This window comes from Nicotiana attenuata, chromosome 5 (genome assembly GCF_001879085.1).
Source record: "Nicotiana attenuata strain UT chromosome 5, NIATTr2, whole genome shotgun sequence".
Classification (NCBI taxonomy): Eukaryota; Viridiplantae; Streptophyta; class Magnoliopsida; order Solanales; family Solanaceae; genus Nicotiana; species Nicotiana attenuata.
Genome location: NC_031993.1, coordinates 8,105,167 through 8,176,553, shown reverse-complemented (window position 1 = coordinate 8,176,553; position 71,387 = coordinate 8,105,167). Strand labels below are relative to the sequence as shown.

General features: G+C 37.8%; 7 protein-coding genes across 7 annotated transcripts; 6 read left to right on the top strand and 1 right to left on the bottom strand.

The window, feature by feature from the left end:
• On the top strand, positions 18,394 to 23,332 carry LOC109225254 (protein ABHD17C-like). Its single transcript, XM_019389854.1, has 5 exons — positions 18,394 to 18,997; positions 21,435 to 21,471; positions 21,570 to 21,806; positions 21,953 to 22,000; positions 22,595 to 23,332. The coding sequence occupies exons 1-5, from the start codon at positions 18,696 to 18,698 to the stop codon at positions 23,081 to 23,083; spliced, it is 1,113 nt and encodes a 370-aa protein (XP_019245399.1). The 5' UTR covers positions 18,394 to 18,695; the 3' UTR covers positions 23,084 to 23,332.
• On the top strand, positions 25,844 to 30,691 carry LOC109225937 (protein argonaute 4B-like). The gene is made up of 22 exons (XM_019390745.1): positions 25,844 to 26,054; positions 26,193 to 26,358; positions 26,490 to 26,711; positions 26,799 to 26,935; positions 27,016 to 27,113; positions 27,188 to 27,285; positions 27,381 to 27,552; positions 27,627 to 27,743; positions 27,828 to 27,935; positions 28,042 to 28,104; positions 28,175 to 28,288; positions 28,378 to 28,543; positions 28,629 to 28,741; positions 28,832 to 28,969; positions 29,095 to 29,225; positions 29,389 to 29,454; positions 29,670 to 29,730; positions 29,819 to 29,930; positions 30,016 to 30,092; positions 30,231 to 30,325; positions 30,406 to 30,437; positions 30,573 to 30,691. Exons 1-22 carry the CDS (start codon positions 25,844 to 25,846, stop codon positions 30,689 to 30,691), a joined length of 2,616 nt encoding a protein of 871 aa, XP_019246290.1.
• LOC109225253 (autophagy-related protein 16) lies at positions 33,756 to 39,431 on the top strand. The gene is made up of 5 exons (XM_019389853.1): positions 33,756 to 34,050; positions 34,152 to 34,278; positions 36,081 to 36,262; positions 36,607 to 36,802; positions 38,063 to 39,431. Coding segments are annotated over exons 1-5 (1,530 nt in total). The 5' UTR covers positions 33,756 to 34,048; the 3' UTR covers positions 39,086 to 39,431.
• Positions 51,095 to 52,892, top strand: LOC109225251 (vignain-like). The gene is made up of 4 exons (XM_019389851.1): positions 51,095 to 51,736; positions 51,876 to 52,111; positions 52,212 to 52,352; positions 52,430 to 52,892. Exons 1-4 carry the CDS (start codon positions 51,295 to 51,297, stop codon positions 52,694 to 52,696), a joined length of 1,086 nt encoding a protein of 361 aa, XP_019245396.1. The 5' UTR covers positions 51,095 to 51,294; the 3' UTR covers positions 52,697 to 52,892.
• On the bottom strand, positions 53,033 to 54,850 carry LOC109225252 (peptide methionine sulfoxide reductase). Its single transcript, XM_019389852.1, has 2 exons — positions 54,440 to 54,850; positions 53,033 to 53,444 (listed from the first exon to the last, which is right to left on the bottom strand). The coding sequence occupies exons 1-2, from the start codon at positions 54,773 to 54,775 to the stop codon at positions 53,190 to 53,192; spliced, it is 591 nt and encodes a 196-aa protein (XP_019245397.1). The 5' UTR covers positions 54,776 to 54,850; the 3' UTR covers positions 53,033 to 53,189.
• Positions 56,802 to 57,680, top strand: LOC109225936 (protein FAR1-RELATED SEQUENCE 5-like). The gene has a single exon (XM_019390744.1). The coding sequence runs from the start codon at positions 56,802 to 56,804 to the stop codon at positions 57,678 to 57,680; it is 879 nt and encodes a 292-aa protein (XP_019246289.1).
• LOC109225935 lies at positions 67,955 to 68,557 on the top strand. The gene has a single exon (XM_019390743.1). The coding sequence runs from the start codon at positions 67,955 to 67,957 to the stop codon at positions 68,555 to 68,557; it is 603 nt and encodes a 200-aa protein (XP_019246288.1).

Genomic DNA, 71,387 nt, shown 5'->3' with positions numbered 1-71,387 from the left:
CTTTTTTAACTTTTTGAGCTCCCGAATGTGTTTTTATAAAAGAATTTGCAAGCTCAGCAAAAGAATCAATAGAATTTTTAGGTAAAAGAGAATACCGTGTTAACGCTCCTTTTGTGAGTTTTTCACCAAACTTTTTAACTAAAACTGATTCGATTTCCTGCTTGGTTAAATCATTGCCTTTTACCGCTGTAGTAAATGCAGTTACGTGAATGTAGGAGTCAGTTGTTCTATCATATTTGGGAATATCAGGCATTTAATTTTTTTGGGAATTGGTAAAGGTGTTGCGCTTGGCTTTCATGGTTGTTGTGAATACTTGTCAATGTCTACACCTTTGATCACGGGTGGTACGTCGGGTATTTGCTCTATACAATCGTTTTGCTCCTTCAGTTGTTTCTGCAAAGTTAGCATTAAACTTTGTAAATTAGAATTATTTGGTGTACCTGACCTCCACCACGAGACTCATTAGGAATTTCTCCACTTCCAAAGTTATCAAGCCCTGAATGCGGGTTATCAAAAGTTGTTGTATTGACTGGTGGAGGAGTTTGCGTCGCATTGGGTAATCCTCTAACGAATGCCTGCAATACACTGTTCACATATTCTGCAATCAACTGCTTTAGAGCATCCTGCTCCACGGTTTGGTCGTCTCCATATTAATCATCAGCGCGCGAAGCAGACTGTTCAGGTGAACTCCCACGAGATTTGTCGAGGGGATCCTGTAGGTGTGTGGTGTGGTGGAGTCCCACCTTGTTGGTTCAGCTAATCGTTCTCGTTAACGGTTGACATATTTGGTTGTTAAAAATGGGGTTTGGAAAATGAACAGATTATCAAAGTCCCGGCAACGAAACCAATTTGTTTAACCCAAAAATAGATTTCTTGGTCAAAGTCAATATCTAGAAGAAATCAGGTTACTGATAACCAAAATTTCCTTCACTTTCCTTATAATTTGTAGAATAAATCAAGGAATAAACATAATGACAAAGAAAATATGGAACAGGTTCAAAATCACTACAAATGAGATTTTAGTCTTTAGATAGGAGTATACAATTATAATGGTTCCCTTATAATTGGGGCTCACTAATGGTATTAATTGCCTTGATTGCCCGTTTTCATATACAACTGTAAAGGAAATATTTATGGCTAAAGATTCCTTATAACCGTACTGATTTCCCTTCCTTATTTATGTTAGGTTCGTGTATCTTCCTTCTTTACCGCCTTTATTCATTTCGTTTATGTTTCTCTTTTTACAGCTGTCAGGTCCGACTTTTTCCTCAATGTAACTCCATGGGTGTTTGTTGGGTTTTGAATGTATTTAATTAATATATTAAATACTTAAAAGAGGGTGAATGGGAAATGGAGGGAAATGAAATTTTTGAGTAAAATTTTAAGTTCCCCCCTTGGCAAATGGGCATTGTCCCATATTGGAAGAGGAAGAGATTTTTTATGGGTATATAAGCAATTGCTCTTCTTCTAGCTCTTAAAGAGTTGAGAAGAAGGCAAGCCTCGCGTCGTCGTCGTCGTCGTCGCTCGCTCGACTCGGCTTCGGCTTCGGCTACGGCTACGGCTACGGCTACGGCTACGGATTCGGCTTCGGCTTCGGATTCAGATTCAGATTCGGATTCGAATTCGGTCAAATGATCGATTGATTGATTAACTTTTTGGACCAAATTTATTTGTTAATAGTTATTAACAGAAATGTTATTAAATATTTTGTTTTAATAACAGAATATTAATATTAAATATTAATATTAAATCTAATCCGTTTTTCTGTTTTGGTAACAGAAAAATAACTACCCTCTTCAATTTTCCCTCTTTATTGTTGAGTAAATGGCCATTTATGTAATGGCATTTATGTTGTGGGCGTTTTGCATAAACAGCCAATCTAAAGAGTTGCACCTCTTCAGATTTCAGCCCAACTTTGGCTATAAATACAACACTATTCTGCTCAGAATTTCACTACGATTTTCTGAGTTTCTTCTCCTTCTTCTGCATACTTTTAGCATCAAACAAAGCAAAAAGTAAGTGTGATTTGCTACCGAATTTTGTGTTCGCTGAAACACTGGAGTTTGAAGTACCACTACACCAGTGTGTAATTCGTTCTATCCTGGGAGGAAATAATCCATAACCTTGGGTACTAGGAGGGGATTAAATTCCTTAAGGAAACACTGTGAATTCAGTGGGCTCGAATTGGTTTTCTATTATTTCCTTGTTCATTTCTATTTATGTTCATTTCTGTTTATATTCATTTATATTTCCAGAATTATTTTACAAATACAGTTAACTAACAAGCTTAAGGAATTTAATTTATTTTCTGTATTTGTACTTACTGTTTCTGGAAGAGTAAAACCTTTGTGGTTTTGTACTCTATTAAAATCTACGTGATTTTAACGTTTGTGTCATTCTTTTACAGAAATGACTAATGAGAATGAGAACCAAGCTGTTCCAATGGTGACTGCCAATGCCTCAACAAGCCGAACGACACCGGCAGCATTGGCACCGGCGGAAAAACCCGGAAAATTTTCCGGGATTGATTTCAAGCGCTGGCAGCAAAAGATGTTCTTCTATTTGACTACTCTAAGTCTCCAGAAGTTCATCAAGGAAGATGTTCCTGTATTGTCCGATGAAACTCCAGAAACTGAACGCTTTCTCGTGATTGAGGCGTGGAAGCATTCAGATTTTTTGTGCAAGAATTATATTCTAAGCGGGCTGGAGATGCTTTGTATAACGTCTACAGTGGCGTGGAAACGTCAAAGGAACTGTGGACTGCGCTTGAAAGGAAATACAAAACCGAAGATGCCGGGTTGAAAAAGTTTGTTGCTGCAAAGTTTTTGGACTACAAAATGGTAGATAGCAAGTCTGTTATTACCCAAGTCCAGGAATTGCAAATGATTATTCACGATCTCCTTGCTGAAGGTATAAATCAAATTAATATTGATGTTGAAAGTAATAATCTTAGTATTTTTACTAACAGAAATTTCATTGAAGTTCTTGTCATCAATGAAGCATTTCAAGTAGCAGCAATGATTGAGAAGTTGTCTCCTTTGTGGAAGGACTTCAAAACTACTTGAAACACAAACGCAAGGAGATGTCCTTTGAAGATCTCATTGTTCGGTTGAGAATCGAAGAGGACAACAAAGCTGCTGAAAAGAGAGGCCGTGGAAACTCAACAATAATGGGAGCAAATATTGTTGAAGAGAACAAAAAGAGGAAGAAGGCTTCTGGACCGAAATACAACCCAAGCAAGAAGCGGTTCGGTGGAAACTGCTACAGCTGTGGAAAAATCGGACACAAATCTACGGAGTGTCGTGCTCCGAAGAAAGACAAGAAGAAGGGTCAAGCAAACATGGTTGAAAAGCATGATGATGTTGATGATTTATGTGCCATGATTTCCGAATGCAACTTGGTGGGTAATCCTAAAGAGTGGTGGATTGATTCTGGAGCCACTCGCCATGTTTGTGCTGTTAGAGAAGCTTTTGCTTCTTATGCTCCTGTTGGACCTGATGAGACGATTTCTATGGGAAATGCTTCAAAGGCGAAGATTGAAGGAAGTGGGAAGATATTTCTCAAAATAACTTCCGACAAAGTGGTGACTTTGAACAACGTCCTTCATGTTCCCGAGATTAGGAAGAATTTAGTCTTACTGGACTTCTTGTTAAGAATGATTTTAAATGTGTTTTTGTTTCCGATAAGGTTGTAATAAGTAAGAATGAAATGTTTGTAGGAAAAGGTTACCTCACTGAGGGCCTTTTCAAGTTGAATGTAATGGTTGTTCAAAATAATAATAAAGTTTTAGCTCCGTCTTACTTACTTGAGTCAAATGAATTATGGCATATACGTTTGGGTCATGTCAATTATAAAACCTTACGGAAAATGATTAATTTGGAAGTATTGCCCAATTTTGAATGTGACAACTCAAAATGTCAAGTATGTGTGGAATCTAAGTATGTTAAACATCCTTATAAGTCGGTTGAAAGGAATTCAAATCCTTTAGACTTAATTCACACAGATATTTGTGACATGAAGTCAATACCATCTCGCGGTGGAAAAAAGTATTTCATAACTTGTATTGACGATAGTACTCGATATTGCTATGTTTACTTACTTAATAGTAAAGATGAAGCAATAGACGCATTCAAGCAATACAAAAATGAAGTTGAAACGCAACTTAATAAGAAAATCAAAATGATAAGAAGTGATAGGGGTGGTGAATATGAATCTCCTTTTGAACAAATATGTTTAGAATATGGAATTATTCTTCAAACAACAGCCCCTTACACGCCCTAATCCAATGGGATTGCAGAAAGAAAGAATCGTTCATTAAATCCAATCCATTTTTCTGTTTTGGTAACAGAAAAATAACTACCCTCTTCAATTTTCCCTCTTTATTGTTGAGTAAATGGCCATTTATATAATGGCATTTATGTTTTGGGCATTTTGCGTAAACAGCCAATCTGAAGAGTTGCACCTCTTCAGATTTCAGCCCAACTTTGGCTATAAATACAACACTATTCTGCTCAGAATTTCACTACGATTTTCTGAGTTTCTTCTCCTTCTTCTGCATACTTTTAGCATCAAACAAAGCAAAAAGTAAGTGTGATTTGCTACCGAATTTTGTGTTCGCTGAAACACTGGAGTTTGAAGTACCACTACACCAGTGCGTAATTCGTTCTATCCTGGGAGGAAATAATCCATAACCTTGGGTACTAGGAGGGGATTAAATTCCTTAAGGAAACACTGTGAATTCAGTGGGTTCGAATTGATTTTCTATTATTTGCTTGTTCATTTCTGTTTATGTTCATTTCTGTTTATATTCATTTATATTTCCAGAATTATTTTACAAATACAGTTAACTAACAGTGTTTGTCCCGTGCCTTTTCCGCATTCTTCAACTCATCTAATTAACAACGCCACTTATCACCCTATTGATGGTCCACGTGTCATGCCTTTTTTCCACCAATACAGCTAACATAATTACCGAGTAACTTTGCCCATCAATAACTTAATTATATATGTGAAGAAAAGAAAGTTATTATAAGAATTATCTGCCACACTGTTAATTTGGGCATAAGTTCAACTATTATGAGTGGAATAAGCAATGCATGCTTGTATCTTGAATTATTAACAAGCCCTCTATATATTATGCAACTAAAGAACAAACAAAATAAGAAGAAGAAGCTAAACATAGGATGATGCAGGATCATAATATTTCTAAAGTTCTCTTTAAATTCGTAGTGGAAAAAAGAAAATCATTGAAATACTTCGGTTTTCAAAGCTTGATTGCTCGAAATTAAAGAACATTTAATGACCAAACTCCTAAGTTTAAAAATGTAAAGTCCTAATTTAAAAGCATAAGAATTTAATTATAGCTTAAATGCATTGGGTAGAGATTACATCCATCCTCAAAACCTTGCAGGATTAAAGGAAACTATTGTCATATTGCAAAATGGGTATTTAATTTTAATAATCGTCAAGGATTAGATAAGCAAAGAGTTATCTATTAAAAAAAACAGAGAAATAAATATTTGTAGATAAGTTGTAACGGAGTAAAAGAAAGTGATCAAACGAAGCGGAAGTGCGGACTGAAAAAAGGATATGATTAGCATTCGAGAACCCCATTCTGCCCGTGAAATAAGCTAATGATTCATAGAAGATTTGCATTAAGCTTCTATTTTCAAGAATATGTGAAATCAATATCCACACTAAAATTGAAAATCAAATATTTTGACTCTTGTGTGTCAAAACTCGTTAAACTTTTTTGAGAAGTATGAAGTAACGCCATAGTATTCATTTATTTGATATTTATGTGATGATGCCTGATTAATATACAATAAATTAGTAATGTTAGAGAATACAAAATGGTGGCTGAAAAGAAATCAAAAATATCACATAAATTAAAGTGTGAATAGTTCAGTTGCCTTTCACTTTTAAAGTTTTAATAAAAATAAAATAGTGCCAAATATTTTAAAACATTTTAAAATAAGTATCATGCATAGTGTAATAACGAATTTGTTACGACTGTATACGATTAAAATCGGGCCTACCCGATTTTACTATTTGATCGAGATCAAGGAATTGCAACGAGGGTCAGCCTCGTAATGGATTAGACCAGAACACGAAGACAAGGTATAAAGTTCGAGAATCGAGGTGCCTGTCGAGATCGAGACCAAATATGACAAACTTCGAGCAAATTGCAATAATAGAAAAGCGAGATATCCATAACCGGTCAAAGATCACGGCGGAAATCCCGAAACAGATAAAATCAAGGGCGATTGTTTAGGCTAATCATGGAATTTACTTCCGTAATTAGAATTGTACCATAGATAGGATTCCTCTACTATATAAAGAGGGTTCTAATCATTTTGTTAGGACCTTACATTGAGGCAGATCAAAGCAATACAATATTCTCTCTTTAATTCACACACTCTTGTTCATCAGCTTGTTACATTTTAATTGTTCTTGCACAACTAGCTCGAGGGTATTCAAGCTCGAGGGTTGAATCCTGTTCAAACACTTGTTTGCCTAATATTATTGTTAATTTCTGTTATTACTCTTTGTATTTATCAATTGGTATTAGGTGAAATAACGTATCCTTAAAACCACATTATAAGTTTAATTGTTATCTAATTTTAAGCGTAAGCAGTTTGGCGCCCACCGTGGGGCTAAGGATAATAGTGATTGCCTGGTATTAATTCCCATAATTACACACTACTTTACGCTTGTTCTTGTGAGTATTTTTGATTTCAAGATCAACATGTCTAACTCGAAAGCAGTACCCACTCACGCCGATGACGGCCTCGGTTTCCATGGAGTAAATGGTAATGTAGCCGCCCCAGGGATCGAAGTGCCTCAAGCTGGTCACGAGGCAGTACCGATCGCAGACCTTGTCTATGTCAGTTCGCATGTCGCCCTAAATGCAAATCTGGGCGTCGACCCTGGAAATAGTTTTCGTAGAGATGCCCGAGCAGCCGATCAGAGCGCACAGAGCGGTGAAGAGGGCGGAATTAGCCTTCGAATGATATTCGAAATGTTGCAAACTCAACAAGCCGCGATAGCGCAACTCCAAAATCAAAATCGAGCTCCAAACATCGCAAGAGGTTGTTCATAGAGTCGAGCCTGTTAGAAATTGAATGCCAATGAATCGGGGACTGACGCCGCCATTATGAAGATGATTGAAGAGCTCACTAAACCGATCGAATAAGGTGATAAGGAAATCGAGGTTAATGACAAAAAGGTAGAAATATACAACTCACGGGTTGACTAAATACCGGGGGCACCCCCGATCCTAAAGGGTTTGGATTCGAAGAAGTTCGTGCAGAAGCCTTTCCCTCAAAGTGCGGCTTCGAAGCCCATTCCTAAGAAATTTCATATGCCAGACATCCCCAAATACAATGGGACCACCGATCGTAATGAGCACATCACTTCTTACACATGCGGAATAAAGGGAAATGACTTAGAAGATGATGAGATTGAATCCGTTCTATTGAAGAAATTTGGAGAAACTTTCTCGAAGGGTGCCATGATATGGTATCATAACTTACCACCCAACTCAATTGATTCGTTTTCTATGCTCGCAGGTTCTTTTGTGAAAGCCCACGCTAGAGCCACTAAAGTTGCAACAAGGAAATCAGACCTCTTCAAAGTAAGACAAAAGGATAACGAGATACTCAGGGAATTCATATCTCGGTTCCAAACGGATCGAATGGATTTGCCTCCAGTCACCGACGACTGGGCTGTTCAAGCTTTTACACAAGGTCTCAACACTCGGAGCTCCATAGCTTCACAACAGTTGAAGCAAAATTTGATTGAATATCCAGCTGTCACTTGGGCCGATATACACAATTGGAATCAATCGAAAATTAGGGTCGAAGATGATCAACTGGGAACTCCAGTTGGTTCGATTTATCCCAACAAGTCCGTGGACAGAGTTAAAAGGGACGTCGATCGGGAACCACGGACGAATAAAGATAGATACCAGCCATACAGTGGAGATCGGAGAAATAACGGGCCTGGACGCAACCCCATACGCAATGATCGAGGACAAAGTTCCCGGGGGCTTATGAGAAAAAGTGGTTTCGATAAGGATGCTGAGCCCAAAGAGGCACCTCGACTGTCAGAATACAACTTCACCATCGATGCGTCAGGTATTGTATTAGCTATTGGTCGGATTAAGGATACTAGGTGGCCCAGACCCTTACAGACCGATCCAGCTCAAAGGAACCCTAATAAAATGTGTAAATACCATGGTACCCATGGTCACAAAACCGAAGACTGCATACAGTTAAGGGAGGAGGTAGCCCGTCTATTCAACGAGGGTCACCTTCGAGAATTTTTAAGTGATCGGGCCAAGAACCACTTCAAAAATAGAGATTCGAACAGGCAGAACGAGCAGGAAGAGCCACAACACGTAATTCACATGATCGTTGGTGGGGTCGATATCCCTCAAGGACCGGTATTCAAACGCACCAAAGTGACAATCACAAGGGAGAAACAAACTCGGGACTACATACCAGAAGAAACAGTGTCTTTGAATGAAGACGCATAAGCGATCGAACAACCTCACAACGGCGCACTGGTAATATCTATACTTATGAATAAAATTCAAGTTAAACATGTGTTGATTGATCCAGGTAGCTCGGCAAACATTATTCGATCAAGGGTCGTAGAGCAACTCAGCCTCCAAGGTTAAATCATGCCCACATCTCGGATACTTAACGGCTTCAACATGGCAAGTGAAACCACCAAAGGGGAAATCATTCTGCTAGTAAATGTGGCCGGGATCATCCAAGAAATAAAATTCCACGTGATCGAGGGCGACATGAGATACAACGCACTACTTGGTAGACCTTGGATTCATAATATGAGAGCAGTAATCTCAACGCTTCATCAAGTCTTGAAATTCCTAAAATCGGAAAGAATCAAAACGGTGTACAGTAAACAACCCTCCACCAAAGAAATGTTTGCAATTGATGAGGTAATACCAGTATCGGCGTTGTCGTCAACAAAGGGATCAGAGTCGAAGGAGGTCAAATAGCAACCACAGTCACCGGCCTCGGCCCGATCGGAGGAGCAGGAAACCTTCGAGGATGATGATTATATGATACCTCAAACCTTCATAATCCCTAATGATTCCGATGCATCAAAGTCGACGGACGAAGAGCTGGAAAAAATCATACTGATCGAGCATATGCCCGATCGAAAGGTATACCTGGGCACGGGGTTAATTCCCGAGCTCAGGAAAAAACTCGTTCAATTCCTTTTTAATAACATGTATTGTTTTTCTTGGTCCCACCTAGATATGACAGGGATCCCACCGGAGATCACTACGCATCGACTGAGCTTGGACTCGAAGTTCCGCCCGGTGAAACAAAAAAGAAGACCTCAGTCCGAGGTAAAACATGCATTCATTAAGGACGAGGTAGCAAACTTCTCAATATAGGATTCATTCAGGCGGTAAAATATCCTGAATGGTTAGCAAACGTAGTTGTAGTCCCTAAAAAGGGAAACAAACTTAGAATGTGCGTAGACTATAAAGATTTTAAACAAGGCATGCCCTAAAGATTCTTTTCCTTTGCCGAATATCGATCGCATGATCGATGCCACGGTCAGCCACGAGATCCTTTGGTTTCTCGATGCTACTCTAGGTACAATCAAATACAGATGAACCCGGAGGATCAGGAAAAGACTTCGTTCATCACCAATTACGGCACCTATTGCTATAATGTAATGCCGTTTGCACTAAAAAATGTTGGTGCTACTTATCAACGCCTAGTAAATCAAATGTTCGAAGAGCAAATAGGTAAATCAATGGAGGTTTATATAGACGATAAGCTAGTTAAGTCCCTGCGAGCAGAGGACTATTTGAAACCTTTGTAGGAGACCTTCGACATACTGAGAAATAATAACATGAAGCTTAACCCGGAGAAATGTGCATTCGGGGTCGGCTCGGGCAAGTTCCTCGAATTTATGGTGTCAAATCGGGGGATCGAAACCAACCCCAATAAAATTAAGGCAATCGAAGACATCACAACTGTTGACAATGTCAAGGTTGTACAAAGGTTAACAAGATGCATAGCCGCCCTGGGTCGATTTATTTCGAGGTCTTCAGATAGGAGCCACCAGTTCTTCTCGCTGCTTAAGAGAAAGAGCAATTTTCGCATGTACCTCGGAATGCCAACAGGCTTTGGAGGAACTCAAACGATACCTGTCGAGCCCGCCATTTCTTCACACCATGAAGGCGGATGAGCAACTTTACTTGTACTTAGCGGTCTCGGAGATAGCGGTAAGTGGGGTCTTAGTTCGAGAATAACAAGGTATGCAATTTCCTATTTGTTATGTTAGTCGGACCTTAGGTGAAGCCGAGACCCGGTACTCACACTTAGAAAAATTAGCACTTGCTTTAATAAGCCCCTCTAGGAAACTAAAACTGTATTTTCAATGTCACCCAATTTGTGTTGTAACCACCTACCCCTTCGTAACATTTTGCATAAGCCCGAACTCTCGGGCCGATTGGCCAAATGGGCCGTCGAGATCCCCGAACGGCCATCAAGTCTCATATCTTGGCAAACTTTGTGGCCGACTTCATGGCAGTCCTCGTACCCGAGGTCGAAAAGGAACTATTATTAAAATCGGGTACATCATCGGGGGTGTGGACCCTCTTCATGGATGGAGCTTCGAACGTGAAGGGGTCCGGGCTAGGCATCGTTTTAAAGCCACCTACAGGAAATACATTAGGCAGTCTATCAAAAATTCGAAATTGACTAACAATGAGGCCGAGTATGAGGCCATGATTGCAGGTCTCGAGCTAGCTAAGAGCTTGGGAACGGAGGTCATCCAGGCCAAATGTGACTCCCAACTTGTGGTAAATCAAGTCAACAGAACTTTCAAGGTTTGGGAAGATCGAATCCAGAGGTACTTAGATAAATTACAAGTGTCTCTACATCGATTCATGGAATGGACGCTACAGCACGTACCTCGAGAACAAAATAGCGAGGCCGATGCCCTTGCAAATTTGGGGTCGTCGATCGAAGATGATGAGCTTAGCTCGGGTACTGTCGTACAACTTTCGAGCTCAGTGGTCGAAGACGGATACACCGAGATAAACTCCACAAGTCTAACCTGGGATTGGAGGAATAAGTACATTAAATACCTAAAGAACGGGAAGCTTCCATCGGATCCTAAAGAATCAAGGACTCTACGCACTAAGGCCGCACGGTTCACTTTGGCCGAAGATGGAACACTGTATAGGAGAACGTTCAATGGACCGTTAGCAAAATGTTTGGGACCAGGAGACACCGACTATGTTCTACGAGAAATTCATGACGGCACTTGCGGAAACCATTTCGGTGCCAAGTCATTGGTTCACAAAGTCATCAGAGCAGGATACTATTGGGCCGATATGGAAAAAGACACTAAAGAATTTGTTCAAAAATGCGACAAATCTCAAAGGTATGTGCCGATGATCCGCCAGCCCAAAGAGCAAATCCACTCAGTCTTATCCCCATAGCCGTTCATGAAATGGGGGATGGATATCGTCGGCCCCAGGTAAAGCTAAATTCATTTTGTTTATGACTGATTATTTTTCTAAGTGGGTTGAAGCACAGGCCTTCGAGAAAGTCAGAGAAAAAGAAGTCATAGACTTCATCTGGGACCATATTATATGCCGATTCGGAATGCCTGCCGAGATCATATGCGATAATGGAAAATAATTCGTCGGCAGCAAAGTGACAAAGTTTGTTCGAAGATCAAAAAATAAAAAGGATCTTGTCAACAGGGTATCATCCCAGTGGGAACGGACAGGCCGAATTGACAAACAAGACCGTCATCCAAAATCTGAAGAAAAGATTGAACGAAGCCAAAGGAAAATGGAGAGAAATATTGCCCGAAGTCCTTTGGGCATATCGAACAACGTCGAAATCCAGTACGGGGAAAACACCGCTCTCTTTAGTCTATGGTGCCGAAGCTCTGATCCAGTCAAAGTCAGGGAACCTAGCTTCAGGTTTCGGTATGCAACGGAAGAGTCGAATCATGAGGCTATGAATAAGAGCCTTGAATCGCTAGATGAAAGACGGGAAGCCGCCCTCGTTCGAATGGCCGCACAGAAACAGCGGATCGAAAGGTATTACAATCGAAGAGCCAATCTTTGACACTTTAAAATCGGGGACTTAGTTCTGAGAAAAGTCACCCTCAATACTCGAGACCCAAACGAAGGAAAACTTGGCCCGAATTGAGAAGGACCATACCAGGTCCTGGATATCATCGGAAAAGGATCCTACAAACTTGGCACAATGGACGGCGAGCAATTACCAAACAACTGGGACGTATCGCTCCTCAAAAGATATTACTGCTAAGGTACAACCTTCTCCATTTTCATTATATTTTATACTAACCAATTGCAGGTGTTCGATTGCAGGCATTGAGGAATTCTTCAACACAAAAATCCTAAGGTTTGAAAGCATGCGTTGCACTCTTTTTCCCTTTGACCGGGTTTTGGCCCAAATGGGTTTTTCCGGCGAGGTTTTTAACGAGGCAACCATTATTTATGCTACCTTGAGGCGATTCAGCAGTATCCGAGGCTTCTTTACAATCAACCTCGAATACTGGGTGGCATCACCCTCAGATGTTAACTTTGTTACAAGGAAGGTACTTCGTGTCAACAGGGTCTCGATAGGTAAAACTTTATAAGGGCCAAACGGTCAAACGAACCGTGCCCATGTAGATTACTCGAGCCCTAAAGACAAACATGTACGCATGTATAATCTATTGAGAGAAGTATTTTTCCTTGCCAAATATATCATGCCTTAGAGAAAATTTTACTTTACAATTTCTTGCTTTTGGTCTGTTATAGAAACAGGCTTAAGGGCGATCATAACTGAAGTTCGAACAACTTACCCCGTACTCAGGGACTGCCGTCCGAAAAATCGATGTAATCGAACTACTAAAATCTCGAGATCATAAGACCTTAAAAAGGAAACCCTCATTTTTATAGGCCACGGCCACCCCACTCGGGCTGACACTTCGAACAAGTTTGAAGTATAATTGAGGAACAAGCCTAAGAGGCAAATCTCAAGTTAACGGGTACGGCCAATCTAACACGGTTCGGAGACGTCCGAATTCCGTAATAAAATAGGCCCTCTAATATTTTCACAAAGCTGGTTAAAAAGGCTACCCTCGGCAAAATTACAAAGGGTTTCGATACATCAACCCTCAAAAACCTTAAGGGGTACCAAATTGTTCGAATTCTCGAACAAACTTATGCTAAGCTATAACAAAGTAAAGGGTTTCAGTAACATAACCCTCGAAGATCCTAATGGGTACAGATTTATCTCGTGCTAAGGCATAACAAATTTTTATGTGATTCACTTTTTAAGCCGAAAAGGGAGAAAAGCCATTCTTTTTTAGGCCATAGCAGCCTAATTCAAGAGCCTAAGGGACATTTTATTTTTGAGTTCGAGAAGTCATCCTCACTCAACTAAACCCTAAGGGTCATCCTACTTCGAGTTCGAGCAAATACTCGCTCGATTATAAAGACTACACTAGTCCGACTTCGATCAAATTGCCTAAGCCTCATACTTATGATAATTTTCAAGACATGGTCAAAAGAGAATTTGTACGAGGCGGAAATCGAAATAAAGACAAATCAAAGAGAAAAGAGATCTTTTATATATGAAAAATATTTACATGGATCGGTTAGGATCCTACACAAAAACTTTTGAAAAAGCAAAAATTCTAAGTGCCTAATTTTCCTCGGGAGCTACACCTTCGCCATCGGAATCCCCTTCGCTCTCAGATCCACTCACGCTCCCGGAACCATCATCATTGGAAGAAATCAACGCTTTGGCTTCGGCCTCGAGCTCTTTCGTGTTCTCGATCTCGACAGCAAGGTTAAAGCCACGAGCATGAATCTCATCAAGAGTCTCTCTTCGAGTGTGGTACTTGGCATACTCGGCAGCCCAGTATGCTCGAGTCTGAGCGGTATCAGCAACTTTCTTTGCTCGAGCTTGAGCAGCTTCAGCATCAGCTCGGTAGACGGCCACGATTGCCTCCGCGTCAGCCTTTACTTTTTCTGCCTCAGATGTAGCCTTTGCAAGTTTGGCGGCCAACTGAGCCTCGAGCTCCTCAATTTTCTTGGTTTGGGTTGAGCTTTCCATTTTAATGCTTTGGAGCTGACGTTCGGCCGATGACAATTGGGCTCGAGCAGCATATTTCTCCGAGGCAAGGTGGTCCATGTTTTGTTTCCACCCCAAATTCTCCATCCTCATCATGTTGACCTCCTCATGGAGCTGTTCAATCTTTTCGACCTTCTACTGAACCTGAAGGATCGAAGTATTAGTCATCATCCCCGAATTGATACATTGAACTTCTAAAAAATTTCATTGCCTGATCAATCAGGTTGGTTTGCTCTTTATGAGCTATGGCCAATTCGGCTTAGAGGTCCTTGATCTCCTCTTGTTTTTGCCCGCTGAGAAGTTTGAGGGCATTTCTCTCCTCCGTGGGCCTTTGAACGGCCTCTCTGCCCGGAATTTAGAAAACGCATCCCGATGAAGTGTCAAGGCCTATGTAGAAAGAAAGGAAATTAGGCAAGAAGAAATAAATACAAGCGTAATATCTATAAGGAGAGCTGAGACTTACCCGGCTCAGAAGTCGTTGAGCCTCATCAAGGAGACTCGATGCCTCACTCACGTCGGTAGCATCTTCGACTCCCGTAAAGCAACCACGGAAAAGGTCCTCCCCTTCTAGGCTCTTTCCACACCGGGGGTCCCCATGGCTTAGGCTTCCAGAATTTTCCCCTCAAAAAATATAGGGAGGATCGGCGAATCGCCAATTTCTATTGCCCCTAGCAAGTCATTTGGAGCGTTCTCTTCATCTTGAAGGGCTCTCTTCATCTTGAAGGGCCTCGGAGCCAGCCCCTTCAGGCACATCCACCGATTGCTCATTTTGGCGAGAGGCATCTTCAGTCTCCGACGACTCGGGGCTTTGCTCAGGTCCTCTTCCGAGATCTCCTCGGTTCGGGGTTGAATCTCTTCGACCCTCACCGGCTCAGCAGCCTTTGGGGCTTCGATGCTCCTCTTCGTTCGGGCCACCAGCTCGAAGCCATCATCTTCATTTTCCTCTTCTTCGTCTCTTAGTTGTTGAATTACATCCGCAGGCAGGACGACGGTGTCTTTCTTCGACTTACGAGCCTTACACTTCTTGGGCTTTGGAGTCTCAGAGGTCGAGACCCTTTTTCTCTTCTTATCCTTCGCCGGCTTCGAGTCCGGAGGTGAAATCTCCTCCTCCTCAGACGGGGGCCTCATGACTGCATTTTCTCCAAGGCCTGTATGAAAGGAAATCAAGTGAGTATGAAAAGAAACATTTCAGAAAAGATCATCTAATACATGAAAAGAAGCTTACCATGATTTTTGGCCTCCCATTGGCCCCTTGCCGAATCACGCCATGAGCGCTCAGCGTATGAAGAAGTCGAAGCTAATTTCCGAACCTAGCTCTCGAGGTTAGGAATTGCATCGGGCATCCAAGAGACCGCTACATCATATAAAGGGATGTCAATGAGAAGAAGCAAAGGAAACAAAACAATCTATGGAAGCTATAGGTGGGATTATACGTACGCTTCATATTCCATTCCTCGGGAAATGGCATCTTCTCGGCCGGGATTAGGTCGGAAGTCTTCACTTGAACAAACCGGCCCATCCATCCTCGGTCCTTGTCCTCGTCTATGCTTGAGAACAACACCTCGGTAGCCTGATACTGAAGCCTTATTAACCCGCCTCGATAGCGACGGGGGTTGTACAGCCTGATAAGATGGTCGAAGGTGAAAGACATCCCTTCGACCTTGCTCGCAAAGAATTGGAGCAGAATGACAATCCGCCAAAAGGAAGGATGAATCTAACCTAGGGTTATCTGGTATTGGCGGCAAAAATCGATGATGACGGGATCGACAGGGCCCAGCGTGAAAGAGTAAGTGTAAACACTCAGAAACCCTTTCACATGGGTGGTGATGTCTTTTTCGGGGGCCGAAATCACCACCTCTTTATCTTCCCAATGGCAGTCTTTCTTTACCTGCTCGAGGTCACTCTCCGTTATCAAGCATATATATCTCGACATAGGCTCGCACCGACCAGGGATCGACGAAGTCTTCTCGACTTTGAAGTCGGAATCAAGGACACACCCCTTCTCGGGAATGCACTCCTTAGGGCGTGGCTCCACCGGTGTTTTATCGCCGACCGACTTAGATGAGGAAGCCTTTTCCTTCTACGGAACGGTTTTAGATATTTTTGCCATTTCTATCTTTATTAACAAAGGGAAACGGGGATGTTTGTTGTTTGAAAGAAGAAAGAGTTAATGATCGAACTTGGAAGATTTACAGATGAAAAACTTGAAGATTTGCAGATAAACTTGAAGAACTCAAAAGGATTTTGAAGATTAGTACAAAAAATTCAAAGTAAAGTTTGAGGAAGTGAGAAGAATACCTATTTAAGGGATTCACGACGACGGTTCAAAGGCACTAGTGGCCTACCGCCAACTGACGCTCATTAATAATTTTGGGAACTGTACTGACGGGACGTTTCGGTCACTTCCGTCGCTTACGTCACGAGGATGGCGTCATCGAGGTACAAAATCGAAGGCTCAATTCGTTTCTTCTCATTACATTCCAAGAAATGAGGGGACTATCTTTATACGGTTAAAACCGGGCCTACCCGATTTTACTATTTGATCGAGACCAGGGAATTGCATCGAGGGTCAGCCTCGTGATGGATCAGACCAGGGCACGAAGACAAGGTATCAAGTTCGAGAATCGAGGTGCCTGTCGAGATCGAAGCCTGCAGCGATCGAGACCAAATATGACAGACTTTGAGCAAAGCGCAATAACGGAAAAGCGAGATATCCGTAACCGGTCGAAGATCACGACGGAAATACCGGAACAGATCAAATCAAGGGCGATTGTTTAGGCTAATCATGGAATTTACTTCCATAATTAGAATTGTATCATAGATATGATTCCTCTACTATATAAAGAGGATTCTAATAATTTTGTAAGGACCTTACATTGAGGCAGATAAAAGCAATACAATATTCTCTCTTTAATTCACACTCTCTTGTTCATTATCTTGTTACATTTTAGTTGTTCTTGCACAACTAGCTCGAGAGTATTCAAGCTCGAGGGCTGAATCCTGTTCAAACACTGATTTGCCTTATATTATTATTAATTTAATTATTACTCTTTGTATTTATCAATTGGTATTAGGTGAAATCACATATTTATGAATTTTAAGGGTAAACAACCACCCAAAACAACAATGAAAAAGACAAAAATAAATAAATAACAGCAGCAGGTGTGCAGATTGCAGGAATAGTAATGCATAAACCGCCGAAAGTGGAGCGACTGGACAATATGAGGACACGTGTACAGCAACCCCCCGAGGTCCGGTCTTCCGTCTTCATCAATCAATTTTTCTTTTAATACACTATATATATATATTTTCACTAATAGCCACTGTAATTAATCAAGTCAATAAAAAGGAAAAGACAAGGCTGAAAATGAAGACATGTGTTTAAGCAATCATTACTAAACCACTGTAAGAATCCTATGAATGAAATTATCATAAAGTTTCTGTCAACCATTCTCTCCGTTTTACCTTTGCCCTTTATTACTATTGTAGTATCAGTATGTATTAAAGGGCACTACACCAAGTTTTATTAACCACTATTTATTCATCTTGGTTATTTTAGGTAATCAACTAAACATATAATTCAGACCAATGTTTTCTATTAATAAATATAAATATAAATATAAATATATTATTGAAAAGTAACATCGTCTTCTACTATTAAGATAAATTTTAAAAAAAGAGTATCTTCATTCAACAAGAGAAGTCAGTTTCCTTATTACTTTTTGCTTTAATCTTTTCTTTTAGCGGCTCTTTGAAAAGTCAGTTTCCTTATTATCCGCTTCATATAGTTTTTTGGAGAAAAATACATAGTAGTAATATATTTTTCTGGCATAAAACTAGAGAGGAGGATATGCATATTTATCTGTTTCCTTTAATTGTTTGGATGTGAGGTGAGCTATGAATGGATAGACAAAAATAGAAGGAAAAAAGTTGTTTAATGACATAGTAACGTTACATTTAATTTCATTCTACGACCTTAGCTGCCTCAGTTAGTAGGACAAAAAAGAACAAGGAGGATTCTTATATTTTCTGTTTATCCCAAAAAAAGCCAAAGAAAAAGAGTATCAACATATAGTAATACGTAAATAAACAAACATTAAGAAAGAAACATTTCCCAGTTGGCACATTCTTTTTCAGTGATAATTCAAGCATTATAATTAGGAACAGTAATTAGAATAACTATAGTTCAAAATGAGTAGTACTACTACTATAAAGTAAAGCATGCACATGTGGCCATAGTGTAATGAATAGTAGACATCACAACTGGGGCTCACCTCTTTCACTTTTCTCATAATTTTATCTTCTTTTCCCTCTGCAAAAAAGGCCCCTCTCTCTCTCTCTCACACACACACACACACAGACACACACTTTACCATCTTCTACAGCAAAGCTGCTGAAAGGAATGTCCTCTTCTTCTTCTTTTCTTTTTCTCTGAATCCATCTAAACTCATAAATAACTTCTACTCATTTACATAAACTAATTGAAATTCATACTGCAAAGAATTGTGTGTTTTTATAAAGAAAGGATACAGAATGGGTGGGGTAACGTCGTCTATGGCGGCGAAGTTGGCTTTTTTTCCACCGAGCCCACCTTCCTACAAGATTATTACCGACCAAGTTACTGGTTTGTTACTGTTAGACACTTTTCCCCACCGTGAAAATGTCGACGTTTTGAAGCTGCCCACTCGCCGGGGAACGGAGATCGTCGCCCTTTACATTCGCTACCCAATGGCCACCTCCACTTTGCTTTACTCTCACGGTAACGCCGCTGATGTTGGTCAGATGTATGAGCTCTTCATCCAGCTTAGCATCCACCTTAAAGTCAATCTCATGGGGTATTTATTATTCTCTTTTTCCTCTCTTCCTTTATTTCAAAATTACTCCTTTTTTGTTGAATTAATGTTTTTTCATAGTTGTTAAATCTGAAGTTTTACAGTTTCGTGACTCTTTGTTCTCTGAAGAAAGAATGCTACAGTAATTGTCCCTCTGGGAAATATCAAGATTGCACCTTTTTTCAGGAATTGAGATTTAATTCAGGATAGGGACCAGGGTTTTCCATACATCATTTTTTGTCTTTCTTATCATTTATTTTGATGACTTAGTCTTATCAGCTTGAGTGATGTGGATTATTGGCTGTTGAGGAGTAGTCAAACTTGGAAGACTTAATCTTTAATTGAATCTTTTCCTATGTGATCTCATGCTTTAATATCACGATATATATTAAGTATAATCCTAATTCCTAAATGGTTCTTTGAGGTTTTTAGATAGTTCCTACTATTTACCATTATTCCGCAAATGCATTTTCTTTCCCTCTTTCCCACTTATACATGTAAAATCTATTGTCTGTTGGAGATTCTTTTGTTACTTCTGGATTTTTATGTTTGTGATAGTATTAGACTATTAGATCTAAAGATTTCTAGTCCAGGATGGTAACCACGCTGGTGTTTGCGAAGATGACTTTAACGACCTGGGAAAAACCAAGTGCTGGAGCTGAACTGATGACTACATAAACCTGATGAAATAAAATTAGAGCTGAAAATGGACTTCAATTTCCCTCATTTATATATATATACAAGCAAAAATGCGAGAAATACCAACTTTCATAACTGCAAAGAAAGCGTACAAAAAATGGCGGTTGAATCTGATGCTAATGTCTCATGCGATGGTTTTAAGATCATTCATGAAGTCATATACAAGTACAATGTGTGTGGATAAACAGCTAGATACGGTGAAATCAATACTTTTTAGAACTAAGAAGATACACTGCCTTCATCTGCAGCTTGATCAAAGGTTGATCTCGTGTTCCATTTAGTTTTCTGAACAGTTCAGGAGTTGGATAAGGGGCATTCTAGGTGTTGTGCCTTCTAAAACCTTGAAATTTTGGTATTTGGAGATACAGGGGAATTTTCTTTGGCAGGGGATGAAGATAAAGCTTTAGAGGAAAAGAATGACTTTATATGAATTGGATGTACAGTTGGCATAGATCCTTTTTGCGCAAGAATTTTGATATTTTCGCTGAATCTTCATAAACTCAGAAGATTAAAAACTTAAAAGGGAAATAAGTTTCCTAAGGTTCTACCTTGGGCAGATAATTTTCCTATCTTCTTCTCTGCCAACTGAGAAAAATGTCTAGAATTATCTTCTTTCAAGTAGTCTATACTCGAATAGAGTTCTCCTTTTGACAACTGGTGGAATGTTTGACTAGGAACTTAGATGGGAAAAGATTGTACTGATTAACTTTTGAAGAAGAAACAATAACTTTGACTAGGAACTTAGATGGGAAAAGTTGGTACTGATTAATTTCTGAAGAAGAAACAATAAGTTCAAAAATAAACAAATAAATAAATTCCGTGGTGGTTCTCTTTTGCTTAGTTATGAGTGCTGTAAAATTTGGGGATCTCCTGAGACAGCTGTGGACAATTTTATTTTGATAACTTCAAATAGGAGTTTATGATTCAAGATGCACTTGAATCAGGATTTATCACTGGAGAGAAACAAGGACTGATTAAGTTTGAAGAAAAGAGTTTCCTTTCAGCATTGTTCTTGCTGTAGTAAGTTATGAATTTTGTGTGGCTTGGTTTGTCTACTTCAATTCTGCAATACTGAGGGGTTAGTGTAGATGTATTGCTAGCCATTGTAACCTATCCCCTACTAAAAGGTTGACAAAAAAGTTTGGTCCCCAACATATGCCGGCAAGGCTTGTATTTAATCTTCTCATTTTAGCTTTATAGTTCGATTTCCATTCTAGGAGATTTCTTTTGATAAAATGCGGTATACTGAACTGCATTTCTGAAAGACTTTCCCAAAAAAGCCCCTCTCGTGACCATCACAAGCTTTTTGGTGGAATTTCCTTATGTGCCCAGCGCCCCTTACAAGCATGTTTAAATTGAGTGTAATTCTCCTTACATTTTCACATTATTTTTATGTCTTGTGTCCTTTTTTAAAGAAATTTAGAAACCTTTATTAGTCTGGCCTTAGCTAAATTTAGCTCTAACTTCTATCAATAAAAACAGTTTCAGTAAGTAGAACCTAGAGGCAGTGAAGACGCTTGATCAATATGGCTAGTTCACCATTATACACCATCTTTTCTGTTTGTAAGTTTTCCTGTAAGTTTCCCTGTTCAAGAATCTGGCATGTATTCCGTCTGAGTTCCTCATAGAATCTAGCACAAGTAAATAAGACTAATAGTTTCTCTCCATTGATCTATCATTTAATTGGAGGATAACTTGGATATATATCACCTCATTTTGTTTTGTGTTTTAAATGATCCAGATATGACTACTCTGGCTATGGACAGTCATCTGGCAAGGTAATTGGCAATAGAACTTTCCTGGAATAATAAGGCTGATTATTTCATTAAGTGCTCAGGAGCATGATCCGAATTTGATCTCTAAATGCTTTATGCAGCCAAGTGAGCACAACACTTACGCAGATATTGAAGCTGCATACAAGTGTCTTGAAGAGAGCTATGGTGCAAAGCAGGAAGACATAATTCTTTATGGGCAATCTGTTGGAAGTGGTCCCACCGTTGACCTCGCTGTTCGTTTGCCTCGATTAAGAGCAGTTATTTTGCATAGTCCCATTCTATCAGGCTTAAGGGTCATGTATCCAGTCAAACGCACATATTGGTTTGACATCTATAAGGTAAAATAGCTGTCAATTGATCTATTCAACTCTTTCAGATTCACCTTCTTGTGCCTGGTTAACTGTATTTTGTTTTTTATTTGTTATAAACAGTAGTATGTATGAAAAATCCATCATTGAACATGTTTTTTCTTGTAATTATGCAGAATATCGACAAGATCCCATTGGTGAAATGTCCTGTCCTGGTCATTCATGTAAGTAAATATCCCCTCATATACACAGCATATTTGCGTGAGTTACTCTTTAATGTGGTCTTCTGTGCAATAGATGAGATTATATTGCTTCTTCAATTGATTAACTGGCAACATATGGATATATAATGAGAAACACACACGGTGAAATATGGTTCTGCGCAGTGGAACATTATCGTAGTTTACTAGGAATATCTTGTTTAGCTCTCACAGCAGCTCTGCCTGAGCGACCATCCTTTACACAATCAAGAAGGAATCCAAAAGGATTTAATATCCAATGGACACTCAGTTCAGTACATTACTGGAGCTACGTGAAATGGTTTCTATTCTTCAACCCCGCCAAAACCCCCTCACCAGTAGGGAAAAGAAGAATAGTTATCAAGGCCACATTTCTTATGAAGTGAAACATGTTTAAAGTTGATCAGTTCAATCAATTAATTAGCTAGGCGTCAGTCCCCAACTATTTGAGATTAGTTGGATGATATCAATCTCATGTCATTCAATTTGTCTACTCCATTGTCCTATTTTCCCTCCTTTGCATGTGATCTATAGTAAATAACTTTACAGTCTTCACATGAGTCTCTTCATGTCGTGCAGGGCACTTCTGATGAAGTTGTTGACTGCTCCCACGGGAAACAACTATGGGAGCTATGCCAGGAAAAATATGAACCACTATGGCTCAAAGGGGGAACACATTGTGACTTAGAACTATACCCCGAATACATCAGACATCTGAAGAAGTTTGTATCTACTGTTGAGAAACCACCTTCTCAAAGAAACTTATCAAGAAAAAGTATAGACCGGCCTGAACAATCACGAAAGAGCACTGACTGTTTTGAAGGTCCAAGAAAAAGCACTGACCGGAGAGAGAAACCAAGAAAAAGCACAGATAAGCCCGAAAAATTGAAAAACTATGACTACAAGTTCAGTGAAGATAAGATTTCTAAGCTAAGGATGTCTTTTGATCAGGTAGAGAGGTCTAGGAGGAGTGTGGAATTTTTTGAGAAGCCTCGAAGAAGCATTGACCAGCAAATGGAAAAAGCACGAAAAAGTGTGGACTGGCTAGATAGAATAAGAGCTGGTTGATTTTGTCAATGATATTTGTAAATTTCATGATCACGTCCAAGTTATTGTGGGGGAGTATAATAGTGCAACAAGTTGACAATTAAATTATGGTTATCCGGTGTTTGGGTGTGTTTTAGTTAATGTTCAACGGAGCATAACTTGTTTTTTCCTTTGTGCTTCTACTTTCTGTTGTTAAAAGAACAAGTGAGAAATATAGTTTGACATCTCATTACAGTTCTGAGTTTGATTAAGCGGCATGCATTTTGTTCTTGTTTTATCAGACGAGCTTTACCTTCCTATACCACATATGAAATCTTATTACCCTCAATGTTTAAGGTTTGAGTTAATTACATTTCAGTATACCAAATTACCATTTATATACCATAGTTCAAATAAGGGATATAATTAAGGGTGCATTTATATTAGGCATAATTATAGGACCGTATTTTTCCACTTCCCCCTCCCCACGTTTTACCTTTACCACGTAATTTCTCTCTTCTCTCGTGATTTTTCGGAAATCAGAAGTGCTTACTGCCCGGCGGCGCTGACGACGGAGACAATTGTCGGTACGGCGGCAAGCGGCAGCAGGAGATCGAACAGTGTGTGACTGGTCATGGTGATGATGGGGTTTTTTCTTTCTTATTTTTTTTTTGAAAGATGAAGAAGAGAGGACTGAAGAGACAGAGGTGATGAAATAGTTCTATGCAGAATAGTGACTTGTAGTTTTGACATTTCAAAGAAGATATATTCAACTATGCTAAAGTCTTTGGACAAATAGGACTGAAGAGACAGAGGTGATGAAATAGTTCTATGCAGAATAGTGACTTGTAGTTTTGACATTTTAAAGAAGATACATTCAACTATGCTAAAGTCTTTGGACAAATAAATGCAGTTGAATTGTAGATAAATTATAGAAATTGTAGAAAAATTATAGAAAAATTAATCTACAATTTATCTACAAGATATCTACAAACTGGATACATTGAATTTTAATATCCCAATTCCCATTTCAATTGTAGCATAATTGACATTTTCGACATAATTGCGTTTTTTATGAAGATTTGTAGAAGTTTTAGTCTTCCCAATCTACAATTTTTCTACAATTTATCTACAATTCTACAATTTATCTACAATTTCTGGAAATATGTCTTCTTCTTTTTCTACAATTTATCTACAATTTATGGAAAATATATGGAAAAACAGATTTTTTCAACTTTGAGTTGTTGAAACTCGAAAATTTGAATTGTTCGTTCATTTTTTTTCTCGAGAATTTGAATTGTAGTTCTGGAGAAAAATACGCAGATGAGAAATCTCCTTTCCCTTTTTAAAAATTGAATTTAATGTAGAATCAATTAACACCAAGATTCTCTCCTTAATTTTAGCGCGTTTTTTAGGGAATATTCTGCCCTTTTAATGCCTAATAATCGAATGGTATATAAATTGTAGTTTAAGTGTGGACTGGGCGGGTAATTAACAAACTATGCACATTTAGGGTAATAAGGTTTCATATATGGTATAGTTAGGAAAAAATCCCTTTAAAAATCTCACCCCGATTCCCTCCCCTCCCCCCCCCCCCCCCCAAAAAAAAAGTTTGGGCTAAGTCGGACGAGTGATCTGATACCTGTGTTGCTGGAAGGTATCAGGTTGCAGGTAGTCAATAAAATAGTCCAGGTATACGCAAGCTTATCAGGTCAAAAAAAAAAAAAAATAGCCTGGTGCACAAGGCATCCCGTGTTCACGAAGAGGGCCGCACCCAAAAGATTACGTGCCGCACTCTAAAGGGTGTGATGTAGATAGCCTACCCTAATGCAAGCATTAATGGCTGCTTTCACGGCTCAAACATAGGTCACACGGAGATAACTTTATCATTGCTGCAAGCTCCCTTCATGCAAGCTTATTAGGTCTATTGGTCAAAAAAAAAAAAGGGGGAGAGAAGTTAGGGAATGAAGGTGTTGGGGGAAGGGGGGGGGGGAGTTGCAGCCTTGCAGACACCATGCATCCCGGCACCTTGCTGGACAGAGGTGGTACCTAGTGACTGGGAAATTTTCAAGTACGTTAAAGAGGTTTTCCTTAATGCTTTTTGGAATATTGCACGACTCAACCTGCAGAAATAAGGATTAGGACTTCAGCACAAGAATGTCTCAAATCATACATAACCTTTTGGAAATGTATTAAACATGTGGAACTGCCCAGAATTTCTACAGTACGTCTTGGCTAGAAAAGAGGCAAGAACATCAATAGTCATGGCACTATACAGATAAGGATGAATCCCTGTACCTTCTACCCTTTTGTACTAGCTGCTCTTCCTATTTTACCATATGTGTAAATACCTTCTCTTACCACAATGACTATAACATGATTAACGTTTCTGATATTCTCACTAAAGTATATGTTAGACTATAAATGAAGAACACATTCCCCAAACCATTAAGTGTTTGAAACACCATTTTCTAATCGTTCTCGTCTTTACGTAAAGAACTTGTGGTCATCTCAAGGTAATATTCTTCTTCAATATGATACAAGAGCAGATTGTTGTCCTCACAGCTAATATGTTGTCCTCTTTCGAGTATTTCCATTTAATTTATCTGATGAAATAAGAAATATGGCTGTCCAGATAGACTATAACTTGTAAGGATTATGCTTCTACACAATCTAGTTCGTCATTTAGTTTGTTCATTTGTTTTATGCTTTCATAAGATGATATAGCTCTATTCACTTAAGCGCGTTATCTGTGTTGCTACTTTGTCAATTTATTCTACACAATTTAGGAAGCAGCAGTCAATGGCGTCTAAAGGGATGTTGTCAAATTTGCCACCACCTCCCCAAGAAATCCCCCAAAATGTGGTTCCCATGCAAGTTGAACCAGGGAAAGGTTGCGGATCACTTAGCGAGAGATTAAGGCCAAATTTTAACCAGATGAACGGACCTCGTCCAGGGGTCAAGGGAAAGAAGATACTTCTGCTGACAAATCATTTTAGAGTACGCTTTCAAGGTGGCACAAGCCACCTACATTCATACAGTGTAAGTTCATTTTATCTTGGTTTGATTAGTACATGGAAATTTGCAGAGCTAAAATATGGCTCTTTTAACTTGTGAAAGGTTAATGTCCACTAAAAAAATGGGGACCCAGTCACCCGAAGGAATTTGATTAGAAAAGTGATTCAAAAACTCTGGGAGATATACAGCTTAGAGTTAGGAGAGCAAGCATTTGCTACTGACGGGCAACAGAGCCTTTTCACCGCTTGTCCTCTACCAAAGAAGAAGCTAGAGTTCACAGTTGTGCTTGATGTTGCAACGTCGAAAAGGTAATATAAAGGCTTTAAGCATTTCGTTCGATCATCAAATGGGTAATAATTCATCTAGCATCATTTTTTTCTGTAAATCATTTTTTCTTTTGGTCTTTTCGGATGGCTGGCTTTGTCTTTAGCAATAAGACAGATGGCAACCTTAGTGGCAATGGAGACTTCAGCGAGGGTGATCAACAGAGGCAGAAGACCATATCCGGATTCAAGACTTTCAAAGTACAGATAACATTTGTTTCCATCATCCCATTTCAGTCGATGCTTGATGCACCAAATGGAGTAAAATCAGGAAATAATGAAGTTCTGAGAGCATTAGACACCATTTTGCAACATTTTAATGCAAAGAGGTGCATACTAATTCACCAAAAGCAAGCTATTTCTAGCCATTAAATCAATCTTCACTTTCTGTGTTCCCCCTTTTTTGTCCTCGACAGGAATTGCCTTCTGCTCCGCCAATCATATTTCCCCAACGAGATAAGGAACTTCATGGACTTGACTGGTGGTATCCTTGGATGCCGAGGTTTCCATTTGAGTTTCCAATTTGTCCAAGGTGGATTATTTTTTAATCTTGGTAAGTTAATGTATTTTCCCTTGTATTCCTTCTAACCATTTCTAGCAGTTTTAGTGATGCTTCTAACTTAACTTGGACAGATGTATCTACTACAACAATTATACAACCAGGTCCACTAGTTAACTTTCTAATGGCCAACCAAAATGTGGATAATCCCTTCAAAATCGACTGGACTAAGGTTACATCAACTTTCAACATCTCTCCTGGATTTTGCTGAAATTATGTGTTTAATCCAACTTTCTACCACTGCAGGCAACGGGAATCTTAAAGAATCTCCGAATTAAGCTATCACACTCCAATAGAGAACACAAAGTCGCTGGACTTAGTGACAGGCCTTGCAAAGAGTTGAAGTAAAGCCTTCAGCTTCTAAATTTTTTCCTTAATTCATTCTCGTTTTTCATTCCAATAATTTGTTTCTCTTTCCATTATGCTGTTTATTAAACAGGTTTCTTCTGAGACTGAAGGGATCCCATGATCAAAATGACAATGTCCAGACTGTTGAGTTGACAGTTTATGATTATTTTATTAGGAGACGCGGAATAGAGCTCAGTTATTCATCAAACTTGCCATGCATCAACGTGGGGAGTCAGCATCGTCCCCAGTTCATTCCTATTGAGGTAGTAGTTTTTATTTGCTTCTGTTTTTTCTTGTTATCCCAGTTCTTAATGTAATTTCTTGGATATTCCATTAGCTCTGCTCTTTGGTCTCCTTACAACGATACAAAGAGGAATTATCCATATACCAACGATCCTTGCTACTGAAGAAGTTGAGCCAAAAACGGATGGAAATCATCAACGATCTTAATGAGGTAGCTTCACACCCCTTTACTCGTTTGACAATCTATATTTTCAGACTTGAGGCATAATGCTGAAAATTATTTCTGCTTTACTAGGAACTTAAAACCAACAATTATGACACAGACCCCATGCTACGAGCTTGTGGGATCTCAATTAATAAATCATTTACTCAAGTAGGAGGACGTATTTTATCTCCACCACTGGTAGGATCTTAGTTTGATATCTAAATTCCTTTTTTTTTTTAAAATTATTATTATCATTATAACTTGATATCGGATGGCTCATACTTCCAAGTTGCTTCAATTTCAGTTGAGGGTGGGAAACAAGGTAGGTCTTGTTCCTAAAAGGTCTCGTTGGAATTTTAATGACAAGGTGATTCACATTATTTTATCTAATATCTATTTGTTCTGATTGAGGAGGACATCATTAACCTCTCATGCAGAAGTTTGCAGAGCCAAAAGGCATTGAATTCTGGGTTGTGGTTAACTTCTCTACTGGGTTTGACATTCGTTCTTCATACACCGAGCTGGCAAAATTGGGTGCAATGAAGGGAATGGTGATATGAATGACTTCTACAAGATACTTGACACATGCAAAGCTTTCTAGTTATTCACTGAATAGCATATAATTTTGTCTTTGTTGCAGCACATTCGGCCCCCAGCATTTGTTTTTGAAGAGAATCCTAAGCATAAAAAGAAACCGGGCTCTGTTCGAGTGGACCTGATGTTTGAACAAATAATTTCAAAATTTTGCAAGGATCCTCCTCGATTCATTCTCTGCTTTCTTCCTACGAAGTTTTCTGCTTTATATGGTTGTAGAAATGTATACATTCAGATCTACAATTTTTACTTTATTGGTTACTTGAATGACTCAATTTACTGTTTTGACTGTCTTAGGTCCGTGGAAGAAAAAGTGCCTTGTGGACTTTGGAATACGTCACCAATGCATTGCAATGAACAGAGTTGACGAAGCTTATCTTGCTAATGTTATCTTAAAAATGAATGCAAGAGTAGGGGACACATAATACATGCTTGGATACCTTTCCCTGATTTGCATATGTTTTTTTGTTTTTAAATTCTAATTTGTGGTTTTCTTGCAGCTTGGTGGTATAAATTTTATGCTATCAGCTGAAGTTTCACAGACCATACCCCTGGTTTCTAAAGTTCCTACATTGATCTTAGGCATGGATGTTAGACATGCTGCTTCTGCACGGTCAGATTTACCCTCCGTTGCTGCAGTAAGTCCTATTCTTGTAACATTCGCAAGTAGCCATCCTTCATTTTATAACTTCTGTGGCTGAATATTTTTGCACAGTAAAGCTTGCTGTAATTTGATAGTAATCTCCCTATTTTTGTGCATTAGGTGGTCGGTTCTAGACAGTGGCCAATGATTTCTTTTTATGCAGCATCTATTCGTGTCCAACCTCCTAAGACTGAAACTATACATTCACTCTTTAAACCAGTTTCAGAAGGGGAGGACACGGGCATAATCAGGTATGATTCTTTCCTATGCCTTCAACAACCCTTCATCTCATTTTTGGTTTGCTTGGACTGAAAAGCATATAGGACACGAACGATGATGAAGTTGGGACTCATATCAGGAGTTTGGTATAGGTCGTCTGAAGCATCTTAGGCTAAATATTTTTGTTTGTACTAGGGAGCTGCTGATGGATTTTTATGCAAGTTCAGGGAAGAGGAAGCCTGCTCAAATTATTATATTCAGGTCCAAAATCTTGAATTGATGTCCTCTACGTCCATCATAATAATACTATTATTCTCTCGCTCATTATCAGATTGAGTATTATCTTGAGATTGCATTCTTGTTTGCCTATGTATAGTCCTTGCAAACCTCAAGGAGATGGGGGCTAATTAGGATTTTACTCACATATATGAACGTCAAAAGACTTGTAAAAGGTTTTGCTAATGCAAATTTTTCAGGCAAGGTTTATGTGAAAGTCAATTCAAGCAAATTATTAACGAAGTGGAGGAAATTATTAAGGTTTGTACTGTTATCCGTTATGATCAAGGCATATTTAAATTCTGCCATGTTGCTCGCGATTCTTATTTCACTTTATGGACCACTATAGGCCTGTAAGTTCCTGGATGAGACTTGGTCTCCTAAGTTCACTCTAATTATTGCACAAAGAAGACACCACACAAAGTTGTTCCAACCTGATTCCAGTGAAAATATTCCTCCTGGTGAGCTTTCAAACCCCTACAAATTTAAGTATTAGTGAAAACACCAGCATAATATAAATACATTTGAATACTTGTCTAATGGCAGGCACAGTCGTTGATACTAAAATTTGTCACCCGCTGTATAACAACAACTTCTACATGTGTGCACATGCAGCAAGAGTTGTGAGTATTTTACTAGCAAATTAACGTTTTTTGATGAAAACTCTGAAGCAACGCTTTGTCACTTACATAGATTGTTCAGTAAGGTTTAATATACCTGTATTCACTATATAATGTAAAAGAACATAATCCAAATTTCAGGGGACTAGCAGGCCTAGTCACTACTTTGTTTTGCTGGATGAGATTGGCTTCTCGTCGGATGATGCACAAGAACTAGTCCATTGTTTATGCTACGTGTAAGTTCGTCGTGCTTATGCCTGAGTTTTACCCATTGTTTGAACTACTCTGATCTTTTCTAGTTTGCCTAACAATTTAGGTCTCAGAGATGCACCAGTGCTATATATGAAGGTAAGAACTAGTTATCAAGCCTAAGTAAAATGGATTGCTACAACTTTTTTTTCTCTCTTGATTCTGAATGACTTAAGCAGAACCAATAATAGGAAATAGTTTGCCAACTAAGTTGTCATCCTTTGATCTTTACAGTGGCTCCGATTCGTTATGCTCGTTTGGCTGCGGCTCAGATGTTAGAAATTATGAAGACTGAGGGGCCTCAACTGCCAAAGTTGCACAAAAATATCAGGGACACAATGTTCTTCTGCTGAGCTGTTGTACCACAATCTGTTAAAATGTGCAGTTTCTTTGTGCTATAAAGGCATTGGGAATTTGGGATTACAATAGAAATCTCTCTCTGATCAAATTAAACCTCAGGATGGGTTTATTGCTCTATCAGTATAGACAGTAGGACAACTATCTATTTACTGCAGCATTTTGTTTTCTTTTAATAGCAATGGCAACTTATTTTCTTGTATTCTCAATGCAAGTGTTATACTCTACCATGAATCATATCTTGTGGTGAAAGTAAAAAGTATGGACACAATGTGAAGAAAGAAAAACATTTCACCACAATGAATTTCTTTTTGGTAACCATTGTCGGAAGACGTAAATTTATTTATAGCAACAATCGCGCTTCAATCTCAAGTAAGTTGGGGTCGGCTATATGAATTCTCAATGACTACGTTTCTCCATTTTAAGCTCAACATGTCATACTCTTATTTGATGAAATAATTTATTCACATTCAGTGTTTATCCCCAAATCATATAAGTTTAACATAATTAATTGGTAATAGAAATGAGGTGCGAAGCATAATAATTAATTATGATTAAGTAATAAAAATATATGTAAATGATACATCTTGATATAAACATTAGTATAAATTTTTTCCATTGGTCTATTGGTCACAAAGTGGCTATTTCCCCTTATGTCCCCCCTTTCTATGTAGTTGACCATTACTCCATTACTAATCTCATATAAGATCTGCTCTGATACTAGCCACAACAGTGTAGTAGTTTATTTCTTTCAACATGTTTGAGCCTCATTTTCTAGATTTTTCAAATGTTGTCATCTTTTTTCTGTAGATAGTTTTATTAAATTTTAATAGTACAAAAAGTTTTACTTATTATAGATAAAAATGGTAGTATTATTTAATTTCTCTTAAAAAAAGTCAATTATGATCTCGTTTATTAATGGACAAAGTAACACTCATAATCAACTACTCCATTTCTAAATAATCATGTAAAACAAAAGCAGTGGCATACGTAGGATTTTTCACAAGCGGTGTCACTATTTCTAGTAAGAGGCCCGTAACAGTCAAAAAATATTTTGTGGAGCCAAGGGAGTTGAAAACCAAGACCTTTCACAACAAACTTGAAGCTGTCAACCACTAGACTACTAAGCTGTTTTGTTGTAAGTAAGGGTGTATTGTGGGCCAGGCCCAGCCCGGGGCAAACGGGCCGGTCTGTAGCGGTCCAAAAAGCCCACAGTGGGCCGGTCCTTACCAAAAAGCCCGCGAGCCCGGGCCGGTTCAACCGGGCCAAACGGGCCTAACGGCTATCTTTTAAATTTTTTTTTTTTTAAAAAAAGGGCCAACGGTCAGAAATTTAAAATGTAGCCGTTGGCCTGCAATTTTAGCCGTTTGGCACTTTCAAAAATAGCCATTTGGCCCTCAAACTTTGTTTTAACCCCAAATTTTGTATAATTACACTTTTTCCCTATTCTCAACTATAAATACCCCCTCATTCTTTTATTTTTACTCACAAATTCATCAATCTCTCTCAGTCTCTCTCAATCTCTCTCTAATTTTCTTCTATAATTGCTTACTTTATTATTGCAATTTCGTGAAAAATTGTGAAGTTGGTGAATTGAAGTATTCAAGTCTTCAACGATATTCAATTTTCAAGAAGTTGTTCGTCAATTCGGTAAACTCGTTTCAACTCTTAAGTTTTAATATTATAATTTTGTTTGTTTTAGTTTGTATAATTATAATTAATATGGCATTTTCTTTGAAAAAAATGTTTGGTGGTAAGGAAAAATCTAAAATTGGTGAATCTAGTCGCCAAGATACTACTCTTCCCCCGGCTCCCCGACCCAGACCTGTTACCCGTCCTCCTCCACCTGTTATTCTTGATAGTGATACCCTTGTTTTCAATTTTCCGATAGTCAATTTTGCCATGATGTTGCACCAGGTCAACAATTAAATGAAGAAGTTATGAATGCTCTTTATTCTAATCAAACTATCTTTGAAAATGATGAGGAAAATGATGATTTAGATGAAACGCAACCGAATTTAGATGATACACCTACTAGTCCTGTTAATGGTGGTATTAGCACCTTGTTGTGCTCATTCCATTGGGGGGAGGAAGACTAAAAAAGATATTGCCATTTTTGTTAATGTCGTAATAATAATAATTATAATGCATTCCCTTGAATATCTCTTTGCAATTCTTTTTTTTTTTTGTTTAAATTTGACTCTTTAGAAGATTTAAGTTACAATTCTATAATATATTTACCTATTCAAAGCAATTTACGCGAAGGACTCTCTTTAACAGAATACATCATTTCTTGCTACGGAGCCCGTAAAGGAGTTGTGGATACTGCTGTACGAACATCAGACGCTGGATATCTCACTCGCAGACTTGTTGAAGTAGTTCAACACATTGTTGTACGTCGAACGGATTGTGGCACCGCCCGGGGTATTTCTGTGAGTCCTCGGAATGGGATGATGCCGAAAAGGATTTTTATCCAAACATTAATTGGTCGTGTATTAGCAGATGATATATACATGGGTCTGCGATATATATATATATATATATATATATATATATATATATATATAACATGTCTTAGATAAAAAAATTTCAAAAAAAAATAGTCCGGACCACTTAGGCCTGGCCCATTTAGCCCGGGACTTGTGGGCTTAGGCCCACAACGGGCCGGTTCCATCCTTTGGGACCGTTTGGCCCGGGACCGCCAGAGCCCAGGCCGCCAAAGCCCAGGCCCGTTAGGCCCGGCCCCGGCCCAGAATACAGCATTAGTTGTAAGTGGTGTCACTTTTAATGATTTTATCTTGTATTTCTGTTTTACTTATTATTTTTATATATATAAATAGTAAAAAATTTGGACGAAGCGGTGTCCCATGACACCGCTTGGGTCCATATAAATCCGCCCCTGAACAAAAGTCAAAGGGAACAAACAAATTAAGTGGGAGAATTTTTTAAATTTTCCAGCCAAAGAAAAGGATAATTCTTTTCCACTTTTTCCTTTTTGAGTTTATCATGTATCACGTGGGATTGGATCGAAACGTAAAATTAATCATAAAACGTATAATATCGGGGGACAACTTTGAGGATTGGTACGAATTTAATCTTTCCAATTTTCCCCAAATTTGATATAGAGGGATAAAACGGAGCATCCGACCCGACTCGGGATGATAGTGACGTGATGACGTGGCATGATTTGTGAGCAAAAAGATCAACGTCAGCTGCTGCCTATGGTGACCCTAACGATCTTCTCTTTCTTCCCCAGCAAAACATCGTCTTCTTATATTTAAGCCGAAGCCAAAAACAGGAAAAATTGAATCTGAATTTGCAGATAGAGTGTCTGATTCGGCAACTGATCAAATATGTAAGCTGTAAAAATATTTATTTTGAAGTTTTAGAATACTCAGAACTGATTTGCGTGACTTTAGTTGAATTCTGATGATTTTTTGTTGTTGTTTGTGTTAGGTCATACGAAGAAGTTGCTGTTGGAGCAATTAGGGATGCTTTAAAGGCTCTAAGAAAGCGGCATTTAGTGGAGGAAGGGGCTCATGCCCCTGCTTTCCTTGCCCTCACTCGGCCTCTCGTTTTGCAGGTCCCCGCCCCCTCTATTCTTCAGTTGCCTTTTTTTTTTTTTTTAAATCTGAGTTTCGTAATTTGGTTGATTTATGTTTTGATTACGCTTGATGGGTGATGACTTCATTGAGTAATGATCATATCTACTGCACGCAAGTTTCACAATTTTGTCAAAACTAATGATTTACAACAAAGCCTTTTGTTTTTATTGAACAAAGAGATTGTATGGATGTTGATGATTATATACTTTTCACACTTAAAATCAGTAAATGAGTTGTCCGGCATACAGTATCTTGGACGTATTTCAATTTGGCATTTTCATTTATGTTTTGTTTGTTTGACAGGAACATTCTATGTCGGTAGAATTTCATTAAATTTTTTGTTTATGGCTAATAATTAGGCCTGTACATTAGTTGATTTCCCTGGTTTTATGTCTGTTTGGATCATGGCGGACTTCCAAAATTTTCAACTTAGATGTATCTTTTGTCTATTCTTTTATGTGATCTTGTATCAATCTTAGTGTTTGAAACAAACATTATTCATCTATACACTATTTCCTAAGTTTGAGCTTTAAACAATCAAGTATTCCAAGTCACAAACGGATGGACCTTGTTCCCCATCATTTTTTTGTTTTGTTTTGGGGGATCAAGACCTTGTTCCCAATCAGTTATGGGCTACCACCTCCTCCAGCTCCTTTAGACAATAAAACAAGCAAGATAGAAGTTAAACAAATAAGAAAATTGAAAGCTTAGACCATTAATGTTTATGCATAAACAGAACAGAAGGTAAATTTTTTTTTGTTTGAATTGATGTGATTAACAACATACGAAAGAGCTCTTTGTATATGAGTTTGAGCTAATAAAATAAGAAAACTTTCCTAATTCTTGGGATTCTTAAATATTATGATAATAATGAAATAATCTGTATGTGAATTGTGACTATGTTCCCTCAAGCTCAAGTCGGATTGGGGGGGGGGGGGGGGGCGACAAAATGAAATTTAATCCTATCCTGAGAGGCATCCATGAGAAATGACTGAATTTGAAATCACGCATGCTGCCAGCTTATCAAGACTACCGACAAAGACTGTCATACTGTCAGCATTACCAGATCTTTGTTCAAATCATAGTGCTAAATAAATGATAAGATAATAATATGATGCTGATTTGGCAAAAGTTAGCCATTAACTTGAAATGTGAACTAGCCTACTTACTTGACAACCTCAACACCATGAATGGAGGACTTCATGATCGCGGTTTCGCCGTTGCTTTCATCTTAACGAGACTCAGCTCCAGAAGACAGAACTTGGTACAATGTGAAACTAGAAAAGAAAAGAGAAAAATTCTTGTTGAATAGAGTATTAACAACATATAAGAGGACTCTGTGCATAGGAGCATTGAGCTGATCAAATAAGGAAAGTTATTCTTTGTATTCCTATTTGTTATGACATGATAACTGAATATGTTTTACATAGTATTCCTGTCGATTCTCTTGACTTCCATTGACTTTCAAGAAAAACATAATCGTTAAGAATGTATGTAATATGTTTAATATTTCTCTTTACTATTAAGTTTTAACAGTTCATATTTTTAAGTTTTTGCCAGGTGATGAGTCACTTGCCATGCATGATGTCGAATTTACTTATCGCCCTTAATGTCATGCTTAACGAATGAGATGCAAGTTAAACTGACCAACTGCAGCTTTCTACAACGAATTTTTAACTACAACCATCGAATGTGGAATTTCTTGCACTAGGTCACTTCTCTTCTAGGTATATATTGCTGAAAAAGGGTTCTTGTGCTTATGTAGTTCCTATGATTTTAGGGTTCAGAGTGGAAAGAGAAAGCTGAAAATCTTGAAGTGGAACTTCAGCAATGTTACAAAGCTCAAGCACGTCTGTCGGATCAGCTTGTGGTGGAAGTAGCTGAATCAAGAGCATCAAAATCTTTAGTTCAAGAGAAGGAAGCTATCATTACTGACCTTCAGAACGAGCTAAACGAATCAAGGTGTTATTCTCATCCTCTTAATCATTTGCCATTCTAAATTATACTCTTACCTTTTTGCGGAAAAAAAATGCGAAAAGCAAAATGAAAAAAAGAAGGGACAGAAATAAAGAACACAATAGGGATTGGTTAGAATTCTTTAGCAATATGACATGTTACCAAGTTTTGATTCTGTTTCAAGCTTCTGAAAGTGCCTTCATATTTAAGATCATAACGAGTATCTTAGTTTCCCAATTTACCAAATAAAAGTTTACTATTTATGTCCTAAGATGAGCTCAGCAAGTTTACTTTGGATGCGCGGATGGAGTGTAACTGCTCTATTACTTTCTTTGATGGGTGTGCTGCAGGGATGAATGTTCTCGTTTAACTGAACTTCTTGCGGAAAAGACTAAAGCTTTGGAATTGATTATGGGTGAGCACCAGGACCTTAAAGCACAACTTGAAGCAATGACTCTGAGAGCAAACAATGCTGAGGCAGAAAATAAAACGTTAGTTGATCGTTGGATGCTGCAGAAGATGCAGGACGCTGAGCGCCTTAACGAGGTGTTGAGTAATTCCTGCTGTTTATCCGTTGCGTGCTCTGCTATTTGTAGCTCTTTAATATTTAAGCTCAATTGTTCATAAAAAATTGAGTGTTCATCAGTCTTCGATACTGTCAGAGAGCTGAAATGCGTACTTTTGTTGCAGTAAACTATGTTTTTTTTAACTAGTGGTAACCGCAATTAAAAAAATCTTCATTAATTTAGGCTTGTTGTCATGAAGATTTCCCTACACTTAATATAACCCTCAACCTTGTTCTTCCTACAACTATTGTTCTTGTTGCCCATCCATGTGGTACGTTCGTTTTTTTTAATAATGGTGGTGTCAAGGCTAACTTGTGCGCACCTAGAGTATTCCACCGGGTACTTGCTCTCTCCCACCAACACAAGTATCGGGTAATTCTGCTCATCAAGGCTTAGGAAGATGGGAAAAAATCATCTAATATTTTTTATCTCTGCTGGGAGCTGAACCTTGGTCTCCTTTCATTTTCACCCACTTCATTGACCGCAAGCCACACCTTGGGTTCCATCCATTCGGCGCATTCTATTTTTTGAGACTTCAATGATGAAGAACTACTACTAAATTTAAGCTTACTTTTAGTATAATCTACTGCTTTTGGGATGTGGACAAAAGCTAACCCAGGATAAAGAATTATCATATTTTATGATCGTTCAAATTGTAATTTCTTGTGGTTTTCTGAATATGCTGAAAGAAAGCACCCATACTGATACTCCAGATGCTCAATATTTTACTTTCGCTCATGCTGGAGTGGCTGGTGAGGAATTCATTTCTGGGGTATCTCCAATATTTACAGTTCATAATGACTTTTTCATGTCAATGAAGTGTAGAGTTTCTGAAATCTGAAAATGAACTGCTAGCGAGGATTATTATTGGTTGGTCAACATGTATTTATTCAAGGAATGGTAGATGGTATCTTTGCACTTTTATTGCGAATAGGGCTTAGCAACTGTTTGGCAGTAGTCCTGCATGCTAAAAATTTTAATCATGTTAGTCTGCTGCCAAAAATAGGAGGCAAGCTCCATCTGTTAACAAGTTATTCTACTGTGAATCTTCCCTGTAATCTGAACAAAATTCAAATCTTTGACAAGTTGGGCTAATTCGTTGGAACTACCAATGATCATTTTCATTTCTCCTAATAGAATAGTAGGGTTAGGGGAACTGCGTTTTCAGTCAGTATTCTTATATGTTTTACCATGGATAGGTTCTCTTGCATTTACTTATTTGCTACTTTTGTGGTTCTAGGCTAATGCTCTCTATGAAGATATGCTGGATAAGGTCAAGGCCACCAGTATAGAGAAACTTGCTCGTCAACAAGTGGATGGTGTGGTCCGCCAAAGTGAAGATGGTGCAGACTTCTATGCAGAATCTTCCCTTCCTAGTATATGCAAGCAAAGAATCCCCGCCCATGATGGTGGATGTGCCTCGATTCTTTTTGAGTATAACTCCAGTAAATTGATAAGCGGTGGGCAGGACCGGGCAATTAAAATGTGGGATACTACAAGTGGATCATTAAGCAACAGTCTTTACGGTTGTCTGGGTTCTGTCCTCGATCTTTCCATTACACATGATAACAAATACATCATTGCAGCAAGTAGTTCAAATAACTTGTATGTGTGGGATGCAAATTCAGGCAGGATACGACATACTCTTACTGGGCATGTAGACAAAGTTTGTGCTGTAGACGTGAGCAAATTTTCAAGTCGATACGTGGTGAGTGCTGCGTATGATCGTACCATAAAAATTTGGGATCTGCAGAAGGGCTACTGTACTAACACTATTATCTTCCACAGTAACTGTAATAGCCTTTCGTTTAGCATGGATGGCCTGACCATTTGTTCCGGTCACGTCGATGGGAGTCTTAGATTATGGGATATTCAGACAGGGAAGCTTCTGAGTGAAGTTGCTGCACATTCACAGGCTGTTACATCAGTTTCACTCTCTCGAAATGGAAATGTAATATTAACCAGTGGGAGAGACAACTTGCACAATCTATTTGATATTCGTACCCTTGAAATTTGTGGCACTTTCAGAGCGAATGAAAACCGAGTTGCATCTAATTGGAGTCGTTCCTGTATCTGTCCAGATGACAGTTATGTTGCTGCTGGTTCTGTTGATGGATCTGTTCATATTTGGTCAGTAGCAAACGCTAAAATGGTAAGCACTTTGAAAGAACACACGGCCCCTGTTCTATGTTGTTCATGGAGTGGTCTTGGTAAACCTCTGGCTACCTCGGATAAGAGTGGAATCATATGTATTTGGTCATAGTATCACTTCAGAGTTCGGAATGCTCTAGTGTTGAGTAGTGACAAGATTGTTCAGCCGTTATAGATTGCTCAGTAATTCAGCTTTCAGTCCGGATCTTGAGTGTGTCAGTGTTGATTTTAGATGTGAAAGCTCAATTTAAGACATCATATTGACTGTGAAGCCATAAATGGGTATCCTCCATCCGAAGATCATGCCAAAAGGCTGACATTGTAAATAAATTAAGCTTCTAAGCTGAAAAAGTAGAAATCTTCAATTGATATTGATTGGAAAGTAGATATTGATTGTCAAATGTTCATTATTCATGGAAAAATAAGGTGGTCTTTCGTGGTGATAATTTTCATGTGTATATTTTGTGTTCAGAAGTTTGGCTGTTGAGCTTAGTGTTGCTTGTAGTTGGGGTCACAAAATTAGCGCATTCAAAATGATTGGGCGGGTGGGTCAATTTGGACATAACCTAAGTTATTGAAGAATTAACCTAAATAGTCGTCCACCCAACCGTTTGAACTAAAAATAGCTGGTGGAGGTATAATATATACATAAGTTATGTATTATATGTGTATAATTATGGATAATTAATGTACAAACTATGTATATGGCTAGAAAAAGTAAATAATGAATATGGCTGGCTATTTGTGTAAGGATCCCAAGTTAATTCCAAAAAATTGCACGGGCACCCTATTGCCCCCATTTAACCTATACCAACTTTTAAAAAAAGTTTTAACTACCGACTTTTTAAACAACTTCAGGCCTCTTTCTCCTCCCCCCCCCCCCACCCCCCCTTCCTCCTCCTCCTTCTTCGGGTGACAGTGATTTTATATGGTATTTGTGAACATATTTTAAGGTAGTTTATGATGTTTTACGGTGGTGAGCTGTTATGACGCTTTATTTTTACTATTGCTTAGGGTTTCTTCTTCTTCTTTTTCTTAATTGCAAAATGGGCTCATTAGATTTATTGTTGTTTTGACAAATTGGTGATTGTAGTTTGTTCATGTTGATATTTGGAGGCTATATTTCAAATTTGAGTTCATTTGGAGTGGATTTAGGTATTAAATCGTATATTTGGTTGTTATAATTCGAAGAATAAATTTCTGTTTCTAGGCAATTTGCATTTCAGGTCTATTTGGCCTTAAGTGCATGAAAACGTTAGTTGCACTTCAGACCTTTTTACCTTAAGTGCATCTGAATTGCAATTTTTCACTTCAGACTTATTGGCCTTAAGTGTAGCAAAACGTTTGTTGCACTTCAGATCTTTTGGCCTTAAGTGCATGTGAAGTACAATTTTTCACTTCAGACTTATTGGCCTTAAGTGTAGCAAAACGTTTGTTGCACTTCAAACCTTTTGGCCTTAAGTGCATCTGAAGTGCAATTTTTCACTTCAAACTTATTGGCCTTAAGTTTTGTTGCACTTCAGACCTTTTGGCCTTAAGTACATCTGAAGTGCAATTTTTCACTTCAGACTTATTGGCCTTAAGTGAAGGAAAACGTTTGTTGCACTTCAGACTTTTTGGCATAAGTGCATATGAAATGCAATTTTTTACTTCAGACTTATTGGCCTTAAGTGCATGAAATCATTGGTTGCACTTCAGACCTATTTGGCCTTAAGTGCAATTTTTTCACTTCAGACTAATTTTTTTAACTTCAGACCCGATAAGTCTAAAGTTGATCGTAAAGTGGGTACGCTTGCAATCATATTTTGTAAAGTGGGTATAGTTTCAATTGTGATCCCAAAACCGGGTATAGATGCAAAAACCCCAGTTAATTCATCTAAAAGTTGGGCTGATTTGGCCTTAATATGTTTGTCAAAGAGAACTTGTCAAAGAGGGTGTTTGGATTGGCTTATTTTAAGTGCTTACTGGCTTTTAAGCACTTTTTTAGTTTTTGTTGTGTTTAGCAATGATAAAAAATGCTTAAAATCACTTATTTTTAGGCATAAAAAATACAAAAATGAGCCAAAAGCCAAAAGTTGGATATTACCAACTTATGGCTTTTGACGTTTAGCTTATAAGCTACTTTTTAAAAGTCAATCCAAACACCCTTAAAATATTCTTATTCAACTTATTTTTGGTTTGATATGTTATAGATAAGGGGCAATATCATATATACCTACTTTTGGGATTACCACAATGTTATACTCGCATTGCACAAAATTTTGTAAAGTATACCCCTCGGATCTGAAGTAATTCAATCTCTTCAAAGCAACTTCAGAAATCAAATCTGAAGTTCTTCTATCTTTCAAATGCGACTTTAGAAATTTGAATCTTAAGTAGTTCAATCTATTGAATGCAACTTTAGATTTCGAATTTTAAGTTCTGAACATAAACTTGTTTTTCGAATTTCAACAATCCAATGCATGATTCAATGCTCAAATCTACTCCAAATGAGCTCAAATTTGAAACATGACTTTCAAATATCATAAAGAACAAATCTCAATCATCAAATTGTCAAAATAATAATAACTTTAACAAACCTTTTGCAACTAAGAAAAAGAAGAAGAAACTCTAAGCACAAAGAAGAAGAAAACAACAGTAAACAAGAAGAGAAAAGTGTATGAATCTGAAGTTATCCAAAATTTGGGGATCAGTTAAAATTTTTTTAAAAAGTGCGTACAAATTCAATGGTGGTGCAAAACTGAGTGCCACATGAAAATTTTACTATAAATAGCTGTAATAAAGAGAAAATATTTTATTAGTTTTGTTTGGTGATTAAACAAATTATAAGAAAACAAACAAACAAATAAAAAGTTTGTTAGAGTTGGGGGGTTAGATAATGATCTATTATTAGCATATTTTGATTTAATCCATCTCACTCCTAGTAACGTTCGCATGGGTTAACAATTCATGCCATTTTGATGCGTCCAATTTCAGTCCAACCAGCTCATTTGCTGTTTTTACTTGCCATGTTCGAACTCTCAATTTTCATACTCAATCTACCTTTTGTATCATAATTAATTCCAGAATTATCTAATAATTAATTTCGTCATTAGGAAACAATGGAGGTAGAATCTAATTAATAAAATGTGTAATATTCCTCAAATTAACTAATAGAGGCGTCAAGAAATGTTAATCTTAGAGCCTGTTTGGCCAAGCTTCTAGGAGGCCACCAAAAGTACTTTTTTTGGCCAAAAAAGTACTTTTTGAAAAATTTAACGTGTTTGGTCAAAATGAAAAAGTACTTCTTAGCAGCAGTAGAAGCAGTTTTTCTGCTTCTGATGAGAAGCTACAAATTTTAGCTTCTTCCAAAAAGTAGAAGCAGAAGCAGAAAGTTAATTTATTCAAGACAAAAATAACCTTACAATAAATTTATATTTTTCAAATTATCCCTCATTAATTAATTTTTCTTTTCCTTTTCCTTTTCTTTCCTGCTATACATTTATTCTCTTTTTTATTTTAATCAATTTTTTATTCTCTTTCTCCTATTCTTAAGAGTAGATTTTAAATTTATATTGAATGATGTATTTTGACATATTTAAATTATCATGTAAATAATAAGTAATACCAAACACTCAATATTGTTTCTTTGGAATAACTATATTTATATTAATTAAAATTTTTAATTTATATTTTTACTTTACGTTTTATATTTTAATTGAATTCTTTTCTACTAAATGTTTAAATTTATTTTTCTTTTCTAAATAATACTAATCGCAAATTTAAACCTTTACTGTCCTTTTTCGTAATTTGATACTTAAAAGTGCTTTTTTAAAGATTGGCCAAACACGATGAGCTTGCAAAATGCACTACTCAAACGAATCGGCCAAACACAAACTACTTATTTTGCAAAAGTACTTTTTCATAAAGCACTTTTGAATAAAAGCGCTTTTCAAAATAAGTAGTTTTTGGCAACTTGGCCAAACGGGCTCTTACTTAAAAAGTATAATGTGTTATAAATAGAATTGTATTTATGGTGAATGTCTATATTTAGAGAGATTCTAGGGTTCATTGCTTGGTGGCTAAGTCACCCTCTCCCTAGACATAGAGGGTTCTATTCTATTGTAATTCATCCCAAAATCAATAAGAATTCTCTCTCACTACTTTTCTTTGCAATATTATTCTTCTTCTTTTATTGTTTTATAACACGTTATCAGCACGAGACTCTAACCAATTGAGTAGAAGCTTTGGGATTGAGCATAATAATTGTCAATTGTTCCATGAACTTCCTTCATGATTAAATTCTGGATTTAAGGTAAGTATCTTACTTTATTTTTCTGTTTTAAATTCTTGAAATTCTATAATTTAATTTTGTATACAAGCAAAGACAACAAAGTTTGATTATAACTCTAATGGAGTTTGTAAGAAATTATCACCACCTGAAGTGGTAAAATTTCTATGTCTTGCCATGATCAAATTCATGTATGATTATGAGCACAAGAAGTGGAAACCTGTCCCATTGAATTTGCTCCATTCTCATTCCCTTAAGAGAATGTGATAACAATATGCAATAAGTCTGAAAGAAGACAAAATTATTATCATAAAGGTATCAATGGATGTGGACGTGGTAATAGACGAAATTATAATCGTCATTATCGTGGTAATGAGAATAATAAGGATTCTCAAAATAAGCCTTCACTCTATGAAGTTAATGTTTGTCATCGATTTGACATAAGATTTCGTAAAGCACATACAAATGACTATGGTTCATTCATGATGTGAATGTGAAAACATCTGATTTATGAATACATATTCATTCTTGGAAGAATATAAATGTGCTAGTGGTAGTGAATATACCACACTCACCTCTAAAAGGAGGTTTGAGATGATATAAGAAAATAATGTCATCATTATGGCATGAATGGTCATTGGTTACGTACCTATTGCACGCCAAATATTTTGGCAGTGTGATTATTAATGAATAACATTAATGCAAGAAACATATCTTGCATATAATTATGACCATAACCATAATGATATAACTTTCTCTTTAAAAGAGATATTCACCATATGGATGTTGATGAATATGTGGTAGTACCAAATTAATTGAGAGCTCTGGAAGAGCCAATTATTACTATTTTAGAGGAATAAAATTGATTATCAATAAGGCATTATGTTGTAGTAAGTCTCAAAGAAGCTTAGTTCCTAAAGTATTCGCGAAAGCCGTTGGTCATACTGAGATAAAGGAAAGATTTAATATCTTCTATTACTACAACTTGTAGCGGGGTAATATGTATGTGAAAAGCTACCCGCTTTATTCTCCAGTTTGTACTACACAAACAAAAGAATGTCACAATTAAGTGGATATTTATTGATATAAAAACCCATATCATAATAAACTTGGATTTTATCGATAATTGCACACGTCATGGTGTAAACCTAGTCTTTATCAATATTGATAATTTATCCAGTTGGCATAATCAGTTTAGCCATATCAATTTAAGCATGATGTGCAAAAATACAAGAGAATTCACATGGGTAAATATTAAAGAACTAGAAAGTTCTTTATGAATTCTCTTATGTTGCATGTTCTCATTAATTAATATACCAACTAAAATGGGGATTGAATCCCATGAATGTTGGAAATATCAAAGGTGATTATGGGCCCATTCGCCTGCCATGTATACCACATAAGATGCATCTATGGGATGGTTACATGTGCGATTATTATTATCCCGCAACATGGTGTTTGCGAGGTAACTTGCTCAATAATTTGATTTAGAGCATAATTTTCAGATTTTTTATTCAAGATAGTTCATCTTGATAAGTTGGTTTACATCACAGTTGGTTTAGAAAAATAATTTATTGAGTGCCTCCACTTGATAGCTAAACAATTGCTTATGAGAACGAAATTTGGTATATCAGTTTGATATACGTTATATACGAAAGTATATTATTTTCTCCCCTCACAAGTGGTTCAGGGTAAGGAACCAAATAATTCCATCTTATTATTATTGATGTGCGGTGTATATTTAACACCATAACGTACAAACACAAAAGGTGGATTCTCAAAGTTGAGGTAACAATTTAGTTTTTCTAACATGAAAGGGAGACATNACCGGAGCAGGTTATGCAGGGTTTACAGACACCGGGAGCAGCTCCAGCTCAGCCGGTTGCACCAGTTCAGGACTTTGTAGTTCCAGTCATGCCAGACGACGAGCAACGTCGTCTCCAGAGGTTCAGTAGGCTCCAGCCTCCATTTTTCAGTGGTGCTCAGGGCGAGGATGCCCAGGGATTTCTGGACAAGTGTCAGCGTATGCTTCGGACAGCAGGGATTTTGGAGACCAGCGGGGTAGCATTCACCGCATTTCACTGGGGCTGCCTTCACATGGTGGGAGTCGTATGAACGGCGTAGGCCGGTAGGTGCAGCGCCCTTGTCATGGCAGGAGTTCTCCACTATCTTTTTGGAGAAGTGGGTACCACAGTCTTAGAGAGAGGAGCTGCGTAGGCAGTTCGAGTGGCTTCGACAGGGAGACATGACTGTGACCCAGTATGAGGCGAGATTTTCTGAGTTGGCCCATCATGCCTCGTGGATAGATCCGACCGACAGAGAGAGGATCAAGAGGTTTGTAGATGGACTAAACTATCACCTCCGTGTTCTGATGACTCGAGAGAGAGTTCTGGGTATTTCCTTTGAGGATGCAGTTGATATTGCTCGTGATATTGAGATGGCTCGCCGTCAGGACAGAGAGGAGAGGGAGGCCAAGAGGCCTCGAGGTTCTGGTAGCTTCAGTGGTGCTCCGTCTAGGGGTCAGTTCCAGCAGAGCAAAGGTCGTTCATTTAGGCCTCCTCAGTCAGCTCGCTCTGAGTATCGTGGGTCATCTTCCAGCCGAGGTCATCAGGGGTATCAGTAGAGTCAGCCATCCCTCGGCGCTCTTCCAGCTCAGGGTTCATCACGAGCTCCATCTGTTTAGGGTTCCTCCAGACCGAGTGTGTCAGCCAGTCACTCTGATGTGAGGGGTTCCCTTCAGTCCCATTCCCCAGCACCCGGGAGCTGTTATGAGTGCGGGGAGGTTGGGCACATGTGGAGGCAATGTCCTCGGCGCCGTGGTAGTCAGTCTCAGCAGAGGGGTCAGCCCTCGTCTTCTGGCCCATCTTCTTCAGCACCCGCCCCGCCAGCTAGGGGTGAGAGTCAGGCAGCTAGGGGTCACCCCAGAGGGGGAGGCCGATCGGGCGGTGGCTAGGCACGATTCTATGCTCTCCCAGACAGGAGAGACGCTATTGCATCAGATGCTGTTATCACAGGTATTATCTCAGTCTGCCACAGGGATGCCTCTGTCTTATTTGATCCCGGTTCTACCTACTCTTATGTGTCTTTATATTTTTCCCATCACCTGGGTACGACCCGTGGGTGTCTTGCTTTACCTGTGTATGTATCTACCCCAGTGGGTGATACTATTGTTGTAGACCATGTGTATCGGTCTTGTCTAGTGACTATTGGGGGTCTGGAGACCCGAGTTGATTTGTTGCTGTTGAGCATGGTAGATTTTGATGTTATTCTGGGTATGGATTGGCTATCTCCGTGCCATGCTATTCTGGACTGTCATGCCAAGACAGTCACATTGGCCATACCGGGTGTTCCGAGGATTGAGTGGCGTGGCATGACTGACTATGTTCCTAGCAGAGTGATCTCTTTCCTAAAGGCCCAGCGGATGGTTGGGAAAGGTTGTCTATCGTATTTGGCTTTTGTGAGAGATGTTGGAGCTGAGACTCCTAGTCTTGATTCTGTGCCCGTTGTGAGGGACTTCCCTGATGTGTTTCCAGCAGACATGCCGGGCATGCCGCCGGACAGGGACATTGATTTTGGTATTGATCTGGTGCCGGGCACTCAGCCCATTTCTATTCCTCCGTATCGCATGGCACTAGCAGAGTTGAAAGAACTAAAGGATAAGCTTCAGGAGCTCCTAGATAAGGGGTTCATTCGTCCGAGTGTGTCACCGTGGGGTGCACCAGTCTTGTTTGTGAAGAAAAAGGATGGCACAATGAGAATGTGCATTGACTACAGGCAATTGAACAAGGTGATAGTGAAGAACAAGTATCCCCTGCCCCGTATTGATGATTTATTTGACCAGCTCCATGGGGCAAGGGTATTCTCCAAGATTGACCTCCGTTCAGGCTATCACCAGCTGAAGATTAGGGACTCAGATATTATGAAGACTGCTTTCCGGACGAGATATGGGCACTATGAGTTTCTGGTTATGTCCTTTGGGTTGACTAATGCCCCAACAACATTCATGCACTTGATGAACAGTGTATTTCGGCCGTATCTAGATTCATTTGTGATTGTTTTTATTGATGACATCCTGGTGTACTCGCGTAGCCAGGAGGAGCACGCACAGTATTTGAGAGTGGTATTACAGAGATTGAGGGAGGAGAAGCTTTATGCAAAGTTCTCCAAGTGTGAGTTCTGGCTTGGTTCTGTGGCTTTTCTGGGGCACGTGGTGTCCAGCGATGGTATTCAGGTAGATCCTAAGAAGATAGAGGCGGTCCAGAGTTGGCCTAGACCGTCCTCAGCCACGGAGATTCGGAGTTTCCTCGGTTTGGCGGGTTATTATCGCCGGTTCGTCCAGGGTTTTTCATCTATTGCTTCACCCTTGACCAAGTTGACTCAGAAGGGTGCACCATTTGTGTGGTCTGATGAGTGCGAGGAGAGCTTTCAGAAGCCAAGACAGCTTTGACCACGGATCCAGTGTTGGTATTGCCATCAGCTTCAGGTTCTTACACTGTGTATTGTGATGCTTCGAGAGTTGGGATCGGATGTGTGTTGATGCAGGAGGGTAGAATTATTGCATATGCTTCTCGTCAGTTGAAGCCCCATGAGAAGAACTACCCTGTACATGATTTGGAGTTGGCTGCTACAGTTCATGCTTTGAAGATTTGGAGGCACTACCTATATGGCGTGTCCTGTGAGGTATTCACCGATCATCGCAGCCTTCAGCACCTGTTCAAGCAAAAGGATCTTAATTTGAGACAGTGGAGGTGGTTGGAGTTACTCAAGGACTATGATATTACTATTTTGTACCACCCGGGGAAGGCCAATGTGGTGGTCGATGCTTTGAGCCGGAAGGCGGTCAGTATGGGTAGCTTGGCGTACATTCCAGTTGGGGAGAGTCCCTTTGCAGTTGATGTTCAGGCATTGGCCAATCNAAAATATGAGATGTGTCATGGCATTATCCTAAAATATTCAACAAAGGACAATAAAATTATGTAATATAAATATTGCTAATTAAAATGCCATAATAAAAATAAACATAATCTAAAAGTACTAAGTCATGCTAAAATAAGTAGACTTATTATAAGGGAGTATTAATTACATGACTAAACACTAAAGAAAAAACAAAAATATGTTATGCATTTTTATCTAACTTATTGCAAAACAAAAAATAGATATTCAATACATTGCCGTTCGTAGTATTGAATTGAATGTCTTTTGTTAGCATTAATATTGATTTGATTTTGGTTTGGACTTTTGTTAGCATTATTTAAGTTAATAATATTAATGGCTATAAAACTTATTGGAACATTCAAAAGTTATATGTCCAGTCTTGAAATAATACCTTAAAAGATAAAATTATGAAAAAGTTAAAGAAATATTTATAAATTACATCACAATAAGTATATTTATATATTAAATATAACTAAAATTTCTATATATGTAATGTCGGGTTGGTTTGGTTTCGGTTTGACTTTATTTAGTTAAAACCAAACCAAACCAATTATGGTCGGTTTTTTTCTTTCCAACACCAAACCAAATCAACTATAGTCGGGTATTTTTTCTCGATTTGACTCGGATTATCGGGTTTGTGCGGTTTGTTGGTTTCCTTTGTACACCGATAGTCGCCAGTCGGTGTATATAGCTAACAGAAATAACAGACATTATACTATCTAGCTAATAGGATCTTTTTGAGAAGCAACACTGACATATATAGATGATTACAGGGTGCCGTTGCTTCACAAATTTGCCTAAAACTGGCAGCCAATTAAGCCAAGGCAATGTAAAGCCGCGTACTACTTTATACGCAACAATAGGCATGCAATGCAAGCAAAGTTTTCCTCGTTTCCTCTGTTTCGACGAACTACCCATGTGAGCAGGGGCGGATTTAGGGGCGCAAGGGGTGCACCCGAACCCCCTTCGCCGAAAAATTATACTATATATATAAGACAAAATCTGATTTTTATCTTTATATATTAAGTTTTGAACCCCCTTAACACAACCTAAAAGTGTAGTTTAGTGGTCAAGGGGGTTCAAAACATTCATAACGTCACAGGTTCAATACCCACTAGCTACAAAAAAAATTTTTGAACCCCCTTCGTGGAGATCCTGCCTCCGCCACTGCATGTAAGTGTGACCCTTCATTCGCTAGTTTCATCCTCCAGTTTTTGTTCTATCTTTTTCCTTTTCAAAATATGAAAAGTTAGTGCCCAAAACAAATTAAAAGGGCTCAAATCCTCTGTTACATGATGTAAACTAACAGAAAATGCACTTGCATGTTCTAGTTAATCATTTATAAAATATAATAAGAAATTACAACCAATTAAAATAATCAACGCAATAAAACAACAAAAGTGAATAATTAGAAATATCTATGTTACGCACGCACGCATAGATAGCTTCGGAGATTCCGAGCAACATAGAGAAATACTAGTTTGTAGGTAAAGCAACACGTAATGAAGGAAAAATTTCTCCATAGTTTCATAATATCGAGCCAAACGCAACTGAGGTTTGCATAATCTCTTTTGTTTTGATATGTCGAAGATATTCGAATAAGAATTTAACTTTATCGAATTAATCGAATTAAAATCTTAATTAGTACTATTTTATTTGTTAAATTATATTTTCAACTGTTATTTATATTTTCTTTCCTTATTACATACAGAACCACATCGTTTTAGTTAAATGAAAAGAAAAAATTTGCTTATAAGTTGGCGTAGTGTTGCACAAAGCGTTAAGAGGGAGCTGGCACATGGGCTAATTAAAGACATAATTCTTGCCACAAGAAACTACCTTTTTTCGCCGACCTTTTTATATTTCCTTCAAGAAAAAGGAACTTTTCCAAAAAGAAATTAAATCTTAATATCAGTTATCACATAAAGCAGTTATGGTTATACACATTCTTATTCTCCAAACTTGCTACGTATCGACGAGTCTCTAACAATATAACTAACGTTCGTCATTCTCTTTTAATATCAACACGTTAACTTGTTCAACTTGAAAACTCTTTTTCACCTTTTCTAATATACAATATAAGCTATTCAAAAATTTCGTCAAGGGTATTCAAACTTTAAAAATAAATCAATAATTTTTTTGTCCATGAATAGTGTACCAAATTTTATACATCAAACTACACAACATATAGCTAAACAATAAAAAAACTTTTAATAGAACTATAATTTTATAAATCAAAATTAAAACACAACATTAAAATTTTTTGTAGAGTTTGATTTTTAAGTAGCTGCTCAATCTTTCATTTTGAAAGTCAAACTTGAATGTCACTGGACTTTCTCACAACTTCGTTCCCCTGCATTTTTTTCATCTTTAGCACAACTTCGTTCCTTGTATTTTTTCCCTCTTTAGCAGTTCCATATTAATCGGTTTCATTTCGATCAATCAGTCAAGATGATTGGCTTGGACAGTTACAAAATTATTTTTAAGATTAGTTGTTTATTTTTACATAAATTTTAAGTTTTAAGAGTTATTTTATTAGGAAATTTTTTAAATTGAAAAAGAATCAAATTGACCACACATGGTAGTTTCCCATTTAGTTTTGGCAAACAAAATGAGCAGAACTTTGAACCCGTGAACAACAAATCAATTTGAATAACCATGAACCGTTGGACTCCCTCACTCAACTATGTTAAGGTCTAAGGATGTTTAAAATATAATATATATAACCATATAAAGTAGTACTTAACTAATATATACGGTATAATTTTTCGGCCAAGGTCAAAGGTCGCTACGCCACTGCTCACTGCCTAATTGAAAGTCACATTTCTCTCCTTTTTATCTGTTAAAAAGTTTTTCGACTCTGTAAAACCTAAAAACGCACTTATAAATACGTTGCTTGTGTAGGCAAAGTGTGTATACCCATTGCTTATCTCCATAATTCTATTACCCTATCTCCACTTCTCCTTCTATTATTGTTGAGTGTTGTTTATTCCCATAAGGAATCCATCACTTCCTTTCATTTATAATCATCACTTGTAGCGCTATCTCCTTGAATACTCTTCTATAAAAAGCCTTGTCATAGTCCCTTAATTTCCATCTTGAGTCAAGTTTTAAACATGAAGAAATTATTACTACTTCTTTTCGCTTTAGCTTTGGTTCTTAGGCTTGGGGAGAGTTTCGATTTCCACGAAAAGGAGTTGGAAACTGAAGAAAAATTGTGGGAATTGTATGAGAGATGGAGAAGCCATCACACCGTATCGAGGAGCCTTGACGAGAAAGACAAGAGGTTCAATGTGTTCAAGGCTAATGTACACTATGTTCACAACTTCAACAAGAAGGATAAGCCTTATAAGTTGAAACTGAACAAGTTTGCAGACATGACTAACCATGAATTCAGACACCATTATGCTGGTTCCAAGATTAAGCATCATCGCACTTTTCTAGGAGCTTCACGAGCAAATGGAACCTTCATGTATGCCAACGAGGATAGTGTCCCTCCCTCTGTTGACTGGAGGAAGAAGGGTGCTGTTACTCCTGTCAAAGACCAAGGCAAATGTGGTAAGCAAGGAGTAATATAATGCTATTTTACACCACTCTAGCATAATAACATACTATATAGAAAAGGGTAAACAATATGATATTCTTTTGAAATATTAAAGCTGATGATGGAAACTGATCGATCTCTTGCATGTTATAGGAAGTTGCTGGGCATTTTCAACTGTGGTCGCAGTAGAGGGGATAAACCAAATCAAAACAAATGAGTTAGTATCTTTATCTGAACAAGAACTTGTTGACTGTGACACTAGCCAAAACCAAGGATGCAATGGAGGGTTGATGGACAACGCATTTGAATTCATCAAGAAAAAGGGAGGCATCAATACTGAGGACAACTATCCATACATGGCTGAAGATGGCGAGTGTGACATTCAAAAGGTAAGGCTCTGTGATTATTAACTGATAGATGGTTACATCAGTAGGATCTCTTATCAGTCTTGTACCTAATACACGAGCATGAATTTTATCGAATTGGCAGAGAAATTCTCCCGTGGTATCAATTGACGGACATGAAGATGTTCCTCCTAATGATGAGGGTTCCCTACTTAAAGCAGTAGCCAACCAGCCTGTTTCTGTAGCTATACAAGCTTCAGGTTCTGATTTCCAGTTCTACTCTGAGGTAAATGATAGACCATTCATCTCATGTTAAAAAGTTTTTACTAGTTACAAACATTTACGGAACTGTAAATATGGCAGGGTGTATTCACCGGAGATTGTGGTACAGAGCTGGACCATGGTGTGGCAATTGTGGGCTATGGCACAACCCTCGATGGAACCAAATACTGGATTGTGAAGAACTCGTGGGGACCTGAATGGGGAGAAAAAGGATACATTAGGATGCAACGCGAGATTGATGCTGAAGAGGGGTTGTGTGGTATAGCAATGCAACCATCTTACCCCATCAAGACTTCATCAAGCAACCCCACAGGATCTCCTGCAACAGAACCTAAGGATGAACTCTAAGTTACATATTATCCATTCAGCCTCATTTAGTGTCTGTTTTAGTTTCTGTGCAAGTAATAGGCAACTACTCATAAGAATGTGTAACATAAGATGCATTTAGTTTCATGGTGTAACTTTATAATGTTCTGTAAACTGCATTGGAATATGATTTAATGAACATTTCCTTTCCTGCAACAAGCGTTCTTCAAAATAAACAGTTTGGTATTGGAATAACTGGGCGTGTAGTTGTTTTAATCCAACAAGAGGACCAAAGGATTGGTATTACTATGCTTGATATTGCTTTCAAGCACAAGCATCCTCACTTAGGACTTCAACTAGTTAAGGCATAAGATGAGGAGAGATAAAGACCAAGAGGACAATAGTTTCCATTCAAAAGACAAAGTACTTGTAAGAAAAATCAAGAACCATTGACATATTTATTTAAGAGTAGGAATAAGCAAAGACAAAGGCCCATCAAATTCTTCGTACGTGCTTGCTACAAAGACCAACTATGTCAACCGTAGCACCTTATTGGGTCATTGCAGCCCTTTGCAGCAGACTGCTTGGCACCTCTGCCACCACCCTTTTCTAAATATTGTTGGTGATACTCTTCAGCTCTATAAAATCTCTTTGCAGGAAGAATTTCTGTTACAATCTTCTTATCCGCAAATTCCTTCTGCTTAGCTTCCAACGATTCCCTTGCGAGTTGAGCCTGAGCCTCATTATAGTAGTATATTCCTGAGCGGTATTGATTCCCCACATCATTACCCTAGCAACAACCATCATCATGAGATCTATATATTGCTCTTTGTGAATGTTAAACTCTAGCTAGAGGCAAAAATCACACTCAAGAATACAAAAACATATACAGTCAAACCTCTCTATAACAGCCTCATTTGTTCCGAAATTTTTTGGCTCGTATAGTGAAGTGTTGTTATAGAGGACATAAATTATAACATAATATAATATTTGGTTCCGAGAAAAACTCGGCTTTTATAGTGAATGGCTATTGTACAGGGATGTTATTATAAAGAGGTGTGACTGTATTAAGTAAGGCAATTAAAAATAGACAGCGGGTCGAGGGTAGAAGAAAACAACCAGCAATAATACCCCTGTGATAGATCCTAAGATAATCATGAGAGTTCAATAATTAAGTCTGCCATGTGGAAATCCTTTCTATATCTGATCCCACAAGGAAATATAAAACAGAGGAAGAAGAAGGAAGAAACTTAAAAATATTTTAGTTACTATATGTGATCAGTACTCGTTTCTGCTAATTTCCCAGCAAAAACCTTCCTTAGCTTTATTAACTATTCCTTATTTTTTCAATCAAGAAAAGCTTCCCAAAACACAATACTTCCTCTGTTCAATTTTGATGACACATTTCACTTATCAAGAGTCAATTTAACTAAAGTTTGAAGCTAAATTGGATTAGTTCAACTCAGTATTTTACTTGTTTTGATCTATAAAAAGAATGATGATGATGAATTAACTTCTTATCTACGTTAGCAAAATGAATGCATAACGTCGAACTAAATAACTAGGCACATAGTGAAATTAGATTCGGAGCAAACTACAACATTGCAGCTAAGGTAGGATCATGCAAAGTTACCTAAATTGTATATTCTCTTCGTAGTAAAAACACAGTAACATTATTTATTATGATTACCAAGTACCATAAATAATTGGAACAAAAATTTCGAGGAATTAAAACAAAAAGACAAAAATAGGACTTAAAAAAATTGAGATGAAGGAATTTGATACCTGGCGATTTAGAGTGGTGGGGTCAATGCGACTCCAAAAGAGAGAAAGCAGATTGGTATATGGGCAGACATTCGGGTCCAACTGGATCCGAATCACCTCTGCATGTTCGGTGGTTCCGGAGCAAACGAGCTTGTAACTTGGGTCGTGGACATGGCCCTGAGAGTAGCCTACCTCCGTCTTCACTACTCCTTCAACCCTCTGGAATGCCAATTCCACTCCCCAGAAGCAGCCTGCTGCGAACTGGGCAAACTCCAGACCCGGATGATCCGGGTTGTCCAGATCCGGATCCAGTGCTGGGTTGGTTGACTTGCTGATATCCTCTTCATTAGAAGCCATTGCTCAATTGTCCTGTTCCTCGTATCTATAAGACATTAGACATTTGTTTATATAGGTAAGACATTAAACTGAACCTGGTCATATAATCAGTTTAGATGCATTATTATATTACCCATTTAATTTCCTTTGAAAAATAATTATATACAACTTGCAATTTGCATTCATCTTAAATTGGTTGACTGAGAGCATAAAATAAAGTTTTGGAAATAGGAATCGTAATATGTCACTTAACTAGGACTCTATGCTACCTAAAAATGAAATATGAATTATGGAAAATAGTCCAATACAAATCTGAATTCGAATCAAACAAATAACTTTTTCATATTTTACTCTTTTTTTTTGAAACATAAACGACGATAATATATTATCAATAAAACATTACATAGGTCTTACATAGTCCCGTAAGACATTTTCATTGCCATACTTGACTAGTTTTTCACACACACTAGAAGTAACATATTTAAACTTAGTACTAGAAACATGCTTGTCCTTTAGCAATTCATGTTCAACAAAAAGACGAGCATGATGAACACATTTAGCCCTTTTGAAGTTCTTCACTCCTTCCTTTGCCAAAAGGTGGGCTACCATGTTGTCTTCTCTGAAGTTATGCTTCAGCATTGGGTACCTCAACTGGTGCATTAACAACTTGCATTCAAAAATAAGATTTGAAAAGTTAGGGTTGTTTTCATTAAGGGATGCTATGATGTCCGTTGAGTCTGTCTCTATTTCGAAATTGTAGAGCTCAAGATATTTTGCAAGCTTCGGTCCTTCATGTACATATTTTACTCTGTTAATGCATGGAAATTCGTAAAAGATATTTTGTTTCCTTGTTTGTTAAACCGATTGCAAGCACTACAAAAGATTTTAAGTCATTCTCGCCGTATATGTTCGTATATACATTTGGATTATCTTACCTGATTTAGAGCCCATTTAGATTGACTTAAAAAAAAAGTGGTTTTCATCAAAAATAGTTTTTAAGTCAAAAAGTAATAAATTAGAATTGCCTAGCTTAATGCTTTTGACTTGTTTTAAGCAGTTTTAAACGTATTTTAAGTACTTTTTGAATTTGTTAAACACCGAAAAAACTAAAAAGAATTTAAAAGCTGATCTGACTAGCTTGAAAGCCAATCCAAACATCCTCTTAATTATTTTTTCCTTTTAAGTCCCTTAATCCTATCAATTGAACTACATAACCAGAAGCAAAATGATGAGTTCCCCAACTACAACTAAACGAGAAGTACACAAACAATCATGCTAAGGACTGATATTTAGGGATTAACAAGTATTTATTTTGTTCTAAAAAATTTTGGGACAATTGCCCTGAAAATTTAAACTAAAAAATTTAAGGGTGATGCTAAACGACCCAACTGTTGTGACACAACTTTGGCCACACGTGTGAAAAGACATCAAAGACCACCTAACTAATTAGCCTACATTTTTCCCTCCAAAACACAAAATTAAATCCCAAGCCTTGAAGTATGCGAAAATTAAATGTAGCCAGCTCAAGAGTCTTTTGCATTATATTTGTATTTTCATTGTATCTATGTGTATTTTATACAAATTATACGATTTAGTGTTTTTAAAAAATTATTGTATTTTCTTCCTTTCTTAAAAACAAATACGTTATACGATTTTGCGTACTTCCTCCTTATCAAACCAAGTCAAGCGGATACTTTCTCCTTCTCTAAAAATGGATTCAAACCAAGAAAATTTGGCGGTGCAACAAAATATGAATCCAAATGAACATAACACAAATACAACAACCATGAATATCAACCAAGATAATAGGTTTGATCGAGTTAGGGACGAGTTGTACAGGTCATTAGGGATGACATCGGACGATAGTTTGTTGAATGAATACGAATGGGTCGATGTTGATTCTCACGGCAGTTACAACAATGATGTGCGCTTAGATGATGATGATGTGAAGAAGCCGATGGAGAATATCATGGAGAAGCTAACGATGATGAGGAGCAGGTTTTAGGAAATGAGTTAGAGTTATGTGATGTTGATCGGGAAATGGAGAATGAATACTGAAGAGGATGTGGTTGTAGGTCCAATCTCTGGAATGCGATTTAGAGATAAAGATTCTTTGTTTGCATTCTACAAAGAACATGCACGAATGAAAGGATTCTCCGTCGTCAAAAGAAATTCCAACAAGAAGGGTGGTGACACTGCCAGGAACATAACTTACTGTTGTGATAGGGCTAGGATTCGCAAAACCAAGTTTACCACCAAGAGTAACAATTGTAAAGCTAGGCTCGCTGTTGTTTTGGATGATTTTGGTTGTTGGCGCGTCTCTAAGGTCGTTCACGATCACAATCATGATTTGCTCCCATCCATATCGCGCCTGATGGCTGGACATAGGTCCGTTTGTGGTTGTTTGAAGAAGGATATCGTAGCTCACAATCGATCTGGCATTAGACCCTCCAAGAATATTAGACTTGCTGAGGTTCAACGTAGTGGACCGCAAAATTTGGGTTGCACTCCAAAGTATTGTAGAAACTTTATTTTAAAGAGTAGAAATTCTGAAATGCAAGAAGGGGACGCACAGTTGCTGCTCAACTTTTTTCGTGAAATGCAGGTAAAGGATAGGGATTTTTTCTATTCAATAGACGTTGATAATATTGGTAGACTGCGAAATGTGGTATGGGTGCATTCACACTGTAAGGCAGTATATGAGCAATTCCATGATGCGATATGCTTTGATACGATGTACCTTGTGAATCGATATAATATGCCATGTGCTACATTTGTTGGCATCAATCATCATAGACAGTCCATCTTACTGGGATGTGCTCTCATGTCTCATGAAGATATCGATAGTTACAAATTAGTTTTTAGAACTTGGCTTGAGGCCATGGGAAATGTCCATCCAGATGCGATCATAACTGATCAGTGTTAGAGCATTAAGGTAGCCATTGTTGAAGTGATGCCAAATACAATACATAGGTATTATATTTGGCATATATTTTCAAAGTTGCCTCTTTACTTAATGTTGATACCCAATTTTTCCTTGTATATTTTTTATATGCGAAATATCTTTAAAATAGCATATATACGCATATATAAGTATATCCTAGCATTTTTACTATTTTCCCCCATAATTTTAAGGTTTTAAAATGATTTATTTCCCTTTTTCATCTATAGAAACCCAATGATTATTTTCATAATTATTATTTTTGGTAGTTTATTTATTAGAATTTTATATTTATGCTAAAATGTAGCTAACATAATTTTTGTATATTTTATAAATTTATTTGGTATTTTAAAGCTAAATTGCATATAATTGCAATATTAGCCTATTTTAAGATTTAATTGCATTTTATACTTACAAAATTGAGTCCGGTATTTTTAATCTAATATTATATATTATTAATTAATTTAGTATCTTTAATTTGTTTCCAGAAAATATTTTACTATTTTTTATAAAATAAATAGGGGAAAAGTGGCTATTTAAACACTAGCCCTACTTATTTCAATTTTAGCCTAAATCAGCCCCCCAATTAAACCCAATTTCAATCCCAAATTGCCCGACCCTATTCTTAAATTACCCGCCCCTGACCCAATTAAATACAACCCGCCCTGCTTCCCGTTTAATCCAGGCCGTTGATCAAAATGATCAACGACCACGCTTCATTCTTTCCTTTTTTAATTTACCAACCTCCCCTTAACCCTAATCATTTTCACCAGCCCGCCGCCTCTGAAACCCTCCATTCTCTCAAACTCTCTCGAATATTCTCAAACCCTATCCGCCTCTTACCATCTCCGCCTTGAAATCCACCGGAATCTATGGCCTCCAAGGCTACGAGAGTCCTACACCGGCCTCCTATTGCTTCTACATGCCTGGTCCTTGAAGATTCAAGGCCTGGACTTGAAGGTTCATACCCAGACCTCTGTCGATTCGGAGTTCCACGGTCATCTCCGGCCTTGCTCTGGCGCACCATGATTGTTTAAGCCTGATTCTGACCTCTCCGACTTAGATCGGTGACCTTTCAAAGCCTTTCTCATCTCTAGGGTTCTTCTGAAACCCTAACCCTTCGAGGTTTTCTCCGATTTCTTTAGATCCGTTGTGTATCTACGCTTTCCCTGAGCTTTCAGACGATTTCCCTAACTTTTCTTCAAAAATTACTTTCAAAACCTTTCTTTTGTGATTTAGGGTTTTCTGAAAATGTTCAAGTGTTTTCTGGCTTTCTTTTCTTTCGTGTGTATTTGCCGCTGCGTTGCTCTTGTATTCTCTTTTACCATATTTCTTATATGCTTCTCTTACTGTGTTCTCCTATATTATGGTCTCGTATGCTTTTCTACTGTGCTGCTATGTTTCTCTTCTATGACGTTCTTGTATGTTCTTCTACTGTGTTCTCGTATGCTTTTCTACTATGTTCTAGTATTTTCTTCTACCATGTTCTGGTATGTTTTGCCTACTATATTTTTTTACTGTGTTCTTAATGTTTTACTATTTTCCTTCTACTGAACCTTGTTTAAGTTTCTTCTAAAAAGATCCTGTTAAGCATGCTTTCCTACTGTTCTTAACAGTCTTTTCTCATTATGCTTCGAATTAGTTTCTTCTACTCTGTTTGCTTCGAACCATTCTACTGTGTTTGCATGTTACTTTGCTATCATGTTTCTCATGAGTTCTGTTGCTGAAAGAAGCATGTTAGAAGTTTCAGTTCTTTTCTGAAACTCCTAAACATGTTTTCGATTCAATTGCTTGCCCTCTCATCTTAGCTTCGTGATTTGCTTGAACTAGGGTTTTTATTTTAGAACCCCTAACTCTTTCAGACCAACTTCGAGTTTGGACATCCGTGTTTGCATATGATTCTGGATTTTTTACTAAACTCTTCTACACTGGATTTTCTATTGATGACATGACAATTTTCTTTCATGCTTAACATGTTCGTATGCTCCTTATATATGAGGAACTTCCCTTTAAAGTGGTTTTTCAAACTTGTGATTAATTCAGAATCCCTTCTAAAATNGAGGCCGAGGGCCATATGTGAGGATATGTGTGAAGAGGCTTTCAGGCCTCGAGTGCATTGTGAGGAGGCTTTCAGGCCTCGAGTGTATTGTGAGCAGGCTTTTAGGCCTCGTATTGATATTGTTCAGGCTTTCAGGCCTTGTTGGTAGCGCTTGGGCTGTAGGGGCCCCTCCGGAGTCTGCACACCCACAGTGAGCGCGGGTACCCATCTAGAGTGATTAAATATTGAACAGTGGTAACAATGACACTGTTATACGCGTTTGGTCAGGTAACAATGACTGACCAGTGGTAACAATGGCACGTAATACTGGCTGTTTGGTCAGGTAACAATGGCTGACCGGTCAGGTAACAATGGCTGACCATACTTGAGCATACTTGTTTTATTAATTGTTTTCAAAGAGATTTTCTTCCTATATTTCACTGGTTTCTGCTGTTTATCTGATGTTGCTGCTTGAGATAGCATTATTTGTGTCCTTGTGGGATTTTATGTTCTCAGTCGTTATTTAATTTTATTACTCACTGGGTCGGAGTACTCACATTACTTCTTGCACCATGTGTGCTGAGACAGGCACAGCTGAGTTCGTACCTAAGCGCTGATTTCCTTCCAGACCAGGCGGACTAGGAGAGACGAGGTAGCTGTCGACGTCTACAGCCCCGTTCTTCCTTATCTTCTGTATATTTTATTCATCTTCAGACTATGTTTCCAGACTTGTAGTATTTTCATAAACTCTGTAGTAGCTCGTGACTTGTGACACCCCGATCATCGGGCTGAGTTGGGATGGTTTTCCCCCGTTATGTTACGTTTATTTCCGTACTTATGATAAATTAGTATCTATGGTTTAAACCTGTTATGCTAAGAAATTGTCAAAAGCAGTCTTGATTGTTCTGGTGGCTGGCCTTGTCTTCACGAGAGGCGCCATCACGACCGGGCAGGAATTGGGTCGCGACAATCAACCATGTCTTCATTCAACCCACTTACCTTAATTATGAACCAAAACAAATCAGAAGGACCGAATTGTGTTGACTGGAAAAGGAACCTTGATATTGTCCTAACTGCTGAAGGTTACAAATATGTAATTACTGAGGAGTGCCTAGAATAATCTGAAAATGCTACTGATGATCAGGTTAAGGCCTATGACAAATGGGTTTAGGCTAATGAGTGTTGATACCCAATTTTTCCCTGTCTATTTTTTTTATATGCAGAATATCTTCAAAATAGCATATATATGCATGTATAAGTATGTCAAGCATTTTATTATTTTTCCCATAATTTTTAAGATTTTAAACTGATTTATTTCCCTTTTTTCATCCGTAAAAGCCCAATGATTATTTTCGAAATTATTACTATTATTTTTGGTAATTTAGTTATTGGAATTTTATATTTATACTAAAATGTAGCTAACATAATTTTTGTATATTTTTACAAATCTATTTAGTATTTTTAAGCTAATTTGCATATAATTACAACATTAGCCTATTTTAAGATTTAATTGCATTTTATACTTATAAAATTGATTCCATTATTTTAATTTAATATTTATATATGTTATAAATCATTTTTAGTACTTTCAATTTATTTTCAGAACTTAATTTGCTATTTTTATAAAATAAATAGGGAAAAAATTGGCTATTTAACTTATAGCCACATTTGGTCTCTTCATTTGGCTTAATTATACCCAGCCCAAATTGAACCAACCCAATACCCAATCCTAAATCTACCCGACCCAGCTCGGATCAAATCCTGGCCGTTGATCATTTTTTATCAACGGTCCAGATCTATGCTTACCTAAATAAGCCAAACGACCCCCCCAAACCCCTCATTTGCCTCACTCGTCTCTATCCCTCTAACCTCTGGTTCTCTCTAGAACCTTCCCCCCTTCCCCTCCTTTCCGATGAGTCCCCTTCATCTTCTCCGGTCACCTTCTGACCTGAATCTATGGTGGTTTCACTACCCACCAAGCCACATATGGCTCCTCACGTTAGGTTACTGAAGTTTCATGACTCGACCACAAAGAGTTGGGTCCATACTTTTGTCGATTCAAGTTCCGCGGCCATCTCCGACCTTGCTCCGGCAAGCCGTGTCTGTTCAAGCCTGGCCTCAACTCCTCCTGTTTAGATCCAAGCCTTTCTCACCGTTTGAGTTCCTCTGAAAACCCTAGCTTTGAGGTTTTTCTGATCTCTTTAGATCTGTTCTGGATCTATGCTTTCCCTAAGCTTTTAAACAATTTTCTGATATTTTTTTCAAAAGTTATACTTTCAAAACCTTTGTTCTCCGATTTAGGGTTTTGAGTTATGCTTCTCTGATTTTCTTGTGTGTTTCTCTCATTTTCTTCTTCTCTTGTGTGTTTTTCTACTATGTTCTTTTCAAACCTCTTCTACCATGTTTTTTTTAATTATATTGCTCCTACTGTGCTCTTGTTAAAATTTCTCCTACCATGTTCTTATTTGTTTCTTCTACCAGTTCTTCTACTATGGGTCGCATGTTACTCTTTTACCTTGTTTCTCATAAGTTTCTGTTATTGAAAAAAGCATGTCGAAGGTCCCAGTCCTTTATGAGACCTTTGAACTTGTTTCGACTAGTATCTTTTGCTTTCTTGATTACTTTCCCTCTCATCTCGGCACTCGATTGATGGTAAAACCCTAAAATTTAGGGGTTCATCCGAGTTTGAGAACATTGGCTATGTGATATGTTTGTTCTTCATCTTTAAAGCTGTCTGATTTCAGAAACCCTAACTATTTTGAGGTTCTGAACTTGTTTCTCAACTGAGTCTCGAAATTCTTTTTAAGCAATTCTGATTTTCCACTAAAACTTTTCTAAGGTCTTTTACACTGGATCTTTTGTATGCTACTTCTCTTCTACATTGCTAACCTATGCGACTACCATGCTCCTATAGTCTATTATCTACTGATTTTTGCATTGACACGACTTATTCTTAACATGTTTGTATGCTCTTTATATGCGCTGAAACTTCCCCTCTAAAATGGTCTTCAGACTTCCTTCTGTATAGGTTTGATTGATTTCTTTCCTTGCTGATTTCCCTATGACTCGATTTAAGTTATTTGACTTTCCTTAACTTTTCTGACTTGGTTCATTCATGGACCAGTGATTACAAGATCCCTGACCTTTGATTTACTGGCTATTTACTGATTTTCTTACCTTATTTGTACAACCGTGTACTTCAAAATTCTGCCCTTAAATAACATTTATGTATTAGCCCTTAACTGCATGCTTTGTACAAGATGTTTATTTGATTTCTTCCCTTAAATAGTTTTCCCGTTTGAATCTGAATCCCTTAATTAAGGGAAGTCTTGTGTAATTGATGCTTAATTGATACTCAGTTCCTTAACTATTTTCTTACCTTATTTCTGCCTGGTTTTCAACACTATAAATGCACGACTCTTTCGCAAACTCAGGACCATTCAGAATCCTTCTGAACTCATACTCACACACAATAATATTCTCTTCTTGTCTGCACTATGGCCCGTTCACAAGATCTACTGCTTTTTCTTTGTTTGTTTCTCTGAAACTGGTATGTCCGGATTTAGTTTTTAGCACTACAACAATGTGTATTTACTGCTTGTGTGTCCATATTTGCTTGCTGTTTCTGTATATCTCAGCACTTAAATTGGCATGCTGATTTCCTTTTGTTTGTTTGTTATGAACCCCCCATTCCCCCTATTACCCCTATGTGTTTTGAGTTATGACTTAAGGCATGGCAATGTAAGTTGTTGTCCATGAATTAAGTTTGATCCAATGGGGGTCTTAACCTCTAAACAATATATTCTAACAGGCCTAAGGGTGTGCCAGCATCTCCCATTGCTGGGTATGCCCATCAGCCTGCCTTTTGCCTCTTGCAACTCCCCCATTCCCCTATACCCTTATGTGTACTGATTTAAGTTGTTTCCCTTTTCCCTTTCCCCTTTCAGAATTATGCTTCTGCACTTGCACTCTCTCTTAGTCCTTAAGTTCTGCCCCCCTCTTGTGAGCCTTGCCTTGGGACCTTGAGTTCCCTCTGAACTTGGACACCTGAGGGCTGGCCCTTCCACGCTGCACTATGTCTTAATCTGGTGATGCGTTTGGGTGTGAGCATTGCCCGAAGTCCTTTTCGAGGCTCTTAGGGAACTTTGACACATCCAAATGGGAGAAAGGCTTTGGAATGTGACCTCTTGGAGTTGGTTTACTTCATACTTCAGACAGGAAGCCTGAATCAGGCTCTCCTTGGTTGTATTTTTTTATTTTATTTTCTGATGTATTTTCTTTACTTTACTTCTTTTTTTTCTAGGCTGTAATAAAGTTGTAATAAAACTTTCGGGGATGGCTAGTAAAAAAGGGAAGGGGTAACCATGTATGCAAGGGGTAGATAACATGTCTTTAGGGATCCTGCATTTTCTCATATATAGATACCATGTCTATAGGAGTTTCTGAATTTCTGCATTCTCTCATATATGGATAACATGTCTTTAGGAATCCTGCATTCTCTCATATATAGATAACATGTCTTTAGGGATCCTGCATTTTCTTATATATAGATACCATGTCTATAGGAGTTTCTGAATTTCTGCATTCTCTCATATATAAATAACATGTCTTTAGGAATTCTGCATTCTCTCATATATAGATACCAGGTCTATAGGAGTTTCTGAATTTCTGCATTCTCTCATATATAGATACCAGGTCTATAGGAGTTTCTGAATTTCTGCATTCTCTCATATATAGATAACATGTCTTTAGGAATCCTGCATTCTCTCATATATATAGATACCATGTCTATAGGGGTCCTGCATTCTCTCATATAGATGCCATGTCTACAATTATTCGAAATCAGAATTCTGCATATGCATATAGAAAATATGCCTATAGGTCCTTCTGAATCTTGCATATCCACGTTCATTAGGCAAACGTGTTAATAGGCCCTGAATAATCAATCGCAATTAGATATCATGTTCATATAAAATACAACACCTATATATCATGTTTGTAGGATTTCTGCATTTCTCTATGTCTGTAAAAGTGTTCCAAAGTCAACAAACGCATAGAAAGCATGCCTATAGGAGCTTTAACCAAATCTGAATCGCTTCACTCACTTATAAGTCTAAAACCAGTGATAATGCCTTACCAGTTGCAGAACTTACGATCTTTTGCTAAAACTCGCCTTTCTTTAATAACTGACAACTTTTTCTTAAATCAGTATGTATTCAGTTTAATTCATTGTTTCTGAAATCAGTAGATATCATGCCTATAGGATCTTCGTCCAACACCTAGGCAAACCATAGGGTAAATTTTGTAAACCATATCAGATTTTATTAGCTACAACCAACAGGTAGGCCTGCTTCGGGCTTCTTATCTAAACTATGTAATAAATCACTCTGCCCCAACCTTTTAAGTTTTAATTAGACCTTAAACAGTATGTGTAAGTCATGCTAACTACTTGCTTTTCTCTGTTTAAAGGAGGTGTATTTGAGCCTTTGTTTGTTTACATGCTTTTCCCCAAATTTACTATATGTGTTTTTGCCTGTCGCCTTAGTATTTTACCTTTTGAAACCACAAATAAGCCAATATCTCCTCCCTTTAGGATTAGTAGTCCCAAGTACCTCCGTGGCTGATAGGATTGGGGCGGGTAATAGCATGCAATAAGCAAACGAGACCATTCCACGCTTTAATACCTTAACGGGGTGAGAAAGGGNCGGATGTTGTGTGGGGTGATCCATATTATTTATAAACCTAGGACCCCCCCCCCTTCCCTTTGTTTCTTTGATTCTTTGCTTTTTTTTTCAAATTTTAAACTATTTCTCTAAGGAAAAACCAGTATCCCTTTCGTTCTTTCTAACTTTGTTTATTTGTAACCATTTGTGAAAATCCCCTCTTACTTGAAGTTTTATTTGCCTATGTGTTATTTGCACTTAAGTCACAACAATAGTTTGGCCAGGAACCATACTAGTGGATCCTGAGGGGTGCCTAACACCTTCCCCTCGGGATAATTTCAAGCCCTTACCCAATCTCAGGTTACTTAAATGAAACCCTTCTTAGTGTCCTAATGCACTTAAATCATTAGGTGGCGACTCTTCAATTCAAAACCCAATTCCCAAAAGGGAACGAGTTGTCTTCTCAAATGTCATAAACCCGATTTCGAGAGAAAAAGGGGGCGCGACAGATGAGATGGCACGAAGTTACATTTTTGCCTCTATGGCGAATGTTTTGCAACATTAGCATTAGTCTATGGGGTCTGCATATGATATGCTCGAAAGTCTCAAAGAGATGTTCGGTGAGCAAAATCGTGCAACTAAGCAGAAAGCCATGAAAGCCCTTTTGAACACCAAAGTGGTTGAAGGATCATCGGTCTGGGACCATGTTCTGAAGATGATGAGTCTTCTGAATGAAATGGAGGTCCTTGGAGATATGATTGATAGGGAGTCTCAAGTTGAGATGGTCCTGCAGACTCTGCCTGACAGTTTTCAACAGTTTCACTTGAACTATAATATGAACAAAATGGATGTGTCACTAGCGAAATTGTTGAATGAGTTGCAAGCGGCAGAATCCATTATCAAACAACAAGCTCCAGTTGTGGCACTCAATGTTGAGAAAGCTTCAGTTTCTAAGTTGAAAGGCGGTAAGAAAAAGAAGAAATCTCAAAAGGTTTTGGCACTTGGAGGTGCGGCTGGTGTGAAAAAGCCCAAAGGCAAGTGCTATCATTGCAAGCAACCTGGGCATCACAAGAAGCAATGCCTTGCCTATCTGGCAAAGTTGAATAAGCAAGATAATTCAAATTTAAATGTTGTTGAAACTTTTTTAGCGGCTGTTTCTACCATGTTTTGGTGTGTAGATTTGGGAGCCACTAATCATATCTGCACTAATTTGCACGCGTTTCAGGAAACGTGGCGGCTAAGTGAGAATGAAGTTCCCGTTTTTCAAGCCAATGGCGAGCCAGCACCAGCTTTAGCATTAGGAGATATTAGAGTTTCATTTAGTCGTGATAGATTTTAGTTTTAAAAGATGTTCTCTATGTACCTTTTACTGGAAGGAATTTGATTTCGGTTTCGAAAATAATGGATACTGGTTATAATGTTTATTTTGCTAATAACTCTGTTGTTATTAAGTTTAATAAACGTTTTATCTACATTGCTGCTAGAGTACATGACCTTTTTTATTCTTGATATATCTCCTCATGTGCTACAACAACCAAAAGAAATAAATAACATTAATCTGCCACATAAAAGAAAACGTATTTCTGAATTGAGTCAAACTTATTTGTGGCACTTACGTCTAGATCATATAAATCTAAATAGGATTTCAAGATTGGTCTCTGATGGACCTTTGAGTTCATGAGGAGTCACTACCAACATGTGAATCCTGTTTAGAAGGTAAAATGACCAAGAGACATAGAGACAGCGATAAGCTAGAATTAATTCACTCTAATTTGTGTGGACCTATGAATATACAAGCAAGAGGTGGTTTTAAGTATTTTGTGACTTTCACAGATGATTACTCAAAATATGGATACATTTATCTGTTGCGACGTAAGTCTGAATGCTTTGAGAAATTCAAAGAATTTAAGACGGAAACGGAGAAACGACATGATAAATATATCAAAACATTGCGATCTGATCGTGCTGGTGAATACCTTTCTGCGGAATTCATTAGATACTTATCAGACATTGGAATTACATCTCAATTATCTGCCCAGGAACACTACAACAAAATGGTGTGGCAGAAAGAAGAAATAGGACCCTTATGGAAATGGTTAGATCAATGTTAAGTTATTCCGATTTGCCTTCTTCCTTTTGGGGATATGCTTTAGAAATAGAAAATTACATTCTAAATTTTGTTCCTTCAAAGTCAGTACCTTCAACTCCAGTAGAATTGTGGACTGGGCGTAAGCCAAGTTTACGGCACATTCGGGTTTGGGGTTGTCCAGCACATGTGCTGAAAGGGAAAGCAGATTAACTGGGATCAAGGACTGAAGTATGAATTTTTATTGGATATCCAAAAGGAACTAAAGGCGGTTTGTTTTATTGTCCCAAAGAAAAGAAGGTAATTATTACGACAAATGCCAGATTTTTAGAAGAGGACTATTTAACGAACCATATTCCTAGAAGTAAACTAGTTTTACAGGAATTAAATAATGGTGTAACTAAAGACTCATCTCTGGAACGTATCCCGAAAGCCAGTATTGACATACCACTGCATTATCGTAGTGGGAGAAATGTCAATAGGCAGCAGAATGCACCCTGACATCTCATTACCCCAAAGTAGTGGGCTTAATGTTGAGCAACATCAGATTGTTGAGCAACCTCAAATTGTTGAAAAACCTGAAATTATTCTGCAGCCTGCATTCCAGGATGAAGTTAATGATATCCCAACACCGCAAGTTATGGAGGATAACATTGAGGCTTCAATTCCAGAAAATGATGTTGTGATTCAACAACAAAATCAGCCTGCACCTGTAGTGACTAGTCGTAGTGGGAGAATTATTAGAAAACCTCTCCGGTTTGCGCTCTTAGGAGAATCTTATGATAGAATCCCTGAAGAGCCTCACAGAGAACCTATTAATTACGACGAAGCACTACAGGATACAGATGTTGATAAATGGGTTGATTCTATGAAATCTGAAATGGAATCCATCTACTCCAATCAAGTATGGGATCTTGTAGAACCACCTACTGGAGTCAAACCCATTGGTTGTAGATGGATCTATAAGAAAAAGAAAGGAGTGGATGGAAAGTGCAAACTTTTAAAGCTAGGCTTGTTGCAAAAGGGTTTACTCAAAAAGAAGGGATCGGTTATGAGGAAACTTTTTCGCCAGTAGCATGCTGAAATCCATTAGGATTCTCTTATCCATTGCTGCTCATTACGATTATGAGATTTGGTAAATGGATGTCAAGACGGCTTTTCTAAATGGAAGTCTTGATGAGTGCATCTATATGGCACAACCAGTTGGTTTCATAAAAAGTGGCAATGAGCACATGTTGTGTAAATTAAATAAATCCATTTATGGATTGAAACAAGCTTCTAGAGCATGGAACACTTGTTTTGATGCATCGATTAAAACCTTCGGTTTTGATCAATGTGACAATGAGTCTTGTGTCTATAAGAAGTGGGATTGAGATAAAGTTGCATTTTTGGTTTTGTACGTAGATGATATTTTGCTCATAGGAAATAATGTGAGCATGTTGAATTCAGTAAAGGAATGGTTATCCTCACATTTCGATATGAAAGATTTGGGACAGGTGGCACATATCCTTGGGATCAAGCTTATGCGAGATCGCAAGCGAAGGATATTAGGCTTATCCCAAGTACTTTATACTGATACTATTCTCACCAGGTTTAGCATGCAAGATTCCAAGAAAGGCATTCTCCTTTTTAGATATGGAATCTCTCTATCGAAAGATCAGTCCCCAAAAACGACTGATGAGATAGAAAAGATGAAGGCGGTCCCTTATGCTTCTGTTGTAGGGAGTCTCATGTATGCTATGCTATGTACTACACCTGATATCCGCTTTGCTGTTGGCATGGTTAGTAGATTTCAGTCTAACCCTAGACGAGAACACTGGACTGATGTTAAGCATATAATCAAGTACTTGAAAAGGACTAGGGATTATATGTTGGTGTATCACTCAGGTGATCTTGCACCCATTGGCTATACTGATTCAGATTTCCAGTCAGATAGAGATTCTAGAAAATCTACCTCAGGATATGTTTTTACCTTAGGAGGTCGAGCCATAAGTTTGAGGAGCATCAAGCAATCATGTGTTGTTGATTCCACCATGGAAGCCGAATATATGGCTGCATATGAGGCAGCTAAAGAGGTTGTTTGGCTCAGGAACTTTCTAAAAGAGCTAAATGTAGTTCCTTCGGTTCAAGCACTGATTGTACTTTATTGTGAAAATAGTGGTGCAGTTGCAAACTAGAAGGAACCAAGAAGCTATAAAAGGAGTAAACATATTGAGCGTAAATATCACTTAATTCGGGACATAACTCATAGAGGTGATGCAAGAGTGTCTAAGATTGCGTCAGAGGACAATTTGGCAGACCCGTTTACAAAGAGCTTGACACAGAAGATTTTTGACAAGCATGTAGAAGGAATGGGTGTTAGAGTAGTAGATGCATGGTTATGAGTCTAAGTGGGAGATTGTTGGGATATACTATTAACCATGCGGTTTAGACATAGTATTTTATTTTATTCTTTTTGGAATAATTGTTTATTTGATTTATTCAATTCAATAAAGTGCTATTTTAAATAGATCATTTGTTACATGTGTGTCCTTTTAGTTATGTAGTAGACAATTTAGTGTATGGATCTTAGCTCATGCACAGAAGATTAAATTGTCGGTTCTCATAATTAATAAACAATGTTCACAATCAAAGATATTATTGTACAAAATATCTTGATGATTGTAGCACAAGATTATAGTATAATTTGTCTTGATTACTTCTTGTGCTAGTATACTTTGTGTATATTGAACGGACCAAGTAGAGAAAGATATTTTTGTACTGAATATATATATATTAAAATTTTTCTCTAATTCATTAAATGATCTTATACTCCTAATCTTGATATAATTATTATGATAAATGTAATTTGTTTATTGTTTTGATTTATCAAAAGGTACGACTCTATTCAGAATTAGTGTATGCCTAATAGATTGGACAATAACGAATAACATTTGTGAAATAATAATTACTTGATAGAATCTATGACTCGATTTTGAGTTCGATGATACCCCTTTATGTAAGCTTATAAATTTTCATGTGAAAATCCGGCCGGTGGATTTTGTATCCGTCACATGAAATAGTTTAAGCGGAACTGTAAAAGATTTAATTAGTTGATTCAATTATATTTTTAGTGATTTAATTTAATTAACTGGTATTTGAGATCTTAACATGGGGAGTTAAAAAAAGTGTTATTGAATTTTCGAAATTCATATTGAGGAGTTCAATTGCAGTTTTAGTGGAATAAATTGCAATTAATTATAGTAAGAATTAATTCATGCTAATTTTGAATTGATGCTATAATTGGTAGCCTCTTATTATTTTTGTGGTCCCTGCTATACCTAGTAAAAACCTAGACAAGACTTGGGTAAAAAGTGACTTGGGAGAAAAGTCATCTAGTAGAGTGGAGTAGGATTCTACTTGTGAAAGCAGAATTCTACACGTTTTTGGAGCATAATTTCGGCCAAAAATCAGTCTATTAAAGGAAGACTAATTTCTCCCAACAACTCACTGTTTAGAGTTGTATTGTTCTTGCCTACCCAAAAGCAAAATCGTCCAAGGTTTTACTAGGCATATAGCAGAAGACCGCAGCCCTGGATTCTTGCTGTGTGGAAGATTTGTGCAACGTTTTCAGGAGGTTAGTGCTTCTAATCTATTAATTATAGCATTGTCTAGTTTACATGTATTTGATGCCTGCTTTGTATGCTTGCTTCCGCTGCGCATGTTCTAACAGTTGAAACTATATTACCCTAAATATGGAGTAAAATTAAAAATTTAACATAAATCATGCGCAATCGATGATTTAATAGATAATAATAAGTTAAATTTATGAACCTTCAAAAGCAGAAGGATCAAAGGTGCACATATCAATAACTTTTGAATTAAATGTGCATAACAACGTATCACAAAGGCCAAAATCGGAATTT

Coding starts and splice junctions, on each gene's coding strand:
- LOC109225254 (XM_019389854.1), top strand. CDS start 18,696: ATGGGTGGGGTAACGTCGTCTATGGCGGCGAAGTTGGCTTTTTTTCCA. Junction 21,472..21,569: donor ATGGACAGTCATCTGGCAAG/GTAATTGGCAAT, acceptor TGCTTTATGCAG/CCAAGTGAGCACAACACTTA. Junction 21,807..21,952: donor ATTGGTTTGACATCTATAAG/GTAAAATAGCTG, acceptor GTAATTATGCAG/AATATCGACAAGATCCCATT.
- LOC109225937 (XM_019390745.1), top strand. CDS start 25,844: ATGGCGTCTAAAGGGATGTTGTCAAATTTGCCACCACCTCCCCAAGAA. Junction 27,936..28,041: donor GTATTTTATCTCCACCACTG/GTAGGATCTTAG, acceptor CTTCAATTTCAG/TTGAGGGTGGGAAACAAGGT. Junction 29,931..30,015: donor CAGTGAAAATATTCCTCCTG/GTGAGCTTTCAA, acceptor GTCTAATGGCAG/GCACAGTCGTTGATACTAAA.
- LOC109225253 (XM_019389853.1), top strand. Junction 34,279..36,080: donor CTCGGCCTCTCGTTTTGCAG/GTCCCCGCCCCC, acceptor CTATGATTTTAG/GGTTCAGAGTGGAAAGAGAA. Junction 36,803..38,062: donor ACGCTGAGCGCCTTAACGAG/GTGTTGAGTAAT, acceptor TTGTGGTTCTAG/GCTAATGCTCTCTATGAAGA.
- LOC109225251 (XM_019389851.1), top strand. CDS start 51,295: ATGAAGAAATTATTACTACTTCTTTTCGCTTTAGCTTTGGTTCTTAGG. Junction 51,737..51,875: donor CAAAGACCAAGGCAAATGTG/GTAAGCAAGGAG, acceptor TGCATGTTATAG/GAAGTTGCTGGGCATTTTCA. Junction 52,112..52,211: donor GCGAGTGTGACATTCAAAAG/GTAAGGCTCTGT, acceptor TCGAATTGGCAG/AGAAATTCTCCCGTGGTATC.
- LOC109225252 (XM_019389852.1), bottom strand. CDS start 54,775: ATGGCTTCTAATGAAGAGGATATCAGCAAGTCAACCAACCCAGCACTG. Junction 53,445..54,439: donor CCACCACTCTAAATCGCCAG/GTATCAAATTCC, acceptor GGTTGTTGCTAG/GGTAATGATGTGGGGAATCA.
- LOC109225936 (XM_019390744.1), top strand. CDS start 56,802: ATGAATACTGAAGAGGATGTGGTTGTAGGTCCAATCTCTGGAATGCGA.
- LOC109225935 (XM_019390743.1), top strand. CDS start 67,955: ATGTCAATAGGCAGCAGAATGCACCCTGACATCTCATTACCCCAAAGT.